This window comes from Homarus americanus, unplaced genomic scaffold (assembly GCF_018991925.1).
Source record: "Homarus americanus isolate GMGI-L3 unplaced genomic scaffold, GMGI_Hamer_2.0 scaffold55693, whole genome shotgun sequence".
Lineage (NCBI taxonomy): Eukaryota > Metazoa > Arthropoda > Malacostraca > Decapoda > Nephropidae > Homarus > Homarus americanus.
In genome coordinates this window covers 1-57500 of record NW_024720838.1, presented here as the reverse complement: position 1 = coordinate 57500, position 57500 = coordinate 1, and the positions used below count along the sequence as shown (strand labels likewise).

At 40.0% G+C, this 57500-nt stretch overlaps 2 protein-coding genes across 2 annotated transcripts; one reads left to right on the top strand and one right to left on the bottom strand.

Annotated features, from left to right (window-relative positions):
• Positions 1–16774: 16774 nt before the first annotated feature.
• Positions 16775–17419, top strand: LOC121861273. Its single transcript, XM_042358917.1, has one exon. It carries the CDS (start codon positions 16775–16777, stop codon positions 17417–17419), a length of 645 nt encoding a protein of 214 aa, XP_042214851.1.
• Positions 17420–22292: 4873 nt separating this feature from the next.
• On the bottom strand, positions 22293–50851 carry LOC121861271 (coiled-coil and C2 domain-containing protein 2A-like). The gene is made up of 27 exons (XM_042358916.1): positions 50681–50851; positions 49093–49158; positions 44748–44865; positions 44281–44373; positions 43347–43484; positions 42484–42622; positions 41855–41975; positions 41382–41579; positions 39503–39922; positions 39058–39210; positions 37890–38057; positions 37372–37614; positions 36648–36824; positions 36150–36257; positions 35734–35931; positions 34406–34614; positions 33859–34046; positions 33109–33247; positions 31738–31933; positions 30291–30467; positions 29557–29734; positions 28766–28878; positions 27345–27441; positions 25453–25607; positions 23884–24113; positions 22923–23052; positions 22293–22579 (listed from the first exon to the last, which is right to left on the bottom strand). Exons 1-27 carry the CDS (start codon positions 50849–50851, stop codon positions 22391–22393), a joined length of 4512 nt encoding a protein of 1503 aa, XP_042214850.1. The 3' UTR covers positions 22293–22390.
• Between the last annotated feature and the right edge of the window lie 6649 nt (positions 50852–57500).

Here is a 57500-nt window from a genome sequence, read left to right as displayed (position 1 = left end):
GAGGGACCAAACGTTTCAGCAAGTTTCAGGAGGGCACCAAACGTTTTCAAGTTTCAGGACGGCACCAAACGTTTCAGTCAGTTTGAAGAGGGCACCAAACGTTTCAGCAAGTTTCAGGAGGGCACCAAACGTTTCAGTCAGTTTCAAGAGGGCACCAAACGTTTCAGCAAGTTTCAGGAGGGTACCAACGTTTCAGCAAGTCAAGAGGGCACCAAACGTTTCAGCAAGTTTCAAGAGGGCACCAAACGTTTCAGCAAGTTTCAGGAGGGCACCAAACGTTTCAGCAAGTTTCAGGAGGGCACCAAACGTTTCAAACCAGTTTCAGCAGGACACCACACGTTTCAAGTACTTTCAGGATCTAGTTTAAGTTTCAGGAGAATATCACACGATTCAGTCTGTTTCAAAACTATATATATACACGTCATGTTTCAGACGCACTTCAGAGAGAGACCACAACACGATTCTTTTACTACGCATGAGAAATTATTCACACATTTCAGTTTCAGCAACACTTAACACACATACATACGTTTGAGACATTGGTTCAGAACAAATCTATCATCAGCTAGAGGGCCACCGAGCTAGGAGAGCCAGAGTCAGCTAGGAGGGCCACCGCTAGCTAGAGAGCCAGAGTCGCTAGAGGGGCCACCGCTAGCTAGAGAGCCAGAGTCAGCTAGAGGGCCACCGCTGGCTAGAGAGCCAGAGTCAGCTAGGAGGCCACCGCTAGCTAGAGGCAGAGTCAGCTAGGGAGGCCACTGCTAGCTAGGAAAACCAGAGCCAGCTAGGAGGACCACTGCTAGCTAGGAGAGCCAGAGTCAGCTAGAGGGCCACCGCTAGCTAGGAAACCAGAGCCAGCTGAGGGCCACCGCTAGCTAGGAGAGCCAGAGCCAGCTAGAGGCCACTGCTAGCTAGAGAGCCAGAGTCAGCTAGAGGGCCACCGCTAGCTAGGGAAACCAGAGCCAGCTAGGAGGGCCACTGCTAGCTAGGAAAACCAGAGCCAGCTAGGAGGGCCACTGCTAGCTAGGAGAGCCAGAGTCAGCTAGGAGGGCCACCGCTAGCTAGGAGAGCCAGAGTCAGCTAGAGGGCCACCGCAGCTAGGAACAGAGCCAGCTAGGAGGGCCACTGCTAGCTAGGAGAGCCAGAGCCAGCTAGAGGGCCACTGCTAGCTAGGAAACCAGAGCCAGCTAGGGAGGGCCACTGCTAGCTAGGAGAGCCAGAGTCAGCTAGGAGGGCCACCGCTGCTAGAAAACCAGAGCCAGCTAGGAGGGCCACTGCTAGGCTAGGAGAGCCAGAGCCAGCTAGGACCGGGCCAGCAGAGCGATAGCGGGATGTGTTCTCCACGCGGCGGCCAAGCTTACTGCCCTCCTTCCTTCATTCACTGTGCGGGCACTACCTCATTCTCTTCCTTCCTTCCTTCCTTCCTTCCTCTTCCTTCCTTCCTTCCTTCCTTCCTTCCTTCCTTCCTTCCTACTGACACACATAGTTGTAAATTTTATGTTATTAAATCATAACGTTCAGATAGTACAAGTTACACAAACAGGACGCAAACAGGACGCAACAGAACACAAACAGGACAAAAACATGACCCAAACAGGACACAAACAGGACGCAACAGAACACAAACAGGACACAAACAGGACGCAACAGAGCACAAACAGGACGCAACAGAACACAAACATGACGCAAACATGACTGCGGGGAGGGATAAGGAAGAGATAACGAGAGGAGACGAATAAAGGAAAAGAGAGAAAACACACACACACACACACACACACACACACACACACACGCTGTTTTTATCTATCTATCTACCTATCAATCTATCATTTCTGTCTTTTCTTTTCCTCTGTCTTTTCTCTACCGTCTTTTTCTGTCTCATCTCATTCCCGTCTCCAGGAGCAAATCCCAGAGACGTAAATAATCTCCAAAATAAACATTCACGCCTCAATGAAAAAACTTAGGTGATATTTATACGAGGGCCAAAAATTACTTAGGTATAATTTAAGTCTTTCAATATGTGTGTGTGTGTGTGTGTGTGTGTGTGTGTGTGTGTGTGTGGTTCTAATGAGGCAGTACTTTCCACCAGGTGATCGTCTGAGGACCTTCCCAAAGACACACTAATCTTGATATAGTTTGGTGAGGAGTCTGGAGCTGTCTCTTATATCCGACCATTGTTTTGTAGTTGAGAGAGGGAGGGAGGGGAGAGGGAGGGAGGAGAGAGGGAGGGAGGAGAGAGGGAGAGAAGATGTGTGTATGTGTGAGGGAGAGAGAGAGGAGAGGAAAGTTTACTTCTCTCTCACTCTCTTCCTCTCACTGTCTCCATATTGCTTATTGAGTGACAGTTAATAATACTCTCTCTCTCTCTTCCTCACCTGTATAATATTGCTTTCTAACTAACCTAACCTAACCTAACCTAACCTAACCTAACCCAACCTCTACAAATTATAATATATTCTGGAAAGTATAAAAATACATAAATATTTCCCATTATCTCTGTTGTAATAACGTAAGAGAAATTAATTCCAGTTTATTTCCCCCTTGAGAGAAATAATTGACTGAGTATTAGCGCTAAAATTCTCACCTGTACAAGACTAATTACAGGTAGACCCTTTATCTTACTCCACAATATATAAAGGTTTGTTAAACAACGCCAATATAAACAAAAATAAAGAAGTTAACCTACAAAAATAAAATAACTATAATATTATATCAAATTAATAACGCTACAGAGATAAAATAATATAGCTTTTACCGTTCCCAAGTAAATAACATAGCTTTTATTAATCCTCAGTAAATAACATAGCTTTTATTTTCTCCAGTGAATAACAAACATATTATTCAGTAAATAGATAGCTTTTATTAATCTTCAGTAAATAACATAAATTTTATTAATCTCATAAATAACATAAATTTTTTTTCCCCAGTAAATAACATAGCTTTTATTATTCCCCAGTAAATAACATAACAAAGACCAGAAGAAGTTTGTGTTTATATTCTGTACTTTGAAACATATACTTCACAAAGTGTCTTGAATCACACAGGTAAAAAAATTGGGTTTCAGGAAATGTTTTGGTATTTGTGAGCGTTATATATAAACAGGTCACACTCCAGGGCTTTTACAGTAAGTGTGGTGGTGGTGGGGTAGTGTGGTGGTGGTGTGGTAGTGTGGTGGTGGGGTAATGTGGTGGTTGTGGTGTGGTGGTGGTGTGGGTGGTGTGGTGTGTGGTAGTGTGGTGGTGGTGTGGTAGTGTGGTAGTGGTGTGGTAGTGTGGTGGTGTGGTGGTGGTGTGGTAGTGTGGTAGTGTGGTGGTGGTGTGGTGGTGTGTGGAGTATGGTGGTTGGTGTGGTAGTGTGGTGGTGGTGTGGTGGTGTGGTGGTGGGGTGGTGTGGTGGTGTGCTGGTGTGGTGGTGGTGTGGTGTGGTGGTGTGGTAGTGTGGTGGTGTGGTGGTGTGGTGGTGTGGTGGTGGGGTGGTGTGGTGGTGTGATGGTGGGGTGGTGTGGTGGTGTGTGGTAGTGTGGTGGTGGTGTGGTGTGTGGTGGTGGTGGTGTGTGGTGGTGTGGTGGTGGTGTGGTGGTGTGGTGGTGTGGTGGTGTGTGGTGGTGGTGTGGTAGTGTGGTGGTGGTGTGGTGGTGTGGTGGTGGTTGGTGTGGTGGTGGTGTGTGGTGTGTGGTGGTGTGGTGTAGGTGAATAGCAATGAGACAAACAACAACATTCAGCTAGCCTAGCCAGACACACCACCACCACCACCACACTACCACCACACACACACCACCACCACCACCACCCACCACACACCACCACCACCACCACCACACACCACCACCACCACCACCACCACCACACACCACCACACACCACCACCACCCACACACACCACCACACACCACCACCACCACACACACACCCACCACCACACCACACACACCACACACCACCACCACCACTCCACACCACCACCACAAAACACACACACACACCACCACCACCGCCACACAACACCACACACACCACCACCACCACCACCACACACCACACCACACACCACCACGACCACCACGACCACCACACCACCACCACCCCACACACACCACCACCACCACCACCACTACCACACACCACCACACACACACCACCACCACCACCACACCACCACCACCACCACCACCACCACACCACCACACCACCACCACGACCACCAACCACCACCACCGCCACCACACACACCACTACCACCACCGCCACCACCACCACCACATACACCACCACCACACACACCACCACCACCACCACCACACACCACCACGACCACTACGACCACCACTACCACCACCACCGCCACCACACACACCACCACCACCACACCACCACACACCACACCACCACCACCACCACACACAACACCACCAACACCACCACCACCACCACACTACCACACCACACACACCCACCACGACCACCACGACCACCACCACCACCACCGCCACCACACACACACCACCACCACCACCACCACTACCACACACCACCACATACATCACCACCACCACCACACCACTACCACCACCACCGCCACCACACCACACACACCACCACGACCACCACCACGACCACCATTACCACCACCACCGCCACCACACACACCACCACCACCACCACCACCACCACCACACCACCACCACAAACACCACCACCACCACCACATCACCACCACCACCACACACCACCACCCCACCACCACCACCACCACCACCACCACCACCACCACACACACACCACCACCACCACACACACACACCACCACCACACACCACCACCACCACTCAACACCACACACCACCACCACCACCACCACCACACACCACCACCACCACCACCACCACCACACCACCACCACCACCACACACCACCACCACCACCACCACCACACACCACCACCACCACCACACCACCACCACCACTCACCACCACACACCACCACCACACACCACCACCACACCACACACACACACCACCACCACCACACCACCACTACCACCACACACCACCACCACCACCACACACACACACCACCGCCACCACCACACACACACACACCCACCACCACCACCACCACACCACACCACCGCCACACACACACACCACCACCACCACACCACCACCACCACACACCACCACACACCACCACCACCACCACCACACACCACCACCACCACACACACACCACCACACCACCACACCACCACCACCACCACCACCACACACACCACCACCACACCACACCACCGCCACACACACCACCACCACCACCACCCACCACACACACCACCACCACCACCACACACCACCACCACACCACCGCCACACACACCACCACCACCACCACCACCACCACACACACCACCACCACACACCACCACACACACCACACCACCACCACCACCACCACACACCACCACCACACACCACCACCACTACCACCACCACCACCACCACACCAGAATATCAATTAGGTAATATGAAAGGGGGGGCGACACAGCGCCGCTCCCAAGGGCCCTCAACACTGCCTTTGTTGCTTCGTAATACACCTACTGAACTGTTATTTCCCGGAGAGAGAGAGAGAGAGAGAGAGAGAGAGAGAGAGAGAGAGAGAGAGAGAGAGAGAGAGAGAGAGAGAGAGAGAGAGAGAGAGAGAGAGAGAGAGAGAGAGAGAGAGAGAGGAGAGAGAGAGAGAGAGAGAGAGTTTGAAAGAAAAATGTGAGGCGATTTATTTAATTGTGTTTATATGACTTTACAGTGAAATTATTTGTTAATGAGCGAGGAGAACAATTATTTCAGCAATGTACTAGTGAAAGGCATGTATATTGCACCATCGTTATACATTATGTAGTTTAGTTAATACAGAATAGATTGTGTGCGGTGTGTTCATGACTTAATGATGATATACCTTAGTTTAAATGACTAATTACCCCATCTACGCCTTAATGGTTGTTTAAATGGCTAGTTACCTCTCCCTTTCATCTGTTATTTAGCCTTTGTTATTATATGGCCATTCATTATTATATATTGTCCAGTATTTCTTTGATCTGGAAATAAGAATGAAGGTAAAATAATCACATGAAGATGAGCCACCCCCGCTACCTGGTGGAGTTAAGTTATATTAAGTTAGACTGGTGTTAGGTTTGATTAACTTAAATTAGGTTAGGTTAGGCTAGGTTAGGTTAGATTAAGTCAGATTAGTGTTAGGTTTGATTAAGTTAAGTTAAATTAGGTTAGGTTAGGTTAGATTAAGTCAGATTAGTGTTAGGTTTGATTAAGTTAAGTAAATTAGGTTAGGTTAGATTAAGTCAGATTAGTGTTAGGTTTGATTAAGTTAAAGTTAGGTTATCGTGTGGTTAAAGTAGTGCCAAGTTAGGTTAGATAGATAAATATATATACCGGTATATAAAGATATATACTGTATATATAAAGCGGTGAACTTGTGAACGAAAAATAATGGTGAACTTTTGACTAGAGTAAAAATGTTATGAAATAATAGCGACCAACCAAGCAACGCTGAACAAAATGTTGGCGATGAAAATTCCGGAGAAAAATAATGTTGGTTCAGCCGGAACAAATTATTTTGATAAAAAGTGACCGGGTGGATTTTAGTTTAGGTGGGCAGGCAAACAGACGAACAGACAGGCAGACACACAATCACAGGCAGGCGGAAAGGTTGGCAGACAGACAGACATACAATCACAGCCAGGCGGAAAGGTTGGCAGACAGACAGACACACAATAGCCAGGCGGAGGTTAGACAGGCAGACACACAATCACAGGCAGGCGGAAAGGTTCAGACAGGCAGACACACAATCACAGGCAGGCGGAAGGTGGCAGACAGGCAGACACAATCACAGGCAGGCGGAAAGGTGGCAGACAGACAGACACAATACAGGCAGGCGGAAAGGTGGCAGACAGGCAGACACACAACACAGCCAGGGAAAGGCAGACAGACAGACACAATCACAGCCAGGCGGAAAGGTTGGCAGACAGGCAGACACACAATCACAGCCAGGCGGAAAGGTTGGCAGACAGACAGACACACAATCACAGGCAGGCGGGGGGGACAGGCAGACACACAACCAGGCAGGCGGAAGGTTGGCAGACAGCATATCACAGCGGGAAAGGTCAGAGGCAGACAATCCAGGCAGGCGGAAAGGTTGGCAGACAGACAGACACACAATCACAGCCAGGCGGAAAGGTTGGCAGACAGACAGACACACAATCACAGCCAGGCGGTGCTGCAGACAGACAGACATACAATCACAGGGCGGAAAGGTTGGCAGACAGACAGACACACAATCACAGCCAGGCGGAAAGGTTGGCAGACAGGCAGACACAATCACAGGCAGGCGGAAAGGCCAGACAGACAGACATATAATCACAGCCAGGCGGAAAGGTTGGCAGACAGACAGACATACAATCACAGCCAGGCGGAAAGGTTGGCAGACAGACAGACATACAATCACAGCCAGGCGGAAAGGTTGGCAGACAGACAGACATACAATCACAGGCAGGCGGAAAGGTTGGCAGACAGACAGACATACAATCACAGGCAGGCGGAAAGGTTGGCAGACAGACAGACATACAATCACAGCCAGGCGGAAAGGTTGGACAGACAGACACACAATCACAGGCAGGCGGAAAGGTTGGCAGACAGACAGACACACAATCACAGCCAGGCGGAAAGGTTGGCAGACAGACATACAATCACAGGCAGGCGGAAAGGTGGCAGACAGACAGACATACAATCACAGGCAGGCGGAAAGGTTGGCAGACAGACATACAATCACAGGCAGGCGGAAAGGCTGCAGACAGACAGACATACAATCACAGCCAGGCGGAAAGGTTGGCAGACAGACATACAATCACAGGCAGGCGGAAAGGCAGCAGACAGACACAAATCAGCGCGGAAAGGTTGGCAGACAGACATACAATCACAGGCAGGGAAAGGTTGGCAGACAGACAGACATACAATCACAGCCAGGCGGGAAAGGTTGGCAGACAGACATACAATCACAGCCAGGCGGAAAGGTTGGCAGACAGACAGACATACAATCACAGCCAGGCGGAAAGGTTGGCAGACAGACAGACACACAATCACAGCCAGGCGGAAAGGTTGCAGACAGACATACAATCACAGCCAGGCGGAAAGGTTGGCAGACAGACATACAATAGCAGGCAGGCGGAAGGTTGCGACAGACAGACTCACAGGCGAAGGTTGGCAGATAGAGAGGCAGGTTGGGAGAGAAGGAAGGAAGGAATGACCTATCAATATATGTATCTATTTAGTTATCTATCATTTCCACCAATCAACCAATACATCTATCCTCTCTCTCTCTAACTTAATTCTTGTATACTCTCCCTCCCTTACGAAAAAAAAATGCACAATATTTAATTTTCTCTTTATTTCCAATTTATTTTTCTACTACATTCAAATTTCTTCAATATTATCTACCACTCTTACTCTCCTAACCTAACCTAACCTAACCTGACCTGACCTAACCTAAACCTAACCTGACCTAAATCTAACCTGACCTAACCTGACCTAAATCTAACCTAACCTAACCAATGTTAAGATTTTGTTTAGTTTATCGTGTTTATCATATTTCATATTTCTTTGTCAATATTTTCCTCCTTTGTGTAAAATTCATTGGATCGTATGAAAGTTAGCCTCTGGTTAGGTTAGGTTAGGTTAGGTTAGATTAGGCTAGATTGATGGTCGTTGGGTTAGGTTAGTTTGTTGAAGACACACACACACACATTACACTGGGTTAGGTTAGGTTAGATTAGGCTAGATTAAGTTACCGTTGGGTTAGGTTAGTGTTTGGTTAGGCACACACACACACACACACACACATTACACTGGGTTAGGTACACAGTGCAGTAAACACCAACCTTACTATCATAAAAGTCAAGATATTCTCTGTACACACAAGTGTTTAAGATCATAAAGGCTTTACTCTGTATCCCCCACACGAAGTAATATCTGAGCTTAATGTGTAGCAAGACGGTGTATCTTAAAAATAACATCACCACTCCCAACAACAATATCAGCAACATTAACAATAGCAGCAATAACAATAATAGTGGTAACGATATCAATAACCTGTTAAGTCCATAACACGTGGTAATAATAACAGTAGTAACAATAATAACATTGATAATAACTATTACAGAGCAATAACAACTATAACAGTGATAACAATAACAGTAACAGCAATAACAATGGTAACAACAATAATAACTGGTAACAATAACTAGAGTATCAATAACAACTAAAACAATGATAACAATTATGGTAAAAATACTACAACTGACAATAACAACCATAAATGTCAATAATAACATCAACTATATTATAACTATTTTTGTTTTCTGCTTTCCATTCATCAAAATTACTCATGAACTATAAAATAATAAAGTCTTGGTGCTTTTCATATCAGAAGTAAAACGTAGTAGGTTAATTATGCACACGAAAAAAAAGGGTATTTTTGACGCATTGTTATGAACGAAGGCAAAATAAATATTAGAGTTTTCTGTCCAACAAACTTTTCAAGAATTTTTTACAATTTTTACACCAAATAATTTCAGTTTCACTCCTGCCATGACAGTGTATAACTTAGATTATCATTTAATTTTAATTTAGCTAAAAACTAAAGTGATTATCATATTTAACGCAAACTTAATTACGTCCTTATATTATGATGATAATTAAGATTTATTATTTTTATTATTATTAATAAAGAATAAGGAAGAGCGTCTATCCGTAGTTAAACGTATAACAAAGAAAAGTTCCGGACATTACAACTAAGTTATTTCTCTGGCCGAGGAAATAAACGACAAATTATTGCTTTTAAGTTTTTACTGCAGAGATAATCTTGACTTTTATGACTGGGAAATAAGTCTTGCATTTTTTTTTTTTATCCTTTCATAAAATATTAGAAGTAGAACAGGCAATAAAATAGTTCCCGAAGAAAGAATATTATAACACGTTAAAAGTTTTGCAATATGAAGAAACTAAGAAATAATTACCTAAAAACAAAAATGGTGGAGAGAAATTTAGGCCATCGTGAGTCGTGCATTGTGGCGACTCATTACTCCGGCCTGACTTGTCTCGGAGTTCAGTAAATGTTCAGTGAATTACTCTCACACTACCAAGGCACACTATCTCGCTGAGTAGAACTGTTGTCTCCTGGCCTGCTGCTCCTGCTCCTGCTCCTGCTTGCTGCTGCCGGCCAGGGGCTGCTAGGCTGTCTATGAGTGAGTTTTATCACACTTGAGGATTACTGCGTCAGTTCTTTTAGTTGAAATTACATGTTAAGGCCAAACATTTAATTTTAAAGTTTTTTGCCATCTGTATTGTACCCTGAAGCGAGACAAGAGGAGGAAGTCCAAGGCAAAACAAGATTTATACAATACGGTAGAAGTAAACCAAAAAAAAATTGCCTGATTGTCAAATGGCAGCGAGATATTTTTGTTTAAGTTTATCCGTGATATTATAGTGTAATACTGTACTGACTTTCAACAACGAAGATCTTTAAACACGTATTCTAGACTAAATAAATACACTAGCCATCAACAATTAAATATTAAGGTTATCGTATTTGGTATTATAGTGCCATATTTTGTAACGTGACCACACCTTTCCTCAACACTCCTTCATCTGCCAAGTTAACCAAAATAACTTCACTTTCTTTATAAACTTTCAACATACACAATATAATACTCACACACAAACACAATATAAATAGTACAGACATACACACGTATACACTTGTACGCGGACCAACATACCATCACAGGACTACCCGACTTAATGTTTAACACAATTTAAAGTTGTTTTCTGCAGACAATAAATATAACCGTGATCGGGAAATTCGGAATAATTTAAATCTACCTTCACAATACCTTCACAATATGTGTAAAATATGTCCACAATACCTCCACAAAATTGGATTTTTTTTCTCGTTCCCGAAATACTCAACAGAACTGCGACAAAAACATGAGGGTCAACAAAGCCTATTTAAATTTCCCAAACTGGCTTTTAACTTTGTCAAATAAATATATATGAACTATTAAAAGGTGTCCTGAATAACGTGTCCCTAGTGTATGTACTAAGCCAGAGTACGAGAGGAAAGGACCGTATACAGTACAAATTGTTGAAGCGTAGTACTGTAATCCACTGTAATAATCTTCAACAATCTATAGCTATTTTACAATTGATAAAAGAAAATCAGATAGAATTTAAGAAAGAAAAAGACTGTTTCTCCAGATGTGTCAAGTTTCATCAGGTCTCCTACTCTTAGTTTCTATTCAGTATATATTTATCTATATAACAGCCATGTCTAGTTATTTTGTCGGATCTCAATTAAAGTCTCAAGTTGTTATTGACGAGTCTAAACTGGTAAACATATCTTTAGTTTCTGTCTCAAAATCTTCACATAATAAGCATTTATTGTAAGGCGTTTTAGATGCATGGGATAGCTAAAGCGTTAGCTATTCCGTGCATCAAATGCCTTACAATAAATGCCTTACAATAAATGCCTTACAATAAATGCCTTACAATAAATGCCTTACAATAAACGCCTTACAATAAATGCCTTACAATAAATGCCTTACAATAAACGCCTTACAATAAATGCCTTACAATAATATGCCTTAGAATAAATGCCTTACAATAAATGCCTTACAATAAATGCCTTACAATAAATGCCTTACAATAAATGCCTTATCTGATGATCTCATACAAAAACGTGACGTAACTTGCCTCTGAGGCTGTACAGTATTTTGAGATGCTCACCGAAGCTGAAGTTGTTGAACTTTTACTTGGAATCTTCTTATACAAGAAACACAAATGGCACTTCTCGTGTTAATAGATGTTTCGAAAAAAAATTAAAGCAAATTCAAATGTATTTGAAACTGTCTACATTGTTTTCTATAAACAAAAATCAATAAAAATTAAGGGGTGCTAATGTTCACAGGCATTATCACACGAGAGTTATTTCCGGAAACTAGCATTTGCCAACTCGTTATCGGCATTTTCATTTCGGCAAAATTAAAAGATGGACACCGGAGACCCAAGTGCTGCTATGAGCGTATTAGGCACAGAAAACGGTTGTTTACACCACCATGGTCGACAAAGAAGGGAGAGGTAAATTTTTACAAGTGGACAACTATGGATTTTTTGTTGAGCAACTCATTGCTCAACATACACCAAAGCTAACCTAACCTAACCTGTTATGTAGGTTCGTTGGTTGTCTACTTGTAAACAAAATAAAAGCAAATACCGGGAGACAGCCACTTTGCCAATGCGGTCCTCAAGTCGGTGTGCCTGCACTAATTCTACTAAGAAATTTCGGAATTTTCTAACGTTTTAAGTCTTGTGTTAAGTAAAGCAGCCACAGCCTAGACCACAGGATTTCCCGTAAACACTAACTTGACAAGAACCTTGCAGTGTCAAATCAGCTGCTTTGTAAATTAGATTTGCTTAATTTTTTTTATCTATATCTCGTAAAATATACATGGTACTGTTTGAAAATATTCATGTAATTGTTAGATATATTTATAGAAAAATAGCTCCAATTCTCCATTGACTTAGGTGCCCTGAGCCAAAGACTATAAAACAGGAAAGAGTCAACGTGATCCACCGAGGTCCGATCAGCGTCATGTTGGCAACGCGGTTAACTCGTGAGGGTAGCACTCCATGGTAACCAGCGGCGGGAGCTTATGTTAAATGTTTTCACGTTGTTATATATCATTGGTAAGGCTTTTAGGTGACAGGGTGTCGCTCTGTAGTACCTGGGTTCGTGGAGGTTTGTGATGAATATTTCGTAATTATAGACAAAATTACTATAAACTGGTTGAGATTAAGCTGAATCATAAATACTAATGATTTACAAGTTCATTAGATCATCATTTAGGATTTTAAAGTCCATTTAACCATCAGGGTTTAATAACAGGATTTAATCTAACCAGACAGGTAAATTATTTAGCATGATACAGATGCCATTTCCTTCGAATAACAATGACAGAACTATGGAACAGTAGTTAATGAGAGTGCAGGTACCGTCCTCACATGAGGGTTGGCTACCACAGTCCTTCACTCGGGTTGTTTTCACCAATCCTCTAAGGTTTTGTACCTGCCTGGGGACCCAGATTTTAATTTCATTCATCCATCCCAGTCTCTGCCTTCCCACCTTCGAGTTTGCCCATTAATATTTGTGTTATTATTCCCTCATGCCTAATTAGCAATGTACTATAAATTCATCGCTGTCGTGGTATCCAACCTCAATCTCTTACAAAAAATGAAAAGAAAAAAAGAAAGAAAATTAACTGGTTAATGTAAAGTTCCAGAGTGATATTGATGTTCTGCATGTGTTCGTCTGTGTGTGTGTGTTTTCATAAATCCACAGGCGAGGTGAATACTTACATCTTCGGTTAAGAGAAGCCAACATAAAGACCTTTGTCAATTCACGTGGTCAACAAGTCTTGGGAAGCATCATCCAAACAAGTGGACCTAGGGGACTTCTTGTTGACCTCATGGCTGCTTTGCCTACAGTCAGGGCCGCCGCTTTCATTAGGCGAGGTTAGCAAATGCTAAGGGCGCCAGCAGATAGTGTCACCACCACAGCTCAAATGTGCTGCATCCAGGGCTGCACCTGTTGACCCCACTGACTGGCCATCCTCAATGTCCAACCAGGAAAAAGCAGAACTTGTTCGCAGAGGACCTTACCAGGTTGATCCTAATTATGTGTTTCCAAAAAAGGATGAGAGAAGATGTCAACATGATTACTTTCGCCGAATCTTGGTAAATGGAGAGAAGATCCAAAGAAGTTGGCTAATTTATTCGGTGAAACAGGATAAACTTTTTTTATTCTGTTGTAAAATGTTTTCTACGAAACATGTTAGAATGGCTGAAGAAGGCATCAATGATTGGAAAAATGCCAGTCATTTGCTCAGCACACATGACAGTAGCATAGAACACATGACAACATGGAAGGAACTGGAGGTCAACATTGCAAGAGGAAGGACGATAGACCGACGGGAAATGTTAATGGCTGAGTGGAACAGGTGGCGCTGTAAGAGCGGGGGCTGCTACTACTTACTGCTGAACCACCGGGGCCACCATTTGTGCGCGCAACACAAGCTGCCACCCTGTGAGGGCTTGGCACTCTTACAACAACTTACATTGATACTCTGACCTGGTAGCGTGACGTGAGAGGAAGGCCCATGGGTACATGTAATTATAGTATCGAGTATTAGGGAAAGAACAACGGTGAATACTATAGGTGAATCGTAGACCCACATACAAATACAATGTTTATTAAACACAAAAATGGTTTCAGAAAAGACGCTGTATTCACCCAAAATAGGAATTCCTGGTACCATGTCCTCAGGCTCAATTTACTTGCACCACTACCGGGTGTACACACCAAAACACACATAACTCTCACAGCACCGTAGCACCATTAAAACCAGTGGCTCCTGCCAGTACAACACTCAATACCCCAGGGGCAACACTCTAGCGGCCGCCATGGGAGTCTCATCACCAAGTGACACCTTCCAACAAACTCTGATAATTCCGGTGGACTAACACCACCACACCAACAGCCCCACCGAGTTATGTACTGTACTCATCCACCAATGATGGGGCTGGCAGTTGTTTGTGGGGCTTGACAATCCGGGTTCACCACGGGGGCATGGCGTTAGGGGAACACTGGCCCGCTATGGGGCCCATAGGTGGTAGTGGAGCCTCTGACAGTCGGGGTTCACGGGGACACCCGACTCCATTGGACCTCAGACATCTCCCCAGACTAGTGGATGAGTCATCCACGCTACAGACACGGCCTAGGCTACGATAGGGACCTGTTAGTGGGAAGTGTGGCGGCTTATTCACGGTTTATAATGAACCTCAATGTTTCAAAGGGACATACATTAAGGACGTAAAATACTTCACTCAAAGCACATTAACTACATTACTTTAACACTTGCACAATCAAACTATTAATTAGGTCAAATCACTTAAAAATGGCGAATTACAACACAGAGAAGGTGGAATGACCTACCTGTGTGTAGAGGAGCGTGGCGCTTACTGGTTTGAAAACAAACCGCCGCCTTCCACCCACGCTAAAGTCACGGATTCCACCTACTCAACCATTTCACTGAATTACGTTAATGTAACACTCTGACGTTTGAAACTGAGACTACGAACTCAGTTTCATTCCCTACTATTATCTTTACAAACAATGCTCTGACTGAGCTATCAAAAGCAAGAATTAAATTGATTACAAAAGGTTGGATGGCAACAGGTCCCAACACGCAGCGCCTTGCTACAAACCCGAGGAGCAGATTCAAAAGGTTCCCTTCAGAATATTAACAAATTCCTCAGTTAACCTCCCTGCCACAATTTCACTATGATTATCAGAGTCTCTGCTAATCATAGGTGAAAAAAAAAGGTTTACAGGGTCTCGGTAGCAGAAAGAGTTTACAACTCGGTCAACAAACACACGACATCTCGATGACGTCATCAAGGAAACAGAGAGAACGGAGGACATTTCCACTGGGAGACTCAGAAGGTTTTGTGGACGTGTAAGCGTAATATGGATCATTAGTTTAACAGGTTAGCCGTCATTACGATCATGACAGCGCCAAGTCCTCACTAGACTAGTGGCGATTATTCAGTCTCTAGCTGAAAGAAATTTGGCTCTAAGAGGGTCAACCGAAAAACTTAACTGTCCATCCAATGGTAATTTTCTCCAAGAAGTGGAACTTTTGGCTAAATTTGATCCAGTTATGAAGAATCATTTAAGTAGGGTTGAAAGTAATGCAGGCAATCACAGTCACACTCACTACCTTGGCCAAATGATCCAAAATGAACTGATTAACATTATCAGTGCAAAGATTACTGAGAGAATCGTGGACGATATCAAAGCATCGAAATACTTCTCTATTATTTTAGACTGCACCCCTGATTTGAGTCACAAAGAGCAACTTTCTGTCATATTCAGGATAGTGGCACTTGAAGACAAGCCAACAATAAAGGAGCATTTCTTGGGGTTCCTTGAGGTAGAGAAGTCTACAGGGCTAAATTTGTCATGCCTTCTACTCAGAAGACTGAAACTGAACATTTCTTTTGAGGATTGTCGAGGTCAATCTTACGACAATGGAGTTCAAGCCAGGCTTCTTCAACAGAATTCTCGGGCCTTATTTGTCCCGTGTTGTGCCCATATTTTAATTTGATATTAGCTAACGCTGCCAAGAGCTCCCTAGATGCAACTTATTATTTCGGATATTTAACGAAAGTATTCACATTGTTTTCAGTCTTCCCTCAAAGGTGGCAAGTTCTTTTAAAACATGTCAATATTACTCTGAAATCGTGGTCAGACGTCAGATGGGAAAGCCGAGTAAAAAGTGTGATGCCAATTAGATATCAACCTGCGCAAATCAGAGAAGCGCTTTTAGAACTCAGAGAATCTGCACCTGACCCTGTCATCAAAGTTGAGGCTCAATCGTTGGCAGAGGAAGTAGGGTCATACCATTTTGTCATTTGCTCAGTTGTGTAGTATGATATACTCAGCAAAATTTCAGCACGTGAGCAAACTAATGCAGTCGACTACGATGCAGCTCGGTGTGGCTGTAGATCTGCTTAAGAAGACCAGAGATAATTTTGTCAGCTACAGAAATACAGGTCTGGCTGATGCACTAACTATTGCTTAAGAAATCTGTGAAGCGATGAACGTAGACACCGTGCTGAAACAGAAGAGACTAAGAACTAAAAAATGCCACTTTAGCTGTGAGTGTGCAGACGAACCTGTCAGCGATGCACTCAAGAGGATGGAGACTACATTTTTCAATGTGGTAGTGGACACTGCGATTTCCTCTCTTAATGAGAGGTTCAAGACCTTGGGCAAAGTGAATGAAAAGTTCAAGGTATTGCTAGGGTTCACGGACATGTCTGACAAAGACATCGTCGATCACTGCCAAACCCTCAGCAACACGCTTACTCATGATGGACACTCAGACATTGATGGAAGGGAACTGGCCATGGAGCTGCAGAGTGTCCCAGATTTGCCTTCCAAGAGAATAACAACAATGGATTTTCTCACCTTCCTGCATGAAAAGAAACGTACTGAAGTATTCCCGAACTTGTGGGTAGCTCTGCGGATCTGTGCAACTCTCCCTGTAACGGTGTCGGCAGCAGAGCGGAGCTTTTCTAAGTTAAAACTGATAAAAATCTATTTGCGATCCACAATGGCGCAGGAACGCCTTAGAGGGCTGGCCATCATCAGTGTGAACCATGCAGTGTCTAGGGAGTTATCGTATGACGATGTAATCGACGAATTCGCTTCCAGGAAGTCAAGAAGAGTCAAGTTATAACTGTTATAAGCAGGCACGTAGTGAAGAGGAGAAAACGGCGGAATTCAGAATATCATGACATATGTTAATTGAATTGCTTATTGTTTAAATACAATGGTAGTTTAATTTTGAGTGTTTATTACAGTCATTTTTCATGCCATTATTTTATGTTGCTTGTTTTTGCTTTTCTTTGGATATTCCAGAGTTTAAGAGGATTTGCTATTTAATGTATGTATTAGCAAATTAAAATAGATCAGTGTAAGGTAAACAGTTTCTTCAATACAGTACCTTGATTACTTTGTGGGCAAACCCAATCGTGAAGTGGGAGGCGGGTAGGGGCGCCAGCTGCAGTCCTGCTAAGGGCGCCAAATAGGCTGGCGCCGGCCCTGCCTACAGTTATTATTTTGTTGCTACACCTTTCTAATGGGCCAGTTTATCTAGCGCTTCTTCGCAAATACACATTCTCACTTTTACCTTACTGTAGTGACCACCTTACTGTAGTGACCACCTTACTGTAGTGACCACCTTACTGTAGTGACCACCTTATTGTAGTGACCACCTTGCTGTAGTGACCACCTTGCTGTAGTGACCACCTTACTACAGTGACCACCTTACTGTAGTGACCACCTTACTGTAGTGACCACCTTACTGTAGTGACCACCTTACTACAGTGACCACCTTACTACAGTGACTACCTTACTACAGTGACTACCTTACTACAGTGACTACCTTACTACAGTGACTACCTTACTACAGTGACCCCCTTACTACAGTGACTACCTTACTACATACATGAGAGCTTGTGTCAGTAGTGTGACCTCTCTCTCACACACACACACTCACATACACTGACCATCACCACGACCTCATCTGCAAATTTGGTAAGAAGCTTCTACACCATCCTCGACACCGGTTCCTACTACCACCTGAGATCCCTAGCCCGAGAATTGCTGTTCGACACCACAACCGCATCCAGTCCATACGTTCACGAACTGATCGCTATAAGAACAGCCCAGTCCCAAGCATTGTAAAAATTATCAATAACTTGTAAAAACCAGTGTATTCACTCCCAGTAAATACTACTTCTTGCACTGTCACTATGTTGAAATGCACTGTAGTTTGAGCTTTTCCCCATCTAGTTATTATATATCTTATTTGAATCACTTATGTTACTTGTATATTATTTGTTATTCGAAACCCATTCCCCAAATATGTAATTGTATATTTTCAGCCTTCTGGCTGCCAAGCTCTTTCAATAAACCGTTAATTATTATTATTATTATTACATAGATACACACACACACACATCTCAGAGTCAGCTAGGTGACTGCCTGGCTGGACTGTGTGGTGTCACCCAGAGGATGGCTTGAGTGTGGAAGGAGCTATTTTTTTTTCATATAATATGTGCTAGTGTAGTATGTTAGTGGAGGAAACATGAGAGATGGAGCTTTATTACAAGACTTCTTCAGTCATGTTTCCTTCACTACCATTTGTCCACAATGAACAATGTTCAGGTACTATTGTATTTTATGGGGGACCGGTGGTAAAGTGGTACCGCTCTTGCCTTCGCAAGCGAGATGTCACGGGTTCGATTCCCGGGCCGGTGGAAGTTGTTTGGACATACTTCCTAGCCCCCATTAGTGCCTTTTCACCTAGCAGTAAAGTAGGTACCTGCTGTAAGTCGAAAGTTGCGAATTCGTATTCAGGGACAAGTTGTTGGAGCCTCCAATAACTTGATGACATAAACCATTGACTCTTCAGGCTTCTACGCCCTTAACGCATGAGACATAAAGGCAAGCGTGAACTTAGCATGCTTCCCTGTTGGGCACTGTAAATGCTTCTGCATTTCACCTTACACAAGGATGTAGGGGAGTGCCCAATAAATAATAATAAAAAAATATATATATTTTATGGTATGTTATGTATCATTTTTTTTTTGACATGAAATTTTAAGTTTGTTTGAAATAGGCTCACATTTTGCTCACCAAGTAATTTAACTCTGAACCACATCATTTATATAGAAGTTTGTTGTCAATAAATCAATCGTTTAACTTAAAAACAGTTTATAAAAAAACTCTTATACAGTGACCCCTCGTTTAACGAACACCTCGGTTAACGTAATTTCGATTAACGAACTGCCTTCCATAAGGATCTTCAATTCGGTTAACGAAAAAAAATTTCGCTTAACGAACTTCTTACGAACCGACCTCAACATGTTTTCGCTTGCACTGACCGGGCAACCAGCTTTAGTATCAGTCCGCCAATACATTAATCGGTTCTAGGGCTTAAATTCCTTACTATTTTTGTAAATATCAAGAAGTTTATACTATTCAATTATTTTAAAAGTTTAATATTCAATTTTTTAGTCATTTTAACAATTATTGAACAAAATTGAAGGTAAAGTGACTAGTTTAATGCGCGGCATCCAGCCTCTTAACACAGCAAACAGGCGTCAGTCTCTCTCTGTTTTCACTGGAGGTAACATCTTGCTTGAGACTCTCTTCAACTAAACGCTTTTTTTCTGTGTTTCCAAGCAAATTATTGGTCATTTTGAAAATTATTTTACATATTGACAATATATAGTGCAGTGCAGTGTTATTTTAAAGAAAATATTCTTTATTTACAGCTAGTTTAACTTTGAAAAATACGTGTTGCCATTGTTTGAATCCAGCATGGGGCCTAAGAGATCAAGAAAAGTGATTTCAATCCAAATGAAGCAGGAAATAATAAAAAAACACGAACAAGGTATTAAATCAAATGCGCTATGCAAAGAATATGGCATGTCGGCATCAACTGTGTCGACAATTCTTGCACAAAAAGACAAATTTAAGGAAGTGAACGTGAGAGACAAATCTACAAGAGTGTTTAAAAGTAGATCCCTAATCGTAGAAACTGAGAGGTTACTTATCATCTGGATTAGGGAAAAACAGATGAAAGGTGATTCAGTTTCTGGTGATTTCATTTGTGAAAGAGCCAGGGAGATTTATGAACATTTAAAGACAGATCAACCTAGTTCTTCAGGAACAGAATTTGAAGATTTTCGGGCTAGCAAAGGCTGGTTCGAAAAATTTAAGAAAAGAAGTGACATTTTAAGTGTTGTTAGGCATGGTGAAGCTGCTAGTGCTGATAAAGAAGGGGCAGCAAAGTTTTTAATTGAATTTAAAAAACTGATGGAAGAAGAAAATTATCTTCCACAGCAAGTGTTCAATGTTGACGAAACTGGGCTGTTCTGGAAAAAGATGCCCAAAAGAACATTCATCACCAAGGATGAAGCCTCTTTACCTGGGCATAAACCCATGAAAGACCGTCTCACTCTATTGCTTGGTGCCAATGCTTCAGGGGATTTCCGACTGAAGCCTATGCTTGTCTACCACTCTGAAAACCCCAGGGTGTTCAAGCAACAGAAAGTGGTAAGAACAATGCTTGGAGTTTATTGGAAGTCCAACCGTAAGGCATGGGTGACAAGACAGTTCTTTAATGAATGGGCTATTGATGTGTTTTGCCCCTCTGTCAAGAGCTACCTAACCACCAATAAACTTCCTTTAAAGGCTCTTCTCCTCATGGATAATGCTCCTGGTCATGACCCTGACCTTGCCAGAAATTTGGAGTATAAATTTGACTTTGTGAAAGTGTTGTTTTTGCCTCCAAACACTACATCACTCATACAGCCAATGGACCAGAATGTGATCAGCAACTTCAAGAAGTTGTACATGAAGAAAATGTTTAGGAGGTGTCATCAGGCAACTTCCATTGATCCTGAACTAACACTGAAACAGTTCTGGAAGACACAATTCAACGTCCTGGAGGCTGTAAAATTGATTGTGTCATCATGGCAAGAAGTCTCCAATAGAACCCTCAATTCTTCATGGAAAGCACTGTGGCCATCAGTAGTCCATGATTTTGAGGGATTTGAGGATGACACAGAGTTGGACCAGGAGATTGTGTCCATTGGTCAGTCATTGGGTCTTGAAGTGGAGGAGAAGGATGTGGAAGAGCTTGTGATGTCTCATGAGGAGGAACTTACTCCTAATGACTTGAAGGAACTGGATGAGATGTTACGGGTAGAGGCTGACAGTGGTGAGGAGGAAATTGAAAGTGATGACCATATGTCAGCTAAACAGTTGAAAGATGTGATTTACCACTGGGAGAAGTTCAGGGAACTGGCTTCAAAGCACCCAGAAGTGGAAAAAACTGAACTAACTTTGTGTCATGTTGAGGACTCAGTGGTCTCCTTCTTTAAACATAAGTTAATGGTGAGGAGGACAGATGCCCCACAGACCACAATTGACACTTTCTTCAGTAAAAGGCAGAGGGAACAAGATGCTAGCCCTCAGCCTTCCACTTCAAGAAGGAGAGAGGATGTTCATGGTGGAGAATCTGTCAGTCCAGAGGTTCCTGACATTTTCATGGAAGGTGACTCACCTTCCAAGAAGCAGTAAAATGCTTCTCCTCCACCTCCACTTCCTTCTCTTCTCCCTTCTCCTCCTGCACCTCCCACTTCAAATGCACATCATCACCATCATCCAGGAGCCTTCTACATACACACCTCAAAGTAAGTAAATTTTTCCGCCATTTTTGTTGAAGTTAGGAAATTTTCGGTGAGCTGGAACCAATTACCCAAAAACCCATTGAAACAATGGTTTCGGTTAACGAACGTTTCGGTTAACGAACGACCTTCTGGAACGGATTGAGTTCGTTAACCGAGGGGCCACTGTAATTATTATTAGGGAGTACAGTACAGTACTGTATTGTACTGTATTCAGTGTTTACTACCCTGCTGTTTGAACCTGTTGTTTGCTCCTCGTGCTTTGCTGTTATCCATCATTCAACAATAATTTTGTTCAATGTTAAGTTTTTCAGGAACACAATCCAATTGTGAAACAAGGGATGCACGTACACATTTTTTTTTTATTTAATATATTTTTTTTCTGCAATCAACTCTATTACATAAAAGCCACAATCATGTTAAAATCCCCTGTGTGGCAAAGCAGCTTACATTCTCTTGACTAGTGATGCCACATACACCCACACTGATATGATGGAGGCTGGGTAGGGTTTGAGGTGAAGAGCGAGGGCAAATTCAGCATCATTTGACTGTGTGAGGTGGATCCCAGTACTGTGGACAGCCTCCACCACACTGGCCATGGTACTGTACCCTTGATGTACACACACCCCACATACCTACAGACCATTACTAACTTTTAAACATTCAGAGTTTTCATTCTGGTTTAACTATGGTATAAAAACATCTTCTCAGTTGATATATACAATACAGTTATTAATATGAAAGCTTCACAAAAACTAATATAAAATACAGTAGAACATTTTATTACATTACTCTACTTTTATATACTGCATAAGGCCCAGTTCTCAACACTGTCCCATCAGATAATCACAGCTAACTCGTGCAAGTATTGAAAATGGCCATAAATTATGAAGATGATAATGATTTTCCCGACCAAGATTATGTTTCTAATTTTATAACTCAAGGTTTTAGTGACCAGAGGTAAAAACATCAACTCACCTTGTGGGAAGTCATAATTGTCGCTAACTGTGTGAGATCAGGTGAAGTATCTTTGCCAGAGGCTCGAGGTTCCTCTAATCCATGAACTAATTTTCTTAACACCATGATGGCATGTCGGTTCCAAGGTGTCCTGCACCCAACACACCAAGTTAAAAACATAAATTAAATATTAATAGGTATCCTCATATGTTGTGTTTCTGAGCACTTTCATTAAATTATAAACAATACTTCAAACAAATTACTAAAATATTCATTAGAAGATGATTCAAGTCACAACTGAAGTATTGGTCTTAAAATCCCTCATTACTGTACTGTAGTACCTTTAAACCTGAAACTAAGCAGCTTGAGTTTAATCCACACACTAAGTCATCAGTCAAAATGAATTGGGTTAATACCCTATCACAATCAACACCTTGGAAAAGCTTCCCTCACACACACTACTAAAGGGCAGGAGACTGAACAAGCATGTGATATTAACTAGAGTGCACCTTGCCCTTTCATTAACATCAGCCATGTTTGGTTTTCCAAACAACAATTCCTATCATGCACTGACACACTTCCACACTAACCCAGGGGAGTTAGGAGGGTTTCCAAGTCACCAAGTTCTGGGCTCTGACATAAACTAGGATTTCACCATCAATCCTTCATTTCTGTCCAGTCATCCTTCACCTATGTCTCTACCATATACCCAAAAGCTCAGGATTTTCAAAGCCATTGTCAACTGGTAAGGGGTTTTACCTTGATGGGATTTCTGGCTACACCTCCCAGTGCAATTTAGGATTATGAACTGTTTTTTATGTAACTAATATTCTTATTTAAGTTAAAGAAAGTAAAATATTGAAATTGTTGCATAATATTTCTCATGTGTAATTTCTGTATGGTATTTCTGAATACAATTAAGACTGAATCTTAACTTGTAATTAAAAATCAGATTGATTCAAATGGAGTGATTCCTACACACCTCTGAGAGCTTCTCCACTTCATGATGGCATCTCTCAGTAGTATCTCGAGTCTCTCCTTCAGCTGATCCATTTGGCTTGTGTCGACTGGATGGAATGTGAGCCGCTGAGGCTGGACGCTCGGTAAACCAGGGTCCGGCTGAGACCTGGAGAATAATGAACGCCACCCGGAACCATGGACGTCAAAGTTAACTCGCGGAGGATCATCATATTTCTGTACATTGGCCCAAATCTGGAGGGAAAAAAAAATTAATCCAGAAGGGTGTTGGTGGCACAGTGGTAGTGCACTTGTCTTTCACTACTGCATCCCAGGTTCAATCCTCAAGTTGGATGTGAGAAGGGTGTTATCCAGTGTGACCCTGACAAACATAGCAGGTTTACTCCAGGTACTCCAGTTTCCTCCAGTACTAACACAGGTCAATAAAGGTCACAACAGAGAACTGACTAACTGCCCAACCGACAATGAAACTGAAAAGTGGTGAAAAGAATAAATTATATTAATATATCTATATCTATATAAAACAAAGAATATGTCTGTTTGTGTGTTTGTTTGTGTGTCCGCACGAGAATCTAGGAAACTACTTTACCGATCTGTAGTGATGATGGATGATGTTATGTGTAGTGATGATGGATGGTGTTATATGTAGTGATGATGGATGATGTTATATGTAGTGACGATGGATGGTGTTATATGTAGTGATGATGGATGATGTTATATGTAGTGATGATGGATGTTGTTATATGTAGTGATGATGGGTGGTGTTATATGTAGTGATGATGGATGATGTTATATGTAGTGATGATGGATGGTGTTATATGTAGTGATGATGGATGATGTTATATGTAGTGATGATGGATGTTGTTATATGTAGTGATGATGGGTGGTGTTATATGTAGTGATGATGGATGATGTTATATGTAGTGATGATGGGTGGTGTTATATGTAGTGGTGATTAGACAATAAAATAATAACAGTTTAATGCTAAAAAAATATACTTTGCTGTACCGTTGTAGTGAAAAACATGGTGGAACTTACATACACAATTAATGAACTATTGATGGAAGAAGTTTTCGGGACTGAAAAGTGAGACAATGTGGAGCCTCCCGGAGGGTGGCGTCCTACCGTGGCCTAGCGAATGAGCCGCCCAGAGGGCGGCGTTTCTGCTAGTCCCAAATAAAGCAAATGTTACTGGGATATATTATTTTACAGCTACAGTATAATATATGCATTAAGTCATTCCTGGTAACCTACATTCCATAAACATACTTCTCCACATTTAATTGTTGTAACTTACTGACATTTGGGCAGATGAAGACTAGTATTACTTCACATGCAAAATTTTCCACACATTTACTAAGAACTCTGACAACTGATGTGGCTCTGTCATATACCACAGGAAGAAATTGACATTTTGCCTCCACTGTATGAATGAATCACTACATTCATGACATAATAATCATATCATTGAGACAACACATTTTCTCAGAGGTTTGTTGTGTCACTCAATGGCATTACAGTACAGTACTAAAGTCAAGAAAAAACATTAAGAGTAAACACCAAATAAACTTACATTATCTTGATCAACGAGCATGTAGACAGCACTGAGGGGACTGAAGGCATCCGTGGCACCAAAACACTGAGCTGTTGAAGGATTCCACACCAGCCATGAGCCGTTGTCCTCTAGGGTGAGTACGTAACAAGTCTCCCCCTCGGGTATTCCGCTACCTGGTGTGAAAATGTTTACAAAAGGCACACAAAATAAATCTAATTAAATGACTGGATTAGAATGATTTACCAGTTTGTATAATATTTCTCTGCCTTTTTTTGTTTTTTTTAATGGAAATTAGCCCACCCAGGCACAGGTCAAACAACCCATAATGGGGCCAGGGGGGCTTGTATGGTATAGCCCAGCAGTGTTAATGAAGGGAACACAATAATCACGAAGACTCTGATTGAGGATGAAGTAAAATACTGTACTTGTTATTTTCACACAGATAATTACAGTAGTTGTAATAATAACTGTTGACAAAATTACTGTACACTCATTCTCTAACATTCAACCCTTATTCACTTCCCGTATATCTTTAATGCCAAGTACAGTACAGTACAGGTTCTCCTCTACTTAAGAACATTCAACTTACAAACTTTCAGAGATACAAACATCATCACTGAGGGGGGTTACCTGCCAGAACAGGTGTTTAATGTGGATGAGACTGGATTATTTTGAAGAAAATTCAAGATAGAACAAACATTACCTAAGAGGAGAAGAGTGAGCCAGGTTTTAAGGCTGTATTAAAGGGTATAGCTGTACTAAATATCCATAACCTTTTCATATTTTACAATATGTTTGGTATCTACAAGAGTAAAGTTGGACTTACAAACAAGCCTCAGGAACGTACCTCGTTTGTAAGTAAGGAGCACCTGTACTGTACAGTATAGTACGTACTTCATGAACATGATGTACTGTACACTGAAGTACAGTAATATGGATTTGAGTAATATTTACATACTAGCCTCCAGTGGTGGGCACGGTTCCGTTAATCCGCTAACCGCTAATTAGCGAAGCTAACTTTCTCGTTAGCGGATTAGATTTTTTGCTAACTTTGGAAACCATTAGAGGACCAATTAGCTTCCGCTAAATTTAAGTCCGCTAACAAAATTTATACATGTTTGTTCCTGTCTGTTGTAAGCGTGTGACTCCGCGACGCGTGTCTCCAACAGCCAGTCAGGCACGCTTGGCTGACTGCGTGTTAGTATGTGTAAACGTGACAAGACATGACTAAGACCAACAATAAGTTATATAAAAATGCACTGGTATAATGTGTATGTGGTTGGTATTGCATATTTACATGAATAATGAATAAGGCTGATAGGTTGTATGAGAATGCAAATTAATTATTTGTGAAATTGTGTACAGTGTACACCTTGATAAGTTGATCAACATCTGATCTTGGCATGATGCTATTTGCTACCTATGCTATACAGTACTATAGTTTTTGGATTCGTTTAATACTTTCTGTCTTTTCGTACAGTAAATAAAGATTATAAAGGGTATGTTGAAACTTGAATGTAAACTAATGTTTAATTTCATTTGTTCATTTAATTATTTGTGTACACCTTGATCATCATCTGATCTTGGCATGCTATACCTTTTTGGAAAGCTCCATGTTAAGCTACAAGACAACATATGAAAATTTCAGCTCTCTAGGTCTGTTTTTAAGGGTTTAGAGCCAAAAAACAAACAAACCGAAGCTAAATTCATATAATAAAAGTTAGCGGTTAGCGTTAGCTTCCGCTAATATTTTTTAGCTGTTTAGCGGCTTAGCGTTAGCGAAGTTAACTTTTTAGTTAGCAGATTAGCGGTTAGCGAAGCTAACTTTTCGTTTAGCTGTGCCCACCACTGCTAGCCTCAATAACTACCAACACAGTGATGTAGAAATGACATCACTATCACCAACATACCTAAGAGAAGGAAAGCTGTCTTGCCAATATGAAGAAAGAAGTTGGTGAGTAATACTGCATGTTCCTCTTCATCACCGGTCAACATGGTCAAAAATTGCTGTAAATTAATAACAAATACTGTACTGTAAATGTCTCTAACAAAATATCATACAAGGACTAGAAATTGTGTTACAGTACAAGTGAAATTGTGATGGTTTTATTGGCTGTCCTTGGTCAAATTGACTTATGGTTTACACTACCATCAAATACAGTAGGGTCGGGATATATCACGACTTTTTATAAAGATTTTTTTATATCACGACTACCAAAATTATCGACATTTTCCAATATATAGCGATAAATTTATTTATTTTGCAAGGGAAATCAGGCAGGAAATATTTCAAAAGTACCGCCATGGCAAACGAATGTGTTATTTGCTCACCAGAAGCGCCACCGTGGCTGCTCACCCACACATTGACGCTCGCCCGCTCAGTCCTTCTGAGTGAGTGACAAGAAAGCAGCCGACTCTGCTGCAGATTACGACTTCTAAGGTGAGTGTTTAATGGGTTGCTAGTGACGTGAAGATAATGTAAAGATTAATGGAAAATATTTAATATTGTAACTAATATTTATGGTTTGTTCGTTTGTGTAGGTGTGGGACTGTCAAGTGAAGGTGGCAGTGTGGCGTTCCCAGGATGGTGTTCCCAGGATGGTGTTCCCAGGATGGTGTTCCCAGGATGGTGTTCCCAGGATGGTGCATCAGCTGCCGAGTCTGGTGTTCCTTGATACAGTATTGTAAAATTGAAATAGCCTGTTGTTCCCGAGTCTAGTGTTCATTGGTGCTTTAGTTAGTAAGAAAATGAACTCATTAAGTCAAGTTTAGTCACTTTTTTGGGGGGCTTCCAGAACTTAACCCTATTTTCCCCATTGATTACATGTCGTGAACATCGTTGGACCCTCTCTCGCGATATATCCCGACCCTACTGTACCTGCAGTTTGTATATCTACAAGTTGGATCAATATAAACTTTTATGATAATTACTTAATCTATCCATCTATCTATCTATCTATCTACCAGTACACATTTTTTGTCTTCAGTTGTGTGTATCAGAGTATTAACCAAAGTGTAAAGATACGCCCAAATGAAGTGTGTTTTAGTGGAGTTGTATCACAAGTCCCTCAATAACAACCCATAAATTATATAGAACCAAACCATGAAAATATGAAAAAACACGGATGGGATCACCTGACGATTACACACCCCCAGTTTAATTCATCTAACACTGCCAACCCCCCCCCCCCCAGGTGAATCAAACTAGGGTGTTTAATCTGCAGGTGAATCAAACTAGGTTGTCTAATCTTCAGGTGAATTAAATTAGGGTGCCTAATCTTCAGGTGATCCATAGTAATTACCATACAGGGAAGCCTTTACTCACACTTACCTCAGAATTGGCCCAAATATCACAAGCTCCAGGGAAAAGGGTCATGTCAGCCAGGGAAGGAATCAGAGAGATGTACCACGCCAAACGATGGGCATTTTCCACTGGATTTTCACCTGTAAGAAACAAATATTTTCCTTTATGGCTGACAACAATTTTTCACTATTTCAATTACTTTTTTTTTTATTCTAAACCAAATTGTTAATATAATTTACACATACCTGTACTGGAAAATGACAGCGTTGAGAGTAAAATTTTACCTAGTATATGTAAAAGACCGAAGATTCATTAATACAAGGTGTCCATAATCTGACATTTAATAACGTCAAATATATTAAAGATAGAACATGCTGGTTTTATTATACTGTACTTGACAAATAACTCAACAGTTTATCTACAATATTTTTAACATTATTAAGTTTTAAAATGAGTCTCATAAGTCATGGATGTACAGTACATGGTTCTGATGTTAACAAGTGAGCATAGAGGACGATACATGTTTATGTTGTTCAGGAAGACCTCATCAACTACTTCTTTTAAAGTATCTTTATGCCACTGAGAATCCTTATAAAATGTACATAAATAGTGAACAAAGAACTACCGTACTCTCTCTCCTCAACTTCTACTTACCTTCTCGTCTTGTCTCTTCAAGGATAATCAAGAATGCTTTATTTCCTAATGGAGTCTACATGTTAGTCTGGTCACTACTTGCTTCCACCTAAAACTGTAAACATGTAAAAAGAAGTTATCTCAACAAGCATACTGTACATAAGAGTAGAAAGGCCTAAACTTACCTATCAATTCATTGGGCGGCTTCAGTGGACGGATGAAGCGATTCAAACACAACAACTTTCCTGACAGATCTAAAACGTGAGTTCGGAATTTGCGGCGTGAATAACGGGATGAAAGAGAAGCCACCCAGTCACGGCTTGCTGCCAACACCTCCTCCGGTTCACTTGACTCAAACTGCGCCTTGAGAGAAACCAACACAATGACTGTAATGTATTTTAACTTCCTACAATCTTTCTTCATTTACTTAATCCTTCATAAAAGATAGCAAAATTGTTTCCTAATGATTTTACAATATATCTTAAAGTTTTCTATATCATCAAGCCAAATGTACAACAATGTGCAATAAAACAAAACATATTTATACATAAGAAAGACACAAATATTCCATCACTGTTTTTACGATTACTCAAACCTTTTGCTTGAACCTTTAAAACTGAAATTTATACAAAAATTCAGATAAAAAATCTCCTTTCTTGAACAGTGAGATTTATACCACTAGTTGAGACAATCAATACCAATCAAGGTGTCAAACTCATGGTCATTTATTTTAATAACTGGGGCTGTCTTTATCAACCTTCCCAGAGTCTGTAGCCGTCTGATGACCCACCGTTTACTTTTATTCATCAATCTAGTCTCTATCTTCCCCTGTCCCTCCTACCCAGCCACAGAGAACTTATTTTGTGGTATTGACAAATGAGTATCTGATATGTCTGAGGATAATACTTCACACTCATACCTTGATGGGTTCTGGAGGAGGAAGTGTTGGCTCCAGGGTGATGTAGATGGAGAGGTGTGTGGTAGACCTACTGGGCTCTCCTTGAGGCCTGTGAGCACCCATGTTGACAGCTGAGGTGGTGTCCCGGCTGTACCCTAAGAGCACCACAGGCTCTTCCAGAGAGAAGGTTCCCTCAATCTAAGGCAATAATGTATACAGTATAATTAACCCCTCATAATCAATAGACTTTTGAACCCAATTTTTTAAGGCAGTATAAAGTGTTTATTATTAAGGTAACTTATAACATCACTATATTGAAAGATGATATTCAGGCTTAAGTAAACATGATATACAGGTTGACAACCCTTTATCTGAAATTCCAAAAACCGAAAAGCTCTGAAAACCGAAAAAACAATTTTGTGGATTTTTTTTTTTTTTTTTTCGGGGATTAGCCCACCCGGGCACAGATCACTGACCCACATCGGGGCCTGGGGGGTGAGACGTAATAGTAATAATAATTATAATAATAATAATAATGATAATACAGTAAAAATAATAATAATTCATAGTAAATAAAAATTTTAATAAAAAATACACAAAAATAAAATAAGAATGATAACAATAATAATAATAACAATAATACTGTAATAATAAAATAATAATAATAATAAAGAAATACAAGAATGAAAAAAAGATCAAACGTGAGAAACACAACCAAGACCTATGAATTATTATTATTATTATTATTATTATTATTATTATTATTATTATTATTTATTATTATTATTATTATTATTATATTTTAGCCCCCAGGCCCCAATGTGAGTCAGTGACCTGTGCCTGGGTGGGCTGATCCCTGTAAAAAAAAAAAAAAAAAGTACTGTATTGTTTAGTGTATACAACCTACATCATGGACAATCTCTCTTTAAAAATAACATGACACAGTGCTCTTGTTACCATCATTCATACATAAACATGATTAGTAAAAATAACAATTTGAGGAGATGCAAAAGTAATGAAGAAAAGGAAAATGAAGAGTGAATAATAACTAATCTGGTTAACAGCATCTGAACAAACCCAGCTCATACAGACACATTCTTCAGAACTAAATGGGTAAAAAATTCATCAGGATAAATTTATGAAAAATATTTGTGAGACAGAAAGCGTAGCAAAAATGCACTACTTTCCATTATACCCCACAAATTATTTTAAGATCATAAGTTAATTTTCTCCAACTCATCTAACATAACATAACATAACCTAGGTTACTTTAGGTTATGGTTCATTGAAAGATTAACTTACAATCTTAAAAATGTTTATACAGTATAAAATAGAAGTACCTACCATAAATGATTTAAGTTTTTAAACATTTGCCATATAGTCACTTCAGTAATTACCCATGAAATAGATGATTTTTTTTATTTAAATGACAACAAAAAACAGGTACAGCAAAACAGGAGAGTCAAACCTTGGTATTGGAATATATTGTAGAAAATGGGATCTTCAGAGAGCCAAGCCAGCACTTCTCTATTCGATGATGAACTGTCGAGTCTCTCATGCGATCGTCCTCGAGCAAATCATGAATGACTTCATCAAACAGGTGAAGGTAGACGTTATCTGTCACCGTCTGTAGAGTCTTTGATGAAAAGGTGTCATTCGGGGCTCTGAAAATTAGTCAAATCTTTAGTAACGTTGCTCACAAAATGTTCAGCAAAATTTGTCTTACTGGGGATACTGTATTGGTTCTCTAGTCCTCTGATTCTCAATGCAAGATTCTCTGTTAAGTATTTTAGAGTTTTTTTCAGGTCAATATTATCTCTTCACCATAAACGTCCCATTTCAGTATAATTGTATTAATGCTTGTGGTAAAAACAGTAAAGGAATCATTAATATCCACAGGGGTAACTTTCCTGGAGATATGTTAGGTTTAGAACTGAAGTTAATAAGTTACGGGACAAATGACGCTTCCATCCTGAAAACCCAATTTATAAAAGAGGAGGGGAGGAAGAATCACTGAATGTGTGTGTTAGGGATTGTGGGTTTACTCTGCACCACTAAGCAATGTGCCACTGATAGCAATACAAGGATCAATCAATCTCCGCATGACAACAGGTGGAACAAACATCACGTGAAACTGTAAAAAAAAAAAAAAATTCTCAGTGCATTAGAATCACTGAATAAATGCATCGCTACTTTCCTTACGTTTCAGAATACGGTCATTAAATTTCAATCTCTTCAGTAAATTGATTTGTTACTCAGACTTCTGAACTCATTCACTCCTCCACCTTGATACACAATTCTTCTCCACTGAAGGTTTATTTAAATCACAGAATAAAAGGAACTAGAATCTGAGGACAAAAGAGGACCTGAGTGAACCCAAGCAAAGTACTGACTCTCACTGGCTGGTGCCCTTCTTATAGTTATTATCATGGCTTTTGAGTTATTAAACCCCAAACATTTCCACCTTAAACCACCATAAATATACAAGAATGAACATTATATCACCATAAATATACAAGAATGAACATTATATCACCATAAATATACAAGAATGAACATTATATCACCATAAATATACAAGAATGAACATTATATCACCATAAATATACAAGAATGAACATTATATCACCATAAATATACAAGAATGAACATTATATCACCATAAATATACATAACAAAAAAGAACATCGCAACTGTTTTCATTCTCAAGTTATGAATCATATAGACATTAACTAGACAACAAAAATACAAGTGGCTGGGTCAATATTTACAGACTGCTATGATCCTCTGCCTACTCTATCCTATCAATAGAAACAAAAACATATATCAACCAACTTACCTGAAGGGGAATGAGAGTTGCTGATTCCACGTTGGGTTGGGACCTTCAGCGACACTAGTGCGCAAAACCGTCCTCTGGAAAGTTGCTTCAATAAAGGGACGCACTAAACTACTTCCTTGTATCACATCTGTTGACTGACCTGAAAGTAGTACAGTATTCATATAAATCCAAATATTTCATCCGAAGTCAAAGGTCAAATATGGTTACAAGATTCCTCCATAATAACTCCGGACCAAATCAAGAGCAAGATGCTGAGGGCTGCTGCTTCATTACCGACACAAATCACTGAGTGTGTTAGGTATATAGATGAATGAGGTGGTTGGTTCATAGTACAACTTTATAAATAACTTAGATACACTAAAACCCTTAAATCTTAACTGTGACAGGTTGCGGCAGCAGTATATGTTCCAACCAGTCTGACCTGAGCTAGAACAACCCCCACTTTGTACAGAGGAGGCGTGTACAGGGCAAACTACTAATCAACTGAGTCCCCATACGAGACAGGCTTTTGTTAACTGATGTTCACCACACATAATAATAAAGTTTCTGTTGTATGAATGCCCTAATGTTGAACAGGACACATAGACAGAAAGGACAAACAGTCTCTGCCTTTATACTAATGACAGATTGAAAAACATATACAGTATTGTGTCACCATGACTGTTGACAATCTTTACAAACAATATGATAATGGTAAATAATTCAAATATATGTACTAAAAAAAACACAGTCTCCCCAAGTAAGCCTTACTCTGTTCTGCGGAAGTGTTACGTGACGAATCATGACGTACTGGAACGTGAAAGGCTCGAGCTATGTGCACAATGAGCTGCACTTGTGGGTCAACCAAGCCAGCACCCCGAACTTGGTCCCTCTTCTTCCTCCGTGGCTTCAGTGGTCGCCGAGGCTTGAACACTGACAGTAAAGATGTTCCAAGAGTCCTGAAGGAATTTTTAGATAATATAAGTACTGTTGGTTGATGATATGTATTGTGATGAGATCAGCCCAGAAGGATGACAATATGTTCAGTATATATTTTACACAGTTCCACCCTTAGTTGTCTTGAGCCAGCTGACAATTAATAATGACCACCCACAGTAGTTCACAAGCAACATAAAACAGTTTTACCTGCCATCAGGTGGTGAAAATCACTACCAGTTTCCAGTCAATCGATCCTCTGTTCTCATCCCCGAGAACCTCGTCGCTTGTTCAACTCGAATCAGTTCTGACAGCTAACCTAACCTAGTCTAACCTAACCTAACCAGAACCTAAATCACTACAATACTGGTCAGTAACCTACCCAATGTCTGGTATGCTCTCCTCTTGCACTAAATCCTTCAGCTTTGGAGCAACATTTGTTGGAGAGTAACGCTGTTGCATGTTTCGGCGTAATGAAGCCAGCAGCTTCCCTGTGCGCTCCCATCGCTGGTCTAACCCCCACAGAACGCCGCTCTCTAACTCTGTGGTCTCTTTATGTTCAGTTCCAATAGCAGCCTTATTTTCATATTTCTAAACAAAAGAAAAGAGATTAATATTTCCCTTTGGGACCTGATACATGTGTTACCCATTAAACAATTAAGAATGTAGAAAGAGTGAGAGATACAAGGACCAGTATGACCACGTACTGCATTAAAGGGATTAGCCCACCCGGGCACAGGTCACTGACCCACACCAGGGCCTGGGGGACAAAATGTAATAATAATAATAGTAATAATAACAATAATAATAATAATAATAATAATAATAATAATAATAATAATAATAATAATAATAATAATAATAATAATAATAATTCATAGTAAATAAAATTTATAATAAAAAATACACAATTAAAAATAACATAATAAATTAATAATGATAACAATAATAATAATAATAAAAATAATAATAATAATAATGATAATAAAGAACCATAAAGAAAAGGAACAAAAATATCAATAGTGAGAAACAATATATGTACAGGTATGTTGTGTTGCCAATAGTAAGAGAGACAATTGAGACCCTGTAATTGTGTGTAAATGAGGCAGAAAGTCAGATCATCAACCTGGGACTTGGTCACATATGGCAGCAGGGTCTACCATTAGACAACACATTATGCTTCCAATATCTTCTCAGGCGGTAGTACCTCCCAGTTTGGTAGTTGCCTACTACCTACATGATGAGTTAACTGTACATGTAACATTATTGTTTTAAATAAATGGTTAAAACAAATTAATTTTGAAAAATATTAGTGACAGAAACCATTTCACAATGATTTATAAAACAGTACTGTACTGTACTGTACTCTGGTGAACTTCAAAAGCTCCCCACTAGTAAAAATGGCATGACAGTATACTGATAAATGTACAGTGTTCACCTCAACCCTACTGGATGAATACTCTGCTGTCCCCCAGTACAGCACCATGACAGATACTAGCACATCCCTTAAACTGAATGTTTCAGGACACACTGTAATGGTTTACATGATGAGGTCTGTAATGGGGTACAGTAGTGTTTATCATTGATCAGGGGATATGTTTAGGAATGATCACCTGCTGAACTTGATTATATTAGTAATTGTAGTGTACAATAGATTAATAAAAGAATATAATGTTAATAATGAATTATTACCAACACGTTCCGACTTACTTCTAAAGTTTTTCGTAGGACTTCTGACTCAATGGCAGGAATAAGTTTAAGGCCCTTAAACTCTGGCACTTCCTGAGCTCTGAGCTGAAGGACGCGCAGCCGTACACTGGCATCCAGATCAGCATTAGTACAAAAGTCTCCCTCATAGCGATCTATCTCAAAGTAATTGTTAGGTTTAGATTTACCAGAAGCAGCTTTCTGTAAGTAAAGGAATAAAAAATTGACTTTCTTGCTGGCAGAATACTTGCCAATATTCAATAAGATATTTCTCACACACACTCTAATCACCTTTGTATAATTTCACATAAACGTGCCTCAGCATTCCAATCCGACATAACTTTTTTTATTCGTATAGTTAACTTAAACAGAAAGCAAGCACAAGAGTTGACAATTTGAAGAACTGCAATGTGACTTACCTGCAAGTGACTTACAAGTGCTACATTACTCGGGTCATTGGGATCAATGCGAGCATCCTCAAGCCACCTCTTAGCAATTGTGGGGTCAGCTCTGGGGTGCAGGTGTGACTGTTTAATAGATAACAAACAATGTAACCACAACTAATGCTCATCATCCTATGTTAATTCATCTGATGCAAAATTTAGTTTATCCTCAACATGCAGCCAACTCATCCAAACATTCCAATTTCCCAGCGGCATTTTCATATGTCTGCACAGCCTTGAACTTCTGCAGTGAATTTGGCAGTAACTAACATCTTGCCTCTGTTCACTGGCTACACAACATTCCTACACACACATTACACTTTACACTGTATATAAGTAAGTAAGGTGTGGTGTACCAATATTCTTAGAAAACAAGTCAAGTAAAAAGGTTTGTAAATAAATGAGTTATCAAGTGCGAGGCAAGTGATCAGTCCCCTCACCATGCCAGCTATTGCTACACACACACACACTTACTCTAACAGGAGAATGACCAGTGAGAGCTGCTGGAGGAGGACCCACAGGCGACAAAATCTCTCCATCGTCACCAAGTGCCCAACCCAGACGGTACCTCATCAACCCGCAGGTGAAGGAAGATCCGTACTCTGAGTCTGCCAGGCCACAACCTACTCCTTCATGGTTGTGGCTTATGACCTGGTGATGGAAGACTGGCATTACTGACACAGTAGTGACTCTTAAATGGCAGCCGTCAACAGTGGAGGTTAGCTGTAGTGAGTTTTCATACATGTTGCCTGATCTGATTTATTGAGTTCCATCTCCCAATTACTTCACCTACTAGAAAAGCACAATCGTTAGTTACTCTCCATAAGGGTATCCATAATTCTTCTTAAAATGTAAATATCATACAGCAGTAATATGTGAATCTCTCACTATCACTGTGTCCTGGGTTTAATCCCCAGACAGATGCAAGAAAGGAGTTATCCAGCGTGAGTCTACCAAACATGGCAGGTTTTCTCCAGGTTCTTCAGTTTCCTTCTGTACTAACAGTGGATAATAAAGGTCACAACAAAGTAACAATGAAAAGAATAAACACCTTAATAGTTAATAAACTGATAAATGGTGAATCCCTAAAAGCTATAGGTATTCAACCTGGACTTGAGCCAAGACAACACCTCAGGTATTAAAATGTTTTGTTGTTTTTACTCATGTGAAGGAGGCAACATAGGTAGAAAGAACTAACCTGTTTACCACTGAATTCAACAGTATCAAACATATCCTTGAAGGTGTTTGTTTTGCTGGGTACTGGTAAGAATGCTGTTGCCACAAGAGTCTGCCTAAGACTCGTTCCCTCGGTGACTTCCAATACAACACTCCGTGGCCACGATGACAGGGCCATTCTATACGTCTGGCCAAGGTGTAGTGTGAAGTCATTTCCAAGACTAGCTGAAGATGTTTGTGTTACCAGCTTGTTGTTTATGAGAACCTAAAACAGAAATAAATATGATTCACTGTTTAGTTTTCCAAGTAGTGGAGAAAAGATACAAATACAGTACAGTTTAATGATTGCCACCATTACTTGAAGTATCTCTCTCTCAAAACAGTCTCGGTGCTCACTCAAAATTCATTAAGAATCTTGAACTCTCATTAATATCCATAAATTTAAAGTTTATGGCTCTTGTAAGAAAAAATAATTATATACAGTAAGACAAATGAGAACTTTGACCATGAGCATCACTCATAAAACAAACTTGGTCGTACCTTCACCCACAATTTTAGTTTCCCAACCGCTTGTCTCCGGCGCCTCTCTTGTTCAGGACAATGGTTGTTTTCTGTTACCGACGATGACTGAGTCAGTTCCAGTTGTATGATGGGTTCCCCTGGTGGCCGTCGTGTGTGGGAGAAGACCTCGAGAACTTCCAATTCTACCTGAAGAAAATTTCCAGCTCACTTACCTCTATCTTTAGCCATAAGACTTATAATCATTAAGTATTTCTGTGTTAAAATGGATCACCTGAAGATTAGCCTCAGTTTATTTCACATTAAGATTAAAAGCTAACACTACCCTAAGCTAACCAGCCAAGGTAGCTTTTGGGTGTTTAATCACCAGGTAAAAGAAGCTGGTAGTAATCTTCAGTTGATCCATCTTACAAACAAACCAACTAACTAACTCACTAGCCATATCTCAAATTACCATTAACACTAATTCTTTCTACTTGATTGGCTGAGTAGCGGCAAGACATCTCAAGGGAGCCCCAATAGCAAATCTAACCAGACACATTCACAGTTCCAAATGAGCCAATAACCATGGCCCCACACACACACCAGTGATCCTTACAACAGCAGGTTAGTGTTGTTTCTCTGAAGCTGTTGCACCTTGTCTCTCATATTCCACTATAGGGTGAAGCTCCCATATACGGCAACTCCCCAAAAATTTCATTTTTTTTTAAATTCTTCCACCCGGCAAACCTCTTAAAGAACGGTGAGGTCGGAAAGGTGACTTGAACGAAAATTCAACTACCCATCAAACCTCCCATCGAGCGGCAGCATCTCGTAGTTTCACCAATTGGCCGCTAATGTTTTGGTGTCCCGCCAATAGGTCCCACCATTTACTTTATTTGTTTGAATTCACAGCTGGGGGAGGTTGTGTGCTTATTTAAGTGTCACAGTTTCATTCTACCTTTGTCACCCAAACATGTGTTTATATACAAGTACAGGTATACGTACAGTGTATTGGTAACCAGTTACAAGTACTGTACGTACAAAATATGACCTTCTAAATAGCGGTACTTTCCTATATCAGGCTCGGAGCTGGTCCCATGCTTGACAGATATGGGAGCTTCAACCTGTAAAAAACAAGTATAAAGACTACACCCACTATGTCATGGCTCAAGGTTGGTGTGTACACAATCAACAGTTCTTCATTTACCTTGTGCTTGTCTACTGGCTTGGGAGGCTGGGGCTTGGCTGCCTCTGGGGTGGACAATATGGTGTCGTCCTGGGCAGCTTGTAGAATTGAACTTTCTAAATCTTCCCCTAAAGCTGACTTCTGTCGCTGCTGCTGATGTTTCTTGGCTTCTTTCTATCAGCAGAAATATAAACATGAAATGTACTGTAATGGGAGACAAAAATTATGAAAACCAACTGGTCTTGAGACTTAATGTAAAGATTTTCTAAGACTTTTATACTGGGAGTCTATGGGAAAATGTACTCTGACTTACAAAAGGTTTTTTATGACTGCTAACCTTTCACAAATCAGATAATGCCTGTATAAATTACCAGTCTTCCAAAGAAACTCACTGATTCACTGATTTGCTGGATCTGTTTATATTTAATACTTACTTAAGAAAGCATTAATAAATATAAATTCCTACCCTTTTCTTACGAGCAGTTTTCCACTCAGTAATGGCTTTCTCGTACTTCGTCATCTTCTTCGTATAATCTTCTTCATAAACTTCAAGTAATTCTTTAACCTCTTCCTCTAGTTCCTCTTTCCTCCTCTCCTCTTCATCTTCTTTACTGACATCTTCCTTTTTTATGATCAGTTTGTGTGCTGTGCTGTGGTACTTATTACCTCGCCTCAGATGTTTGATGTTTTTCCAAAGTTTCAGGATGTTGGTCAGAAGGACTCGGTCTCTCTCGGCTTCAGCGATAAACTCCTCACGACACTCCCGGATCTCTTGGCGGTAGATCTCCAACCTGCGGACAGAGTCGATCTCCTCGTGGACAGACTTATGCTGCCTCTTGGACTCTGGTCTAATCTGACGGAGTTTTGCCAATGACTGCCGTAGTACCTTTGAAAGAAGTTGAAAAATTAATATTGACACTGTTTACGGTAATTCTGTTCGCGTAAAACTAATGGCTGGACGAGAAATATCTGACACAAGACACGCATTAGTTTCAGTATAAATAATGTGTGTATCTCCTCTGTATGTGGTGTAAAATGCATTGAGAATATGATCATGTTGTATAGAATGTATGATGTATGTTGTATAGTATGTAAAATGTATGTTGTATATGGTGTATGACATATGAGATACGGCAAAACTATAAACTGAGCAAAAGAAGAAAACAAAAATAAAAAATATTGATAAAAAGCACAGAAAGCTGTACCTATCAAAACAGAATTTAATTACATGTGTCTCTCAATCATTCCCTCAATATTTACCAAGTAGTTTCATCTAATATTCATCAATGGTTGTCTTAATAATTATAATAACAATCAAAAAAAGGTCTTCATATGTATTGCTAAGAGATTAAGTCGAAAATGGCTGTAAAATGCTGATAATGATGAGAATTAAGTACAGCAGTAACATATGAACCAGGAAGTGTAGAGGACAATTTGGAAAGATGATACAAGGTGGGTGCCTATAAGTTATCTCATCCATTTTAATACTTCATAACCTCAAAAAATATCATGAAAAGAACATACTGGTTTTAGCATACTTGACAAACTATGCATAAAGGAAAACACTATACCATGACAAATGAGGTACTGCAGGTATTTTTTAAAAGGTTCTCACTATGGGACAGTTTAATTGAACAGGTGATCACAGGTGTTGGGACAGTTCGTATACCGAGTTATAATGCCACGAGTTGAATCCTCAAAGCCTTTAGTATTGTCAGAGAAGCTAACAAAGAGCTAAACACAAGTGATGAGTCTTCAGCCCGACCACAAATAAGTAAACTAAGAAACCAAGATTCTGGCTTCATTTAACATTATTTTTCTATTTTTAAAACCTTCGGGGACTTTGTATTACTCATGTCAGAGGGCTGTTAAACTGAATAAATTGATAATCATTCATGACAGGACCTGAAAAGACCTTAAATAAAATGCTGGTCGGGCTTTATCCACGACACATTTTAGGAAAAAATTTTCATCAAGGTCTGTTTATGTCGGTACCAATATGAAGTTAAAAATTAACCTGTACTTTAAATTAAATGAAGCTTCATACATAGTTTTTGAACACTGTACAGTACCACTATTCTGACACTTTAGGTAAACACGTACTGTACTGTAGTCTGATGGCTCATCCCCAGAGTCAAATAGAAACCATGAAAATTTATTAAGCAGATATTACAGCATGTGTATTGTTACTAATAATCCACTACACAGACAATGAAATAAACCAACTGTAACTTGTGTAGCTGAGTGATACAGTCATATGTAACTTATCAATGTAAAAAAAAAAAAATCCATTTTCTAAGTCACAGAATCTGTACCACAAACCAACACAGCAGAGACCAGCTTACCACAAGTTTGTTCTGGAGGATCTTTGTAACGCTTGCTGCCACCCTCTCCACATATGTGTTGTAAGCTTGAGTGAGCTGTGAGGCCAACACATGTTCAGGAGAGAAGAGAGGGTGATGGGTGAAGGTCAGCTGGGAGAGTTCAACATCCAACACGCCGCCATCATCTTGACTTGTGGACAGACACTCACTTGAATGTGGCTGATGAGACACATAATAACAATAAGTCTTATGGATCACCTGACGATTAGCCCTACTATTGATAACTTTAACCTAACCTAACTTAACCTAATCACCCGAATGCTAGCCTACTCAAACCTAACCTAACTTAAACTAATCCTAGCCTTTCCTCACCACCCCTAGGTAGCAAGCAAATGGGTGGTTAATCTTCAAGTGAAATAATCTAGGGTGCCTAATCTTCAGGTGATCCTACTTTACATTAAGCACAACACAGCAAACACAACATTACCACATACATGAACAAACACCGTGAGCGGCTCCAGTTGGGTCTCAAAGTCCGAGGGAAGATGGTGGTAGATCTGCTCACTGATGGGGTTGTCCAGTCTCTCAAGTGAGCCTGTCTCTGTGAACCAATGCCTGTAAGAGACCACCTGAATATTAGACACCCCATCTTATTTCACTTTGGAGTTTACACCCACTTATTTCACCAAAGATTAAATTCCTCAGTTTATTTCATCAAAAGCTCAGGCAACCCAGCTTATTTTGCCCAAATATTAGACACTCCAGCTTATTGCTCCCAAATATTAGGCACCCTAGCTAATTTCACCTGAAGATTAAACACCCTAATGACAATTGGCAGGAGTTTCTGTTAGATTAAGTCACCATTAGAGTGGTTAATATTTATGTGAAATAACCAGGGAGGGGCCTAATCTTCAGGGACTCCAAACGATATAGTATAATTGGTTGCAATATTAAGGATGGGGGATCAAACAGTCATAGAACGATAGATGAAAATATATAGCAAACCTTAACAGGTATAAAAACCATTAAGTTTCATAGTTCACTATATTCCAACAAACAAAATCAGGGAAAGTCTGGAAAAATTAATAAAATGTCCCATCAGTTTTATTTCAGTTCAACCAACCTGCTTCCCTGACGAAGAAATCTGTTTTCAGTAATATTGAGATTGGTCTGTGTAATGTACGGCTTCTCACCAATGTACAGACCCTCATCTGCAAGGTTTCTCAGCGCTACGTCGGCATCAATCTTGTTGTGGACGTCACCTGTAATCACGTCACCTCTAAGACACATTTTCATATTTCTAAGATACAAAGCAAATCTTGTTCGTATTTGTGCAAGTATGTGTGTGTGTGTGTGTGTGTGTGTATGTAAGAGTATGTATCTGTGTGTGTGTGTGTGTGTGTGTAAAAGTACCGGTATGTACATGTGTGTGTGTGTGTGTGTGTAAGAGTGTGTACATGTGTCTGTGTAAAAGTATGTACATGTGTCTGTATGTGTGTATCTAAAGAATATATTTTTATAAGTAGTGTACATGACTTCGTGTAGATAAGGTTGGAACTAGATTGCCATAAATGTGTAAACTGTAGGTGTGTGAAAGGGTATAATATACAGTAACAATATTCATACAACATAGAAAGTAGAATACAGTGTGTATGTTTATGGGAAAGTTTGTGTGTAAGTCTGTGTATGCATAAGAGTGTGTAAAAGTATGTGTAAATGAATGTGTGTGGACAGGAGTACTGGAGTGTGTCTAGGCATGACCCCAGGAAAGTTATGTCATCTAATAAATACTAATAATGGTCACACTAACTAAATTACAATCATCATGAACTCAATTAATGGTCACACAATCATCATCATCCTCAATGTTTTATGGCCATTTTTCCTCTCTAGTTATGGTCACACAATAAACTAAATTATAATCACCGTGACCTCTAATGACAATAGTCTACAGCCACACCTAACAATAGACCACACTATACCAACTTGGTAATGGTGAGGGCAAGAAGAGCGTTTCCTCATCATGGAAGCATCTCTTATTGTACGACACATACTGGGCAGGGACAAGGTGGGTCACTAGCTGCTTCGGAGGACCCACAAGTGCTAACTCCTCGCTCTCCTCCTCTGTGTAAAGTCAAGTGAGGCAAATTTAAGTGAAGTTAACTGCCAGAGAATAACTGCAAGAGATTTTTCTATTAGCTGTTCTTACAAACGGATGGAAATAACAGGATAGGTAAACTTGCTCCAAAAAGTATCTTTACGATTTTGTGTGAGACAATATGACACAATAAACGAAGGATTTTGACAACCCTACCGAGACAACAGGAGTCGAGGTGATAATTTTTAAATTCATCGGACCTTTCCGTAAAGATACCTCTTGGAGCGAGCGCACATCAGACCACTACTCTTGCCAACACAATTCAGGGTGATTCTTGAAGCAGAAAAATTTTGCACATAAGAAAGCTTAAATGTTTGTCTTTCTCCTCAAAGAAAACATTAAAAATTTGTACTTTACACATAATACAAAAGCATCCTCAGTCAGTTGTCATACCAACAAAAGTGAAGCACCACTCAACTCACCAGTGAAAACAATTATAAAACCTTAATCAACATGGCCATTATTATCACAGTGCTCTGGTACGTCATCTGTACAAAATGAGTCAGGCAATACAACAATACTGAATACTATGACAAGAACTTCCAAGAGAAACATGAAATTTATTATTGAGTGAGTCATAAACTTTACATGAAGGCACCTCAATGGATCATCACCAAGGGTTAATATATTTACACATCAGTGACCTAAATACTTAATAGATTTACACAACAGTGACCTAAATACTTAATATATTTACACAACAGTGAGCTTAACAAAACAATAAATATAAACTGTGAAAAAATCTCTTTAATAAAATCATACCATCAATAACATCCTCACTTGTGTCGTCTCTCTCGGTTCTTTCCTTGGGGGACGATGGCGGAGTCTTTGGGACAACTCCTCTGTGACTCGAATCTTTCATACAAGAAAACAAAATTAATCTTCTTAGTTAACAAAATAAATACTGAATATTACAAAACTGATTTCTATACTGTCTACAATCTTCAAAAATTAAATCTGTCATTTTATCTCATTAATTACTTAGAAACTAACTATCATCACCATTCAAGGGCCATTTTTCAAACTTGCGATGGGGAGCCGTGATTACCTGATGGTGTCGTGTCCCAGTTGGTATCAAGAGAGTGTTTTGGCTGGATGTCTTTCCTATCACCAACCCAGTTTTATAGAATGGCAACAGGACACTATACTATATACAAACACTGATATAATCACCTAATAGACATAACAGAAATTAAATAGAAACAACAATAGGAATGGTTATAATTTACCTAGACGTACTGGAGAAGTTTTGCCTTTCCATTTGCCCAGGGGAGTAGGCTTCACTTGCTCCTCTGGCCAAACGCGTATAAAAAAGTCTTCGCTCTCTATCCGTGAAGCAGCTCTGGCCTGGGAGTTAAATAACTATCATTAACGAGAACAAAAATAGAAAAAAACACACCTTAGTTATGGCTCTCATGAAGATTAGGAAATTCTTGCTTTAATTCACCTGATGATTATACACCCTAACACTAATGATGGTTAGGTTAGATTAGGTTACATTATACTTGGTTAGGTTATGTCTTGGTACATTAATTTGGTTAGGTTTGGTTAATCTGAGTTAGGTTAAGTGATGGTACATTAAGTTTGGTTAGGTTTGGTTAAGTTGGGTTAGGTTTGGTTAAGTTGGGTTAGGTTTAGTTAAGTTGGGTTAGGTTTGGTTAAGTTGGGTTTGGTTAAGTTGGGTTAGGTTTGGTTAAGTTGGGTTTGGTTAAGTTGGATTAGGTTTAGTTAAGTTACATTATGTTAGGTTAGGTTATGAATCAGGTGTTTAATCATCAGGTGTAATAAGCTCGGAGGTTCTTTATAGTCATGAGATCCTAATTAGTCATGCTTTACTATGTGTGAGACAGACTGAGGTACACTACTTTATTTGTTGTGACAGTATACCAGTCTTATTAGTCAATCCAACTACAGTAAAGTATAATGGTTTAATAAAGACTAATGATACAGTTGTATAAATTATTACAACCAGAAATTTGACACGGACAGTCCTCGCTTAATTCAGATTTCGTCCGATTTATCCGATATCCAGATTAAAGGGGTCCGTTTTAACAAGGGTCGATTGTATCTACAGGACTAAAGTTGGAGTTACACACAAACCTCAGTAACTTAACTCATGCGGGTTGAAATCAGTCACATTTATAATAGCAGTACAGCAGTCACACTTTATATGAGCAGAAACAGCAATACTAGTAGTAATCAGTACAGTACATTAGTAGTAGTAGTAGACTAGTAGTAGTTAAATCTATACCCACTGGATACTATTGCCTAATGGAGTAACTATAAACAAATAACTACAGCTCCCAGATATAGTGTACGGTGTAGATCATGTACTGTACCTTGGCTGCTTTTCTGCCACCGCTGCCTTGACATCAGGTGCTCCGCCTCACCACTGTCCGGGGCTGACAGTCACAAAAGCAAAATTTGTGATTAAATAAACACAACTGCTAATGATATCCTGTTAAACAAAAATTATACTGTACTACAAATAAAATAAAATATTATAATTAAGAGCTCTGTTCATCCATCATGTTCTGAGCTAATTAAATTCTGAGATACAATATTAGTGTTGGCGACACTGTCAGGGTGTTGGGGCTAGATTGGTGGAGTGCCAGTGGTACAGTGGTGAAGGTGTGACCTGGGTTCATCTTCTTGGACTGGGTATGAAGGGTGTTGTCTAGTGTGACCTCACTACCAAACATACCCGGGGTCCTTTGGTTCTCCTGTACTAACACTGACATGCCTAACCAACTAGTATATATACTGGTAAATGTCATTTCTCCCTTGATAGTAACGTTCATATCCAAAGAGAGGAACTAGATATGTGTTCAAATAATAAGGATAATTGACTTTAATTAACATGATGTGGTTGGTATCCTGGTCAAACTGCTACACACATTATAGGACTGTTTGCTGTTGTTGATCATAACGTGGATAACACGACCAATCCTTTATTTCTGAAGTTCAATAAACCACCATTGTTCACTACCCCAAATAATCAAATATTTCTATCTATGAGGACAATAGAGAAACAAAGAATTAACCCTTCTCCTCTCTCCCATATCTTTACTTATGTTTTATAACAATATAATAAAGACCCAATATAGGAATCTGTATTTAAAACAATCTATATTATACTCACAGTACTGTACTTCAAAACAGAATATAAAGTTCTATTAGGTAAAAGCTTCCCAGTAACCATCAGAAGGATCAGCAAGACCATTGGACAGTATACCCCATCAAACCTGGTGAAGGGACGAGTGCTGAGTTTTTCCCTGAGTCGTCCGGGCTTTTCCTCTCACTGCCACTAGGCCAGCCACCCCAATCTGGCTTAAATTCTCCTCCTTTCCAAGAAAATAAGAACAGTATTAAAATTCCTAAACTATAAATAGTGTCAGTATAAACAGTTTAGTTTTTATTTATACACAAACAAAACCATCTTTTAAAATGTCTTTAATGGGCTTGTTTATCTGTAAACGTAAGTTGAATGAAAGTAACTAAAAACAACTTACATTAAATATGTTCTTGTACAAATGCCCTGAATGATGACCGTTTGAAGGCCATATAATTTTTTCAATATAGCTAGTACCAAACTTAGTAGTCATGCAATTACACTTGTTATAATAATGATTTGCAACAATACAACAACCTAGATTGCCTCTATATATTATAAGGACGTCCAATTTTTTATAAAGGCATGGTAAGTCATGTGCAGCATCTCCATTACAAAGGTGCAGTCAGAGAGACCAACACGCAACATTCTTTTCAGTGTACCCTAGCTGTTGGTGAAGCCTCAAGATGGTAATTAAAGTGACTTGTTTCGTTGTATCCCTTTAAACTCTTGTCAAGAAGTAAAAGATAGGACATTGATAACCCATTTGAACTATGAAGCAGAATGCAGGGTAAATTGTAGATCTATACTTGCTGTCAATTCCCAAACCTTCAAACATTTAATGATGTGGATAGATTCTACTATGATTGATTCATCCAGCTGTCAGTAGAGTAGACTGCAAATGTTACCAACCACGGAGGTTGTATAAATGCAAGCTGACTGAACTGAAATACTATATACCTGATTTTAACTGTGTGACTGAACTGAAATACTATATACCTGATTTTAACTAAGCTGATTGAACTGAAATACTATATACCTGATTTTAATGAATCACATAACTCACCTGCCTTACATCATGTATGGTATGGTTGATAAACCTGATGATTCCGTTTTCATCTTGACGTTCAACATCCTTGATTTAATCTTCATGATAAATTTATAAATAACTCTGAAATTAGTTAAATATCAAAATCAGAATAAATTAATACACAGATAACCCAATTAACTTGTAACACCAAAAAGACAATAAAGAGATTAATACTAATTTTGTCCAATTAACTTGTAAACATCAAAGATAATAGCAGGATTAACACTAATAAGGTAGTATATATACCAGCCTTTAAGTCCTTCCTTCATCCCTCCCTCCAATGGTTGTTTGAAACACTCCTGGAATGTAGGAGTCCAAGCCTCTATAGTAATAATTACTAAAATTAACTATATAACGGTATAATAATTATCTTTGTAATCCTAATTTTCATGTTATTTATATTTTACTTTATGATTATAAATCTAAAGGTAAACAAATTTATGTTTCGGAATTATAAATAAATTAGTTTCGTATCTTTACTGTCATATACTAAATCTTACATGACACTATGTCATTCATATAATAATAATAATTACAGATAAACACATATAGCTTCCTAACAATATGTCAAGGGTTCGAGCCTCGACCCTGACACACTTGGAGAAGGGTCACAGCAAGATAGGTCACCTTGGGGTCAAGCAGGGGTCACAGGGTCACCTGGGTCACAGGGTCACTCGGGTCACAGGGTCACCTTGGGTCACAGGGTGTCTCCAGTGTGACCTTTGACTCCCAAACACCACAGGTTCCTGGTCCCTGGTTCCTTCCCTATACTAATTGGCTAGACCAACCAAAACGGCTAGTAAGATGATAAGTGACGAAAATTATATTTTAAAAAAAGAATATACTGTAGGCCTATATATATTTCCAACAGTCCAAAGCGGGCCAACGAGCTGACTCAGTAAGTGAAGAGGATAATAGTAAAAGTATATATAATTTTATTTACGGTGTATAGACCATAGAGGTGTACGGGTTGTGGCCATATTACAGAGAATTCTTTTAAAAGAAATACATAAAATACAGCTCATAAAATTGTATTTGTCTGGAGTTGAATAACTTCCTAACAAAAAAATTATTACCTTGTAGAGTCATTCAGATTTCAAAAAAAAAACATCATCTCTGCCAATAGCTTTTAATGGATAATATAATTCGAATCAGTTTATTTTTTCTTATCCTCTTCGCCACCGATCGGTCTGCCAGCTGCCCGCCACATCGGTCACGTCTCTGTTACACACTGGGTTGGCAACACTGGCATGCACCGGCTCCTGAATGTACCTGAACTCGCTCCAGTGTTGGTCGTCTTCTTGGAAAGAGCTCATGACTCGGTGCCGTCACAACACTCTCTGGTAGATTGTTCCAAGAGCTTACAACTCACCTGCAAAAGTTTGCCCTCGCAGTATTCTCTGAACTTGGTGGTTTCTTCATTCTTGAGCTGTGACCCCTTAGGGCGAGCGTCCGCCAGCTCCAAGTAAGGACACTAACTGAGTAGTGCCTCTGAGATGCTTATACACCTCAACTAGGTCCCCTGCCCGTCTGTAGTATAAGTTGCAGGCAAGTTCAGGCGGCCCAATCTCTCAGGTAGCTGAGGTGCTGAAGTGCAGGCACCAGTCTGGTGGCCCTCCTTACATTTTTTTCATCGATGATTAAACACCCTAATGCTACTAAGCGTCACATATTACATTATGTAAAGATAAGGTTAATATGAGTGTGTAATCAGCGGGTGAAGTGTTGCGTGCATTGCGTCATTTATAAAGGTAATGAAACTATATTTTCCTTAAGTACTTTACAGGAGATGAAGAGAGACATTTGAATGTCATAAAATATACAGTATATCATAAATATTTCATCACAACACAGGTATCCCGCCATCTTAGTATCATACATTACTGTATATTACTACCGTAACTATAATAGTACAGCATGGACGTCACAGCCCCAGCCACAATCTTTCCAGAGGGTTAAGGAGACGCAGCTCCATATGCGTCCTTCTTCCACGCTGGCTGTCTTTACCATACATTAGTCAAGAAGAAAAATATTATAAGAACACGTATCGCCAGAGAATTCTAAATAGTGACTGGCGATGCTCGTACAGTATGTTTGTGTTCATAGACATTATTGAAGACAGGCAGTAAAGATAACATAGAGGAAGGGACGCCACACTGACACCTATACTCTCATTGGTAATAAACAATAACAAAATGTTCCTTGAATTAATCTATTGAATGAAGTGTCTCTTTAAATTAACTTAACTTTTAGTAATGCCCAGATAGTCAAACAAGACGACATAGGTCTTTCATGCCGCCAATCTCATCGCCTTATCTTTGGTTAACAACTTCGGCGATGGTGACGCGTCTGTTTAGTAACTCTTAAACCTGTGCCTTCCCATACCTAGATCACCCCACACCCACCATATGTACCTGGTCCCTCCTGCCTCACCTTACTAGTTCACCTAACGACGCCTTCTGCATCTACCCCGCCGGTCCTGTAGTGTTGAATACGGTGATGTGACGTTAGCAGCGTGGTTGAGGGCGTGAGACAGACTCAGAGAGGATGGGCTTGGGGTGAGATTTGATACAGTTCTGGCCCTTCCTCCCCGATCTCGTGGCCTCCAGGTTGCGTGAGAGAGGGGCCTGTGTAGGAAGAAAGAGACGTGAACCTGGGGTGTAAACAGAGAGTCGAGTAAACGTGGCTGACGGCTTGTTGGTTTCCTCACAGCAGACGCTCACCGCAGTCCGGGTCTCGTCCCTGTGTGTGGGATAGTTGTTGTGGGGTAATAGTGATAGCTGTAACATTGATACAGTCGCCATATAATAGCACTGGAGATAAATACATAACTATTCCAAAGATGGTACAATAATCACTAGCAAAGGCAAGTAGATTTTTTTTTTAGTTTACGTTATAGTGTGTAAGGGTTGAAGATGAGGCTTCTACGACCTGTACAAGTAAATGGTTGATTTGTTGACGACTTCCGCCAGGTTGTTGAGGTTGTCACCGAGGTCCAGACCGGGAGAACGGCGAATCTGGCCTGGGACGCCGTTCGCCCCAGCGCCGCCAGGATGTTGGAAGTCCCCCCGAACATCGCGTGGCAGCACGTCGAACAGAATCACCCGGAAGGCCAGGAAGGCGATGGACATGGTGGATTGATTGTTGGGGGCAGCCTGAGGTGAAGTGCAGCATTGGTTGCGAAGTGAAAACAATGCTGGAGTATAATACACCAACTAGTAATCCTAAGTTATGAAAAGTCTCCAAATTTAACAACCAAACGTCGCATAATTTTTAGAGTATAAGCTGGTACAAACACAGGTGCGAACTCTAGTATTCACTATTGAGTAAAATTTTAAGAGAAAACATAAACCAATTGTTAAAATAAAGAATGTACTATTATCTGGAGGAAATAAAACATCGTTAGGTTAAAGAAAAAAAAAGACTCCAGTAACGGGAACTTGGCCTCCTGCCACCACTGCTTGCCTCCTTAATGATCCCGTGGACGAGTCGCTGTCTGATGGCAGTCAGTTTGTCTGCTGGCGTCCTCGGTTCTAACACCTTGTTGGTCAACGGCCATACCGCCCTGCTTGATGACCTGTGATAGAGGGTTGACCCTGATATAAAACTTTATTCTAAATATTTTGGTTGTTATCTTTCTTCTATTTTCGTTCCATAACATTTACACTCGGGTTAATATTATAAATAGTAATAAGGTACTATATAAAGGGTTTTCTGTCGATATGGCAAAAGTGTGATGTGTTAGTATGGAAGTCCGCTTTGTCGTTTAGTCTCCGGTACTCCCGACAACTTCGGCCATTTATCCTAAAAGTCAAAACAGTATAGGTTACCTTAAATTAATCCGCATCCATTTTCTTTATACAATAATTTGATCAGTTAATTTTATAATTTTTTTATAAATATTTTCTGCACCATAATTATTTATTTAAATATAAGATCAATGGTGGTTAAATATTTCACATTGTAAAAAATAAACCAAAATAAATGTGTAACTTAAGTATTGGGGTATTTCAAGGCCATCGAGTCTGGGTGAGAATTCTAAAGATGAGGTATTTCATGCATCGAGTCTGGGTGAGAATTCTTAAAGATGACCAACTGACTTGTGTGCACTGCAGCTGGGGAAAACACACACACACACACACCAGTTACATTACAGTCTCAGGACTATATATACGTCATTTCGTCATTCATTCTTAAAGCTTTAATTACTAGTTTTGTCTGTTCTTATACACCAAATAAGGGGAAAATGAATACAGTCGAGAATTAGCTCTCTGAACTGGAGTACATAGAAATCAAAACCTTTGTTGACCAATTATCTCATATATCCGGGTCTTGCCAGTCATGTGAGGAGGTGAGGCAGCCTAGAGACTGCTGTGAGGCAGCCTAGACTGTTGGGTGAGGGGAGCCTAGTGACTGTTGTGAGGCTGCTGAGTGACTGTTGTGAGGCTGCCGAGTGACGGCTGTGAGGCACAGTGACTGTTATGGAGGCTGCCGAGTGACTGTTGTGAGTCTGCCGAGTGACTGTTGTGAGGCAGCCTAGTGACTGTTGTGAGGCTGCTGAGTGACTGTTGTGAGGCAGCCTAGTGACTGTTGTGAGGCAGCCTAGTGACTGTTGTGTGGCAGCCTAGTGACTGCTGTGAGGGGCCTAGTGACTGTTGTGAGGCAGCCTAGTGACTGCTGTGAGGCAAGCTAGTGACTGTTGTGAGGCTGCCTAGTAACTGTTGTGAGGCAGCCTAATGACTGTTGTGAGGCAGCCTAGTGATTGGTGATGGGGCCTAGTGACTGCTAGGAGGCTGCAGTGACTGCGTTGAGGCAGCCTAGTGACTGTTGTGAGGCAGCCTAGTGACTGCTGTGAGGCAGCCTAGTGACTGTTGTGAGGCTGCCTAGTATCTGTTTGGGGAGGCAGCCTAGTGACTGCTGTGAGGCAGCCTAGTGACTGCTGTGAGGCAGCCAGTGACTGTTGTGAGGCAGCCTAGTGACTGTTGTGAGGCTGCCTAGTAACTGTTGTGGAGGCAGCCTAATGACTGTTGTGAGGCAGCCTTAGTGACTGTTGTGAGGCAGCCTAGTGATTGTTGTGAGGCTGTCTAGTAACTGCTGTGAGGCAGCCTAGTGACTGTTGTGAGGCAGCCTAGTGACTGTTGTGAGGCAGCCTAGTGACTGCTGTGAGGCAGCCTAGTGACTGTTGTGAGGCAGCCTAGTGACTGTTGTGAGGCTGCCTAGTAACTGTTGTGAGGCAGCCTAATGAATGCTGTGAGGCAGCCTTAGTGACTGTTGTGAGGCAGCCTAGTGACTGTTGTGAGGCAGCCGAGTGACTGTTGTGAGGCAGCCTAGTAACTGCTGTGTGTCAGCTTTGAGGAGGACAGTTTACCTTTAAGAGCCAGTAGTCTCTCTCCAGCCTCAGTAAGGGTTCTGCCACGCCTCCGCCCCTCACCAGCATCACGCCCACACATGACCACGCCACCCAAACCAACGTCACGCCACCCACTCGCATCCTGTAGGGTTAGGTATATTTTTATAGTTAGGTTGTGGGTGATTGATATTTCTACCCGTAGGTACCAACCTTTTTATACCTGTATATGCACAACTCACCTCAAAAGTTGTTAGGTTAGGTTAGGTTTCCGCTTAGGACAGGTAAGAGACAGTAACCCAAGACAGTTCCGTCGTAGTCACTTTATGTACTCGTGTCTGGTTTAATTTTATTTGCTTGAGACTTGTGTCATGTTTGCTCGGTGGAGAGGTGGTGGTTGGAAGGGATATTATGGGTTAGTTTAGGTTAAGTTGGGCAAAAGTTCTTTCCTCAGCCAGCCACAACGTGACTGAATCACCTGAGGTTCGAATAACAAAGCAACTGAGGAAGTGCTGTAATCGTCCAACAGATGACGCACTGTGTACTGTAGTGTATAACGGGGTAAAGGGGAAGAGAGGAGGGCTGAGGGAAGAGACTTTTGCCCACCATAGTACCAGTACATTAATAGACCTAGAGTACTTTGAGTACGTTAATAATACCTGACAGTACATAGTTACATTTAACTTGTATAGTATTTTAGTAAACTCTTCAGAGTACAGTAATATTACAGATTACATTTAGAGGACCTCAGAGTACTTTGTTAAGAGTACAGTATTAGTAATTTCAAGCGTACATAGAGTACACAGTAGGAACTCAGAGTGCTGGTGAGTTACAACCATTGGACGCATCAGAGAAAGTTGGGGGTCACTCTTCCGTTCTATCCTATTACCTTTAAAGATCAACAGGTGTTAGTTAAGTGAATTATTAGGTTAGGTGAGGAGTGTGTGGCTGTTTAATCATCAAGTGAAACAAGCAGAGAGGGGCTAATCTTCAGGTGATCCTCTTCTCTACAGCCTTCAGTCAAGGCACAATAGGCCTGTCTCACTGAAACATTCATAATCATAAAAGTCACAAGTTATCATGCAGAACGAACATAAGGAAACACTTCTTCTATGAATGTATATTATTCTGTGTGGGATATTTATTCACATGTACTGCACATCTGTGTATGTATACATGTATAACTGCAGGGGTAACTGATATAACATTAAATTAATATACTATTTGTTGCTTATAATTCTAATAATAAAAACAACAACAATAATAAATAAAAATACGATAATAATAATAATAATAATAATGAGATAAAATGCTATAATAACACGTAACCAAATACTACTTTCTAGTTATCAAATATTAAACTAAAATCTAATTATCTCGCTGTAGTATTACAAACATGTCTTACCTTTATAGATAGATTTTGGGCGAATAAATTAAGGAGCAAGGCAACGACACACAAGGAATGCTGAGGATGAACTGAACAATGTCTAACAGTTACCCAGCTGTGAGCGACCGGCCGGAGTATGTTTTTCCCAGGACTAACAACTCTCATAAAAAATCTTATTAACGCATTAATATTAAACTTGAAATTATTATTTGAATTATAACTTGTGTATTAATTTTTGCTTAATGGAACTGTTTATAGTCATGATATTTATTGTTTTTTGTTAATAATTGAATCTTGTCGTAGTCTTTGTACTATGGAGAAAATTAACAGTCCGCTACATTCCCCCAAGCTCAGTGGTCGTTCAACCTCCAGCCATACACAGGTACCATGTAAGTCATCTCAGTTGTCTCAAGAGTACCATAATTGCTTTCGTATACTACCCAGCAGAACCATAAGTAGATGAAGGAACTCTAAGTTAAATAATTTTCTTCAGAATTTGTTTGTATGATGCAAAACTCGAGTTAAAATATGGCGGGAATAAACCTACTCCTATGAGCTATTGTTTATCCATGTTCTTTGCATACTGTAAATTAACCAAATAATTACTTCTAAAAAAAAATATATATATATTTGGTGATTTTTGAGCATTTCTATATCTGTTTATTTATATATAATTATATTTTATTATATTTTTTGTCTTGACGAACAATGGAAAATGAAAGAACCAACATTAACAAGTACATTCAACATTTCCATTAATTTTTGGAGATTTGACCTGTAAATTGGTCAAGACATGAAATTAGGTTCCTAGGTTTATTGTGATATCTTGCCCACTGGGATTTTCCTTGGGATTTATACAAAGGAACTTACACAAATTTATTCTTTATTTACCGATGTTCGTACATAAAGATTTTTTTCTCCAATGGGATGTATTTGCGTAAATGGATAGATATTCAATAAAATGTCATGCTTGTTCATATTTGATTTGGCCTGTTAATTGCAGGTGTGAGGCGCCGTGCCCTTACTGATGCTAAAACTACTTGTAAATTGAAATTGACAAGTAATACCTCGCTTTATATCCTTCCTGGGAATAAAAATCGCGACGAGCGCCAACAGGGAGAGGGTCCGAGGCAGGGCAGCTACTGCGAAAACCGTTAACGCTGTTTCCTTGATTCCAGCTTGACAGGCACTGCACCTCAACAGCCACCGACTCTGTTATTAAGCTGGTTTTACCAATAACAAAATATGTAAGAACGCTTTTGCTCTTTGTTAAGTAATGCCAATACATAGTGGCCGGGACATAAATGGATATAAGCAACAGCTTTCTTAGATTATCTTCGGTCAGGTCGACTATTTACTGTTGTTTGTATATATCTGCACTGTATATAGCTCATATATTCAGTATTTTTTACACTTTTGTGAAATTGTAACTGCATTTTTTTTTAATTTTCACCATTAGTGAGTGGCAGGCTGTGGCCGGATTGGCTAATCCCGAAAAAAAAAACTGGGCACTTTCCTCCTTAAGATGTACACAATTCAACACACGTGAAAGTATTTCGAAGTGACTAAAACGACTGCCAACCTAACGTGTTTTTTCGTGTTTTCGTTTAAATTTTAAACATTGTTGTCAGGGGAACAAAATCAGTAAATCTGATCATTAATCAATAGTTTCGTATTGCGCCCAGGTAAACCTGAAGTGATTGGTAAGTGTTTAATTGAAGGCGTATATCGTGTATCTTTATAATAACACAATAATTAAGAGAGTGGACAAGGTGTAGACCAACCGTCAGCGTGTAGCTCGCACATTGGGGGATGAAAGTGAAGGTCACGGGTAGTGAAGTCACGAGTTATATCAAGGTTAGGTTGAGGTACGCAGTATCGTTATCATGTTGCTCTTTTGCCGCGTAAACAGGCTACACTTACAGGTATATCATGTGTATATGTTTTACTCTGAGAATGTAAAAATTTTATTATAATTTTTAATAAAAAAAATTAGATTATTTTACTTTCTACTTTAAACAAAAAGTAAAATGTTTAACTTCTTTAAAGGGAAGATTTTGATAAACTATTTTAGAAGATACAACACTGCATATTTATAGGATATAAGCTTATCAGGTGATTACTAATACTGAGTAAACATATTAAAGTAATTATATTTACCAGGGTCGTTTATCAACAGTATTTTCAAGTTATCATTAAAACAACAATTACCACAGCATATTTTCGACTCCTTAATAATATATGATAACATTTTTAATTATTTATGTTATAGTCTCTTCATTTTTGGATAATGTAATATAAACACCGCCCATATTCATTTATTTACAGTAGGCTCCAGTCGTCCACGGTGCTCACTCGTTCATCAGCTGGCAGGTCTGAGGTGAGTGATGTTATCTGTTGCTACTTTCAGATTAATCTCGAGTTTGTAACAGGAAGTATGTATTTGGTGTTATATCTCAACACTAAAAGATTAGGCATCAGACTTATTTCCTTGATTAAACTTCCTGACCTAACTTAACCCTCGCATTTAGCATTAGGGTATTTAATCAGCAGGTGAAATAAGCTGGTGTTTCTAATCTTCATGATCCAGATATTTACATGTAAGTATTAGTATGTAATGTATGCATGAAAAGGTGAATTACAGAGTCGTTGATTACTCGAACATCGATATTAAAGATTTATAGAAGACTGATATTAATTCCCACTTTATTTTTACGAGGATTAACCCACCAGCACAGGTCATTGACCCGTCAGGACCTGGGGGCTAAAATATTATAATAATAATTATAATTAATAATAGTAAAATTATAAGATAAAAATAATAATAACCATAAATAAAAAATAAATCAAGAAGAGATATACTGTACGAGTATGTATGTTTGAATTGAAACTGAATTGAATTGAATTGTTGGTAGAGTATATTGAAAAAATATCATATTTATTTCATACGAATGATATCAACACCAACATGGCAGATGATCATCGAAAAAGTGAACAAAATATAATACCACATATCCGGAAATAAAGGCTTTACTGATATATATAT

What these genes read in the sequence shown, in the direction of transcription:
- LOC121861271 (XM_042358916.1), bottom strand. Translation starts at nt 50,851, where the DNA reads ATGTCCATCGCCTTCCTGGCCTTCCGGGTGATTCTGTTCGACGTGCTG. An exon ending in AACTTCTCCAGTACGTCTAG is followed by an intron (nt 44,374 to 44,747) that starts GTAAATTATAAC and finishes CTTGTATGAAAG; the next exon opens with ATTCGAGTCACAGAGGAGTT. An exon ending in TCCTACGAAAAACTTTAGAA is followed by an intron (nt 34,615 to 35,733) that starts GTAAGTCGGAAC and finishes TCTTTTGTTTAG; the next exon opens with AAATATGAAAATAAGGCTGC.
- LOC121861273 (XM_042358917.1), top strand. Translation starts at nt 16,775, where the DNA reads ATGAACGTAGACACCGTGCTGAAACAGAAGAGACTAAGAACTAAAAAA.